The following is a 72089-nucleotide window of genomic DNA, read 5'->3' as shown; positions in this document are numbered from 1 at the left end:
ATGCAAAGGCTATGATAATGGCTGATACAGTATTACACTGATGAATACAGGAAACTTACCTGGAAGCTCCTCTGCTGTGGATGCTGTGGCACCCACCTCCATGATGAATGCTTGGGAGCTGGTGGTTGTTTCCAGGTTTGCCAGGAATTCCTCTACGGCCGAGAGTGGTTATTCCACTGCAGGCCTTGCACCAGTGGCAGCACGGTCCCTGGCCACAGCAGCAGTCCTTTGCCATGCAGCATTGACCATATCTGTGGACCATATTTGAACATGCTAGTAGGTTCTGTCCTGCAGCCCTACATTGTTGACTGCTGTGATGAGGTCAGCATACAGTGCTGCATGTTGGTCATGATTTTGGCCAAACCTGGACAGCAGAATGAAGTGATACAGTCTGAGGTCATCCAGGATGGCATCTGAAAATGGTGTGTGCCTCCTTCTCTACATCCTTTCTGAAAGACAAAAAGAGGAGTAACACATCACAGGACCAGATAAGTTGATATCCACTATGTACAGACACTGCACATCCATCCACTGCTACATGCCATGCAATACCCAGCAGTCTATCAACATACTATGCATGTTGCTATCACCAACATAATAGCAATATCGGTTATGTCCCTGTGTGCCGTGACAGACTGTGCTGTATGACTCCACACTGATCAATGCTGTCTACTGTGCTGTGTCCCCTGTGGGCAAAGTCCCACTACTATGTTTTATGGCCACTGTCAGACACATAGGTGTGTGTTATTACAAGTATATGGGGAAAGTCCAGCAACATCACTGTGCCATAATGACAGACAGCAATGAAAACCTGCTGTAGTCTATCCTCCTTGTAGGTGTCATACCTCTCCAGTACATAGATATTTGCCGAATGTGTACATGTACCTGATGTATGTGGTCCTTTTGGCAGACACCTGTGGACATCTTGACAGGAGGTTGGCCAATAATTGATGGCTGTTCCCGAAATATGGTGAATCTTGCTGTCAGATGCCAGAACTCTCAGAAAAATAGTTCTGCTACAGTAATATCTGTCACTGTATTCATACTCTTACTTTGTATGACCAATATCTACAGTCTGATGCTGTGGTTTGACCTGTGCCCCCCCCATAATACTGGCTATGATATGACTTACTGCTGTATGTGGTTGCTAGGTATGTCAGCATAGCTATCAAGCAATGACATACAAATGTCAAATAAACTGTGACCAAGCCACAGTACATCAGGGACAGTCATGGACATCTTTACAATGTCTGACCTATGCCTGTATGACATTCACAGACTGAAAGGTCTTGAATGACAGTGCATCATGTGATATGACAGCTGTGTCCACCATTAATTACTTCAATATGTCTACCACATAATCCAGCAGAATTTGTACAGGAGTAAAAGGCCAAAGTTGTGCTGTAATTCACAGCAGGCATAGTTGAGAGGCATGCCTGTAGCTGTTGGACAGCAGAGTAATAACTACATGTCATTCCAGAGATGTGCTAGAGACCTACTGTTGTAATCCCTATTCCCCATAACTGCACCCTCCCATCTGCATCCCATTATATGGGGACTTGTATTACATACCTGGCAGAGATACGTAACCCTTTTGTGATGAAATCATACAGAACAATGCTTGATAAATCTCAGTCTGTCATGGTATACCACGTTACAGACCTGTTTCCCATAGGCAGTTGCTTGCCTTTTGTAGGTAATGCTCATTAACAGCCAATTGCCTGTGCACTAATCCATGGCTCAGACTTGCTAATTGCATCCAGAGCAGCTGAGTTGTACTTTCATTAGCCAATGACATGGCACAACACTGCAATATTTAAGGCCTTCATGTAGACCTTAGCCCCTTTCTTAGTCAGTGAGATGGACATTAGTGAGGTGTGGAGTCTACAGCATCACACAGAGTAGGTATAATACTGTCCACTGTTGAGATTTATGAGGTATATCCACACTTTTCTATGCTATATTTGGCCATTGTCAAATTACTTTATGATTATCTGGCAATTCAGTGTTAAACATTGTGGGTTGAGGTCAGTAATGTGTGGGTGTCAGCCATCATATCCATCTGAATATGCATGCTGCTGCAGTAGCTGCTGGCCTATCAGCTGTGTATGTTTGTAGGGGCAGACTGTGACACATGTCCCAGTTGCTTGACCTTTGCCCCACACCCCTTTATACATGGCTGTTGTGTGGATCCCTTTTTCTAGGGAGTTGTGAGGTATCGTACGTCTGTAGCAGGTAATGTACCACACAGCTGTATATTTTGCAACCTGCAGTTGCTGCACTCAAAGTGGGGAGTGTGAACACACTGGAGGACAGCAAGCTGTATGTGTCACTGATGGAGCAGTGTCAGCTCTATCAACACAGCAGAGCCAGGGTGAGGATAACCATAACAGTCCCATCGAGGCATTTGCTTAAGATACATCTGTTATGCAACAGTGCCAATCAGAGGGTAGTAGGCAACATGTAGGTAGGTTATATGAGTCTGTGCAGTGTGTCCATACCTACAGTCCTTTGACTTGCTAACATGTGTAGCAGTTAATTTAGTAGCAGCAACCTGTTTTGGTTAAAATTGCATGACTCAGTCATAATTTTCTGTATTGAAATGAATGTAATTGAAGTGCAATACACTGGATTCGAACCCAGGACTATAGGTGGCAAAATATACTGCATACATGGAATGTAGCAGACTGAGCTACTAAGTCACATCTACAGCAGGTGTATTTGCAAGATATATGTCCATGCATGCAGTCTGTGACACAAAAATTGCATCCTCATATGTTTTCTGATGGGTATGAAGTGTGGCACTCAAATGTCTGCCATGATTTTCTAACCTCAGTCTTTAAAGACTTGCCAGTACTGTAGCAGACAGACGTGTTTTTGTGAAAGCATTCCAAAACTAGGGAGCAAAACTGTGGACATTCTGCAACAGTCTGTACAGCTGGCAGCTCTACCTGCTATTCCAGTTCTCACATAAATCCATTAATATTTACTTGGCTGTGTACTGGTGTAGTGTCTGCATCACAGTAGCGTAGTGGGCTACTGCACCATGCTGTAGTTGACAGGGCCTGGGCTCAAGACTTAATAAGATTGATTATCTTTCAGATGTGTCTAACAGGGTCAGAAACACAGAAGTTGATTAAGGCAACTTTAAGCGGGTTTGCGCGGCACACCATGCTTTCTAGATCTGCTTAAACCCACACTAATTTAAAAAAAAGAAAAAAAAACAGGCATGAATCATGTCCATGATATATCTGTGACAGAGGAGTGACACTTGAGAAAAATGTATCGTGCACAGTACAGTTTATGACCATCGTGCCATCCTTGGCAGGCATGGGGTTAGACCATCAGCAGACATTCACAGACACACCAGGCATACAGCCATACCAAGACTGCACATTTTATTCTTTGTATTAACCTTTATTAGTATTGCACTTGTTGCCATTATTTTCTGAAGTCGTTTCACAAGTGAGCAATGCTGTTAACACTCTGTTACATCTGAACACACAAATTACTAACACATTCTAAGGGCTACTGCATCCATTTCTTTACTTGTAATTTCCTGTGGGGAGAACATCTCTTAACAATACATAAGATTCAATAATATTTACTATTACTTTTCACTGGACTCAAACCCTGGTCTGTGTGTGACAAAATGTACACCAGACCTAGCATTTATCAAACTGAGCTACTGATCCACTGCCAGACATTGATTGACTGATATTTGCCTAGAGCTCACCTGCTAACAAAATATGATCTGGTAATAGAAGTAGATTATTATGCAAGACTGCACTAACAGTTGAACAAACATCCATGAGATTCATGTATGATAGGTATTTTAGATGAACAGTACATTAATACATAGAATGCAGGTACATACCATATACCCTTTGTGGGTGGAAATATATGCAGTGTGTAGAAACCATATCATAGTGCTGGGTTGGCTACCTGACCCATATACAGCTGCAGATGGTATACCTGCAGTATACAGCTATTACAGTTTCATACTTGCCTGCAGCAGCATACCTCAGAGTAGCAATGCATATAGCTGAAATGCAATGGTTAACACAATGCAATCCTGATATATATAACATACCTTGGGCATTCCTATTATTGATTCATATCTCAGTGCAGAACAAATATCATAATGCATTATATCTTTTAGTACAGCTCCAAATCTATGGTTTAGCAGGACACACTTTATTAGCTAACCTTCAGTCACTTTGTGGTATTCTTTGTGATTCTAGCTCACAACATATGTAATACTCAATTTCATAAACAACGGACCAAAATACACACATATTGCAAAACATTAGGAGTGACTTCATACAGTGAGTGGTATACTTTTCCATTGTTTAGTGCAGAACAGTTCATATAATCCAGGTGTTGCAATACGGCTGTAATTCCACAATTAATGCAGTAGAAACTTTATTTCCTTAATATTCTTAGGTTTCCTACTTTCATCTTTGTTGAACTATACCTGGCATTACTCGCTTATTGCAGACCACCTCAATGACCACATTTATTGCAGTACAATCAAAACTGCATATACCTAATGGCAGTTAATATATTACTCCTTCTTGCTTATATGACTATAGTTTGCAAGATGCATCTCTACTCACCACACTCATGGTGCAACCTGGCCAGGCATCTTGCATCCTAGGTTGTGAGCTCTCTCTTCTGCAGCTATAAGGAGAGAAGTACACCATTATGCATACTTGTCTATCTCACATTCAGAATAAGTATTGTCAAAACAATGCAAATAGTGCTTACAAACTTGGGGGACATTCCCATCTCTAACATACTGGACCCAGGTGTCCAGAAGTACCCTCTTCCATCACTTCAGATCATCAAAATGATGATGGACCTGCTCACCTGTGTGGGGGATACCTGTAGCACTGGTGAGATTGCATGCCGGCTGGTTGCAGGCTTCGGATTTGTATTCTGATCCCTGGTACTGGCACTGCAGCAACTGGACATTATGGTATTTTACAAGGAGCCCACCATGACCCTGGACTCCAGAATTCCCCACCATTGGGCCCGGAAGCATGCACCATCTCAAACACCTGCCATAGCTCCTGCGAGGTTCAAACTCCAACTGGTTCTGCTGTATTCTCATGCCTGCATATAAATAATCTTGTTTTCCTGCCCTTTACCACCATTGGGCAAGTTTTAAAAATTTGGCGGATTACTTAGCACTGCACAAACCTGCTGAGCTCAGCTGAGCAGTGCTTAAATTGGAAATTCTCATCAGTGCTTAGTGGTGTATAAACCAGCTTAGTACTGCTAAAACATTCCTTGCTTAAGCAGTGCTTGGCAAGGTTTAGCTGTGGTTAGTGGAGCTTAACTGAGCGCAGCAAAGCAGGATTTAAAAATACATCTCATATGCTTAATAACATCTGTGCATGCATACAATATGCAATCAAGGGTTTAAACATACTCCTCATAATGTGTATTTGCAACATAAATGATTAATAAATAACCTGTCTGTGTAATCATAATAACCTGTCTGTGTAATCATACAAAATGTAATCAGATTGAACATTATTCTGATAATGTGTATTTGCAAAATAACCCAACTCTGTACTCGAACCCTGCACTTATTGCACACAGGCTGTTACTCTACCCATTTGGCTATGTGGCGATGGAGTCTTTTGTGATACTTTTACATATATTTCTCCACTATGTTTAAACAACACTGAGCACCACAGCTCGCAAACCCTCTCAGCTATGCTTAAACTTGACCTGTGCTTTCATAATTATATGTATCCAGTTTCTATTTGTAGATTTGTGGCATGTGTCCTTTGCTGCATGCTGCACCTAACTGCACAAAACAAAAAAAAATAAAATAAACCTTTTATTACATATGCATACCTTGATATCCACCACTTTGACAGTGCAGGGGTGTGTTACCCATCTCTGGACAGAGTAACACACTCCCTACACTGATTCAATAACCGTGTTACACACCTCTCCCTCAGTAACATGCCTTCATTAATATGCATGGCACACTACTGAGAGGGGTACTACATACACGGCCACAATACCTTCCATGTAGGCTTTACACTATGCCTACATGGACTTTATTAAATCCCCAGGCATGTTTATGAATTAAACTTAATTTCTAAACAATTGATGACTGTTTATTTAGCAGTTTTTTAAGTTTCATCCAGGAGATGTATGAAGTGGTAGTTCTGGTTGTTCTTGCCTTGAGAGTAAGTAATTCTAGATGACAGACTTCGGTTGTGATGATTATAAATTCTTTCAAAGATGTAGTCATAGGATCATAGGGTCATAAGATCACTGGAAGTTACTAGACTATTGGCCCTGAGGCCATTACAAGCCTAGACTAAAATTTAGCCCATGTTCTGACAAGTCAGCACCCAGTGCCCCTGTCCAGCAGGGATACAGGTGGAATCCCAGGGGTGTATTTTCTGTTCTCCATCCAGTTATCCAGGTTATGCTTAAAAAGGGTTAATCAGGTACTTTGCTTGGTAATGGAGACAGAGTCTATTCCACAGAAGGAGCAGTCATTGGGACACAAATCTTTCCTGCCAACATGTCCTATTGATGTCACATACCAGGGTGAAGTCGCACGAGCAGGTCATTCAAGTGGAGTTTGACTTGCGGATATGCAACATCAAGGTGGGGTCTGACATTGCTTTGTATGCCAGACAGAGGTCACCTCTGAGGAGTCTGTATGAGACTGAGTAAAGGGACAGGGCTTTTAGCCCATCTGTGTAAGGTAGAAGTTTGAGGCCCTTGATTCTCCTGATGAGGAACCTCTGTGGTCTCTCCAGCTGCTGCATGTGCTTTGGGAGGTATGTGTCGAAAGAGGCACTGTACTCAATAATGGGTCTTATAAGGGAAGAATACAGGGATGTTATGCCTCCTAGTCCCTAGATGAGATACCCTCACTAATGAGGTGGGCCATAAAGAAAACTTTCCGTACAATGGTAGCAATATGGTAGTCAAAAGTCAGTTTGTTATCAACCTGGGTGCCCAAGTCCATCATGACTGATTGTGTGCTCAGGACTTTATTAATATGATAATTTGTGGGGATGTGACTCCCCTCAAAGGAGTTGATGATTCATTTTTGGGAATTCAGTTTGAGGCTATGTTTCTGGCACCAGTCATTTGTTTGGGTGAAAAACTCTTGGAGGATGTCCACATCACTAACAGAATTGATGACAGTGCCCAGCTTGCAGTCACCTGTAAACCTGGTCAGCCATAGCCCAATGGTTTTGGTCTGCACCTCAGAAAAGTATATCCCAAACAACAGAGGCCCCAAGACCGATTCCTGGGGTACACCTCTCATTATGGGTGTACTGCTTGAGGTAGCTTCCCCTATTTTGACTAGGCGGTTCTGTCAGTCAGCCAGTTTGCTACCCATCTGGTAACATATAAATTGATCCCTAGTTGAGAGAATTTATCAATTATACCTGAGTGGGGAATAGTATTGAAGGCTTTGGCCAGGTCAAGGTAAGTGGTGTGCATTGTCTTCTCCTCGTCTATGGCTTTGGTGACTGTCTCAAAGAAGTCAACCAAATTTAAAAGGCATGTCCTCCCCTTGATGAAACCAAACTGTGAGGGGTCGAGTGTTTGGAGGTTGCCAAACTCCTTGTTAATGACGTCCATAATAATCTGTTCCATGGCCTTGCAGATCAGGCTAGTTAGGCTGATGTGTCTATAATTTCCTGGATTGGTGGATGCTCCAACTTTGTGCATAGGGATGACAGCGGCTGTCCTCCACTTAGCTGAGACAAAGCTGGTACTCAGGCTTTGGCTGAATAGGGTGCCAAATGGTGCTGCAAGTTCCTGCCTGAGTTCATGTAGGATGCAGCCTGGGATGTTATTGGGTCCCATGGAGGCTGCATTTTTTGCCTTTGAGAGGGGAGTGATGACTTGCTCCCTAGTGATAAGGGGAAGGAGCAGGTGCTGGGGATGGCCTGATTTACTGATGGGGGGATAGAGGGGTGAAGTTTTCACTGAACCTGTATGCCAGCAGATTGGCTATATCTATGGTATATCTGTAGTGTTTGCGTATGCAATGTCCTTGACCACAAGTTGTGAGCAGATCTGAATGCTTCCTTTGAGACTGCAGACATATGTGAAGAAGGCTTTATGATTGTCTTTAATAGATGTGGCCAGTTTGCACTGGAGTTTGATTTGGAGAATTTCACTAGTGCTCTTATTATCTTGTTCAGGCTAAGGAGAGATTGCTTTTAATTAGGCACCTTCTTTTTCTTGGTCCTGGACAGCATTTTTTTTCTTTCATTATAGAGTTTATTTATTGCAGATATCCACCAGAGAGGTTTACTCTTCCTTGAGGAAGATGATTTTGTCCTGTCGGGTATTCCTGATTCCATGCAGCTATATAAATGCTGGTATAGTACTGTGGTGTAGACTTGGACATATGTGTAAGTTCCTACAGAGAGGAAGGGGGCTGTGAAGCTGCTTTTCCCTTCCCTCAGTAGGTTGTAATCAGCTTTGGAGAAGGTTTTTTGGTTGATCCTAGCTGGGGTGGAGGTAGGGGGCAGGGGAAATGATAACTTCAAAAGTGACCACTTTGTAGTTGGATCTTACCAAGATGGATGACACCACAGGGACCCTGCAGTGGTTACTCATGCTGGTTTATACCAAGTCCAAGATACTGTCACCTTCATAAGTCAGCATTTAATCACATAATTCAATAATTGTGGAGAGTTAGTATAAGTATCCAGATTAGGCCCCACCCCTTCTCTTCCTGCCACTCAACCAATTCTGTAATGCATTGTGGATGCTTTTATTCTTAAATTTAAACAGCTGATGTGCAAATTACATTAAGCGGGTAAGACTGCTGCGTGCTGATTAAAAATCACCTGTTCTCAGCTGCTAATATATCTGTCTAATCATTTTGTAGTAGTCAGGTATTTGATGCTTTCAGCATTCATCTCATAGTTAGCATTAGCTCATACTTTTAGGACTTTATTTTATCCGTCTCTTTCTGTATGTATATATATATATACACACACACACACACACACACACACACACACACACACACACACACACACACACACACACACACACACACACACAAACAATTTTTTCTTAGTCTAAAAATAATGAAGAAGAGTGCACCACACAGTACTGCAATTTGCAGCTCTGCACACAACACAAATACTGGCTTTTAGACTTCCTTTCCTGTTATTTCTTACTAAGTTTGTGTAAGACAGCAACAGCATTGTAATAACTGCCACATTAATAAATACACATTTTCATAAACAGAAGCATGCCCCCAGCCCGTAGGGTTTTTGTAATTTACTTGTTAATTAATTTCTCTCTCCCTCTTCCATGAATAACTATCTCAAAAAGAAATAATTTATATTGTGTGTTCATTTTAAATTATAGAGCTTTACAAGTAACGCTAAGCAAGCTGACATAAAAAAAAAATTCTGAGTGTACTTTGGTGATGGCATGGCAGTGGTAGTGTATATGTATATTGGTGGATTTCGTAAGTTACTGCCGATCAATTAATATGATTAAGTAAATTCTCTGTGACTGAACTTGCAAATGCACAATGTCAGACAAATGCTGCGAAATAGTAAGATGCAATCACACAAGCACATTAGCTGCAATAAAACAGTGGCTTCTCTGATTCTGTGGGAAAATAAAATGGAGGTACAAAAAGAAGACAGTAATAACTACATGTAGTACGTACGTTCCCAGAGTTTAAAGCATGTCTTTCCTTAACATTGCACTGCTGTGAAAGGACTTCTTGTACATTTTATAAAATATACAACTTCCCACAATATCTCAATGCAACTGATTCCTGTTCAGCCCCCCCCCCACCAGTCTAGTCTGAAGCTGATGTCATGCACGCCTAGCATTGTGGGATATGCTGGTGATTAGTAATGACAGCAGCCAAAACTTACAATTAAAAAAAAATCAGGACTTACAGGGGTGACTAGGAAATTTGTGGCACCCCATTATTTTGCCCTCAGACCCTGTAAATAACAATGAATTTGGTATAGTTGAGAGGCATGAGGTAATATGTGCTGAAAAACAAGTCTGCTACTTCGTGGAAGCATATTAAGCTACTATGGAGCTCAGACTGAAAGTAACCAACTGTTGCCAGTATTTTATGCTCACTAAGCATCTCCTTTGCTGTTTAGCAAGTGTAAAATAAAAAAAAGAAAATTATAAATGAAAAACAAAAACATTTAGCGAGCGTAAAAATAAACGAGAGACAAGTGTGTGCGCATGTGTATTTTTTTGTATTTGCATGTGTGAGTATATGTGTGCTTGTATGCATGACAATGGAAGTGTGTGTGTGTGTGTGTGTGTGTGTGTGTGTGTGTGTGTGTGTGTGTGTGTGTGTGTGTGTGTGTGTGTGTGTGTGTGTGTGTGTGTGTGTGTGTGTGTGTGTGTGTGTGTGTGTGTATGTGAAAGAGAGACTGTGTGAAGAATGAGACTGATTGACCACTGGCAATAGCAGCAGTTAAGAGGTTTGAATACCTCTCCCCCTCTTAGCTCAAGAAATCTGCATAAAACCTAACATAAAGGGGAACAAAGGCTCAAATTTGCAACATGTTTTAAATATTGCTGTTATGAAATCACAAAATTATTGAATAATCGGATTTGTGTTAGCATGCATGCTCTGAATTACATGCAAATGTGTGTGTGTGTGTGTGTGTGTGTGTGTGTGTGTGTGTGTGTGTGTGTGTGTGTGTGTGTGTGTATGGTTGTGCGTGTGTATTTGAGAGAGAAAGTGAGACTGATGGAGCACTGGCAGCAGCAGTAAAGAGGCTCAAGAAATCTGGGTACAGCCTAAAATAAAGGGGCAAACAAAGGCTCAAAACCCAAAGACACAGTGGGGGTATATATGTACATCTCCTAAATATGCAACAACGTCTAGAAGATTTAAGATCTTTGCTTGGAAGTGTTTATATAGGTATTTTTATACCCCAAGTAGACTCCAAAGAATTTTTCCTCAGGTGGAGAGCAAATGTTGGAGTTGTGATGGACAAGAAAGAGGTAGCTGGGAACATATTTTTTGGAAGAGTGATGAGCTGGCAGACTTTTGGGATTCCCTACATACCACTCTGTTGTAGATGCTGAGTGAGCAGATTTTACTGACTGGGGAGATGATTTTGCGGAGTTATACTACAGAATCAGAATTGCCTAGACATATTAAAGCCTTGCTAAGTCTAGTTATGGTGGCTGCCAAAAAAGCAATTACTAAAAAATGGAAATCAAAGTCTAGACCAACCTTACTTGAAGTAGTGAATATAGTAACAGAGATAAAAGAACTGGAATTGTGATCCTTAGAAAAGGACAGAAGTAAACTACATAGGAAAAATGGGAATTGTGGGAACAACATATGCAGAACAGGAATTAGGTTTAAGAGGCAGGATTTGAATGGGCTATGTAATGCTTAACTGATAATGACTGGATGGTTTATAAGTGATGTATAATGTTTACAACTACAGTTATTTCAGTGGTGTCTGTGATGTAAACTGTAACTAAAGTGATATCATCCTGTATGTTTTTCATTTATATGAATATAAGATTGCTTTTTCTCATATGTGCACATTTAATAAAGATGTTTGGGGGAAAAATAGAAACAGATATTAAATGTATCTCTTATAAAATTATAAATTTGCTAAATAACAGGATTTGTGTTAGCATAAATTTTCTGAATGAAATAAAGTCTGAAACTCAAATGTATGTCATTATTTAATTATTTCAACCCCCAATGACTAGCAATAAACCACACATTTTAGGAGACAGGGACCAAAAAATTCATAGTGTTACTAAAGACCCAGGAGCCTTTCTAAGTCTAGCCACATTTCCTCGAAAGAATAATGATGTCCTGCATCCAAATAGGATATTTAGGACCAGGCATTTATAAGTTAACTGTGCCCATAAGAGACGTGGGTGCCAGGCCTGGTGCAAATTTCCTGTTCCCAATTCACTGGTTTAGGTTGCACTTAACCTGGGTAACAGACAAACTCAGCTTCACATTGACAGGAAGCCTGTTCTATAGGAGAGTCAGTTTCTGGGACACATATCTGTCTCCAGCACATTCTGTTTAAGTCACAAAAGTTCCAATTATGGCCGAGGTGACTTGAGCTTATGTGGCTGATGAGGTTGACAAGAAGGGTGAGTGGACCCATCATGAGGAAGAGGGATATTGCTAAGTGTATGTCCATTGAAGGATATAGAGTTCCTTGAAAATATTCCAAGCTGGGATGGGCAGGAGACAACAGCAGGCAAGGCCACCTTATGGACCCAGGGCAGGGCACGCACTCAGGCTACTTACCATTGCCTGCCCAGCCTAACACTGATGTTAATATTTAAGAGAGGGGCTTGGGATGAAGGGGAAAAAATGGCACTACTCCCAGATTCTACCTCACTTCCCAGCTGAATGTAAAATCCAGGACCCCCCCCTAAGCTGAGACCCTGGATATGAAGGAATAAATAAATCAAAATATCAACTGGAGGGTGGCTTGACAGTTAGTGAGTACCAACTGAAAAAAAAAATAAAGAGAAAATAATTTATATGAAGCTGTAGATTGGTTGGGGGGAGGGGGCAGCAGTGTGAGAGCTGTGAGTACAGATTTGAAAATCCTAGCCACACCCCTGTGTTTGACTACATTATTTTACTGCAAATGAATGATTTGTCTATCTTTCAAATGTAGTGTTATTTCCAATGTTATAGCAAAGGAAACAAAAAAAAAAGGTTTCCTGGTACAAATGAGTTCAATAACCCCCAAAAGAGATTGCGAGACTGCATTTTTGGGTCAAAATATAATTTATGGCCATTTTGTATCACATTTTATTTCTACTTAGGCATGCTCTTCCATGAGAACTACATTGTGAAACTGTAAAGATCTGTCACAATTCTGTTCTCGGGATCATGTAGCAAACCCATGCTAAGAAAAGACACTCTCTAACTGAGCCGACATTCATCAGCTAATAATCAGCACTCTTAGCTGATATTTAAGAAAGAAGGAAGAGAAAATATGCATATCACTATCAAAAATAAAGAATTTTATGATATGCCTAACTGGAACAACAGTCTGACAAATTAGATTTGAAGTTGTCTCCAGTCAAAACTTCATGTTTATATAGTTATAATTATTTAAGAGTACTTCAAGGATAGAGGTATTGTCTAGCAGTATTTACTTATAGTTCTTTCTAGAAGTGCTATTACCAGTCTTTATTCTGATGCATTCATGATGATGTACTCACTAAAGTAACCTGCAAGCCTAGCATGACCCGTCTGCAGAGACCAAACATTTTTGTCATACAGGATTTTCTAATGAAAAATGCATGTTTTGCTACCTATGTCTATCAGTCAAGTTTCACTTAGTCACTCATCTCATATATGTTAATCATCCAGATACCCATTGTTTGTAACTATTTGTATCCTGTATATGCTCAGCAGGTGGGTGCACAGAGGTGTAGTGTGGTGTTTCACCTCTTTGGTGCAAGTGATAAAGCCCCTTAAACAACACTCCTTGTTTTGCAAACAGATGCTTTCCATCCATCTTTCAGATTCCACAGAGAATCCTTGATGGCTTCTCAGGATTCAAACATTCCTCCCCCTCCCCCAGGGTGAGTTAAGCAGGAAATGCTACATTCTTCTTCACCCACCCTAGCCAGCTTATCCAACATCCTCACTGCTATTTGAACCTAGGACATCTAGGTTAGAATCAGGGTTTCATCACTCATATTCAAGGAGCTAGATTAAAAAGAAAATGATACCTATACAAGCATCTGTGAAATAGTGATAACTCAATGACATGTTTTTCCTCTATGTTGCTTTTACACAATGATGCATTTTAACAGTATAGCTTAGTGGAGTTACAATCCTATGGATTTTTTTGTTTTGATTCTGGTCTTTGTTTACATTTTCAGTCTGGCTATCTGGGCATGTCCCAACTTTGGCTGCGGGGCGGGGGGGGTCCCTTTTGTTTTGTAGTCTACATTGCTCGTATAAACTCAGAAAGCTGCTAAAATAACGCCATTTGCATTATAATGCATTTTCTGAAGGATAAGTCTGAGCTATATGTCATTATTTAGTGACTTTTATCTTCATTGAGTTGGAGGAAAACCCCAAATTTTATGAGGAACAGACCAAAAATATCAGATGAAAATCTGGGCATTCTGCAAAAATCTGGACAGTTGAGAGGCATGCCAGACACACTCATCCATTCCTTTAATTTCATAGTTTATTTTGTGCTGTTTCCATGCAATCCCTACTATGCATATTACATGCTACATGTTGGTGACTTACTGTCTGCATTGTATGATATGCTTGTCAGCAGTTGTTTTTCTCATTTTACCTTACAACTGCATGCATTTGCACTTGACTCCACTGTTGTCTGTAGACAAGTAACTGGAATGATACAGTGGGGTTTTTTTGTCATCATTCTGTCTGTATTGCCTGATGAGTGGCTAATTCCCTGTCTGACAATCCTTAATCCTACATCATGACACTTTTCCAGCTGTTGTTGCCTTCCAAGTTACTCACATGAATGCAATGTCAGAGCAGTGACACAACTAGTATCCTACCCTCTTCACTACCTCATTCTCTAATACCTTGCCCTTCATGGCAAATCAACACAAAATAGATCATTTTTCTTGTATGTGTGCTGTGACCTGACTTCATATATTGCTTTTGCACAATTATATACAGTGCCACTGCAGGGCTGTCACATCTCCAGGTATGAAAATATGAGATTTTTGTGGGACAAACCACACATACAACCCAGTTTACTACCAAAATAAAAGCTCATTTTTTTTTTAGAATTTGATTTATTTATAGAAATAATCCAAATAACAATGAGTACCACAGGAAAATGTACGCTCCTGAGCAGAAAGCACAGAAATAAAATCATAAAAAATAAAGGAAACTGCTCAGGTGCAAAACCATGCAGAAAATAGCAAGCAGCATACAATGAGTCTCTTCAGACCAAAGTCATATAAATCACCTTATGGTTTGAAGAAGCCACTTTGGCCAAAGCGCTTACCAGATATCTGCTAATAAAATATTTGGTTTTAAAGAAGTTAACAGCATTTTGCTTCATTGGATTGGATTATTCTTACATTCCTGGTCTGAAGAGACTTGTCATATGCTGTTTGGTGTGATTTATATGACTTTGGTCTGAAGAGACTCATTGTATGCTGCTTGCTATTTTCTGCATGGCTTTGCACCTGAGCAGTTTCCTTTATTTTTTATGATTTGATTTAATTTATTTATAGTTTCATATACTGTAATATTTAAGTGTTTCAAAGACACAATAATGAATTTATGCATGTATTGAAGGTAGTGTAGGAAACATTTTTGTCCTAAAATTCTCAGCAATTTCCTGCAGGATCAGTAAAGTATTTCTGAATCTGATATTTGACATTTCTGATGTTTTTCACAGGACACAACTGCCAAGGCAGTGGCTGTCCTGCATAAAGTAGGACATGTGATAACCCTATGTTACTGAAGATATGCAACACACATTGGAAATATATTCTGTAACATATTGATGGTCAGTGCTGCAATATAACCATTCCTTAATACTGTACTACCTGTCATTATGTCTAGATAAAAAAAAAAAAATCTCTTTTCAGTACAAAGGTTACGTTCTCACTTTGTTATAGGGGATATTAAACACAAGGGTACCTCCATCTGTCTTTTGGCTATATTAGTAAGATTATACAACATTATATTCTTTAATAAAATGTCGATAAATACATAAATAAATAATAAATGTACTTGAGACAGTGCAGCTATGCTGTAATATGCATACTATACCTGATCATATACGTTGTGCTTTTCTTACCTTTGATTATCGCTCTCTGCTTCAAAAGAATTGCCATCTGCTTCATCAGCTTGTAAGCTATGTCTAGCACTGATTTGTTTTGTTTTGGCTGTACTTAATAGCTATCTAGACCACTATATATCTATTTCTAAGCCACTTGTTCTTGTATTGGCATGATTAAAAGAACACCCTACACTGTCACATGCCAAACAACAGTTTCCTGCTCAAACTATGCATTTCTAGAGTGTCTGCCACAGGGACACCTTTAAGTGATCTGTGAGCATTACTCCAATAAAGTGAATTACATATTGACATGGTATCCTGGGACTCTGCTCCAGTCAAATTAAGTCATTCATGTCAAACAGAAACGGCTGTACTTTGAGAGCTCTTAAATCTCAAAGTTCTGCATGTCTGCTGCTCTGAGTGTCTAGATATGCTATGTGAAGTAACATCATGTCAGCCACTTGTACCTATACCCTCATCCATTGGAGTCTTCCTTCTCTGGCTGGGAAACATCCTATACTTTGAAGACATCTCTTAAAGGTATCATCAGTTTTACTTTATAAACCCTCTGTATGCTCTCCATGCAACTCCACTATTTAATGGTAGCCTGTTCACTACCCAAAGTACTTGGGTTAATTTCCCATTAATGGTGCTGCAGTATTTCACAATAGAGCTATACACTCCTGAATCAGCCACCCTTCACCTGATATGTTAAACTGAGGTCCCATTTGTCAAAGAGGTGTTAGTTCAGATGGATGCAAAGATCTTGTGTGTTTGTTGAAAAGAGCAGTGGAAATTCAATGCTCAGCTGCACTAATTACATAATTTTGAATGTATATAGTTTCAACTATATTTTGACTTTCTGTATGAGTGGTGGTGAAACCTGTACATTAACATTTTCTGTTGGTGAGACCATGTATTTCTACAACATGTACTACACAAATTTGGATACAGCAGATTTTGCTCAGCTTAAAAGTTGCATTTTAAGTTACTTCTAGGCCCAATTTAATCAAAATCCATAGTATATATCTATGCATGTGAATATTACATAGTGTGGAAGTTCTTGCCACATGATATATTAAAAAGTCACTAAACTGAACAAACATAAATGTAAATAATATTAATGTAAATATAGAGCATTTCGTACATAGTCTAAATAATATTGCTTCTTTAAAACAGACCAATATATTTTTGTATTAGATGAAAAGTTTTAGTTAAGGAACATTAAAGGTAGTCCATGGGCCTGTTAGAGAAGCTGGCCTCTTAGTGATGTGGGAATTTGGGCATGGAATAGTGGTTTGTAGGATTGTGCTACAAAAAAGAAGACGACCTTCCAGAATACCCCAAGAAACTTGATGTTTTCTATTAGGAAGTCAAAAAAGAAGAAAAATTATGAAAAGCACTTTTAGATTGTGACAAAACTGGTTTGAGAGACTTTTTTTGTGTGGACTAACAGAAATAGTCCTTTGTGCAGTTTTTTGGTTCAATGTATACAAAGGGAGTTTTCACCAGTATGTTTTCTTCTGTTCAATAAAGATTAATTTCTTTATGAGATAGTGGTCTTTGCTGCAGTATTTTATACCAGTGTGAGTATGTGCATGCGAGCATGTGTGTGTAGTAACCACCCAACTTCTACTTCTGTGTAATTGTTCTGTTTATGCTAACTCTAATAGGAAAAATACAGGGATAACTCCCTTCCCCAACAGTGGTATACACAATCCTTCATAGTGGCCAAACAGTTGCAGCAGAATTTATAGGATATAATGAGCTTTTACTCATGAAAAGTGTAATCTCCAGTAAATGTTTCCTACTGAAAAACATCCATCATCACCAAATACATCAACCTAAAAATGAAAATTGCCACTGAAGTGGTACAGAGAGATAAATCTTTAACTGCAGTCCAGCCTAACTTACTGCATCCTACTGGACAAAATGGATCGTAGATTCATAGCCAGACTTTGGGTTTGCTGATGGGAAGATAACAAAATCACACGCTCCAATCATCAAGCAGCAATTTTTTACTGCTGTAATTTCCATTTCACTGAAATACCGTGCTTCACCAACATGGAGTTGTTCACCAGTTTAACCATTCAAATTAAAGCATTCATGAAGTGTGTGTGTGTGTGTGTGTGTGTGTGTGTGTGTGTGTGTGTGTGTGTGTGTGTGTGTGTGTGTGTGTGTGTATATATATATATATATATATATATGTAATTTATTTACATTTGTTAAATTTATTTATGGGAAGAGTGTACAGATGACTGTAGATCTCTTTCAAGTACAGCTCTAATTAATATAATTTCAAAACAATATGGTAATAAGCAACGACACGTGTGTGTAGCAAAGTTATTTGCCATTTACAATATTTGCACGCAAAGTATAAAAATGGTAAACAGTGAATCAAGCATTCACCCAGGATGAGAAAACAGAGAACGTCGACGAGCTTATTATGTATAAACAAGACTCTAACAATAAGATTACACTCACCTTAAGAGTGATTGCAGGGTAAGCGCACATTGAAGAGATATCTGAATAATGCATGAACTTTTGCAAGTTTTGCATGCTAATTTCTGACATCTAATAGATTAGGTCAACTAGAGTATTTGTTTGGGATAACTGATGTTCGCACTCTATTGGTCTTTTAAAGGGCCACTCACCCAAATGTCAGTACATGCACAGAGAAATGAGAACAGACATGTGACAGGTGCAGTGGTGGCTCAAGGTTTCCTTTCTTGCTGTGGCACAATAACTAACTGGTGGAATATTAAAGGACATCTGAAGACCAGTAAATAAAAAAATAAACTATAGAATGCATGGTAACAATTCTCCTACAATCCACTGTTAAATATGAAAGACTATGTCTGTACATGTCCACACGAAAAAAGGTTAAAAAATCCCACATTCTTATATTTACATATTTTACATACCTCGTAACATGCACAACACTGAGGATACTGACATTTCTCAACTTGTTTGACAAAAAGTCACCCCAGCTATGAAGTAGCAAACCCCACACAAATATCACCCACATCAGCCATGCATCGCTACCTACTGATGAGGGGCCTGTATACAACATATTAGATAATAAATGGGTATCCATTCAAAACCATATTATCACCATTCGAGACATGGATGCCAAGAAATTCACCCCGAGAGAGGTATGAATTTAAGAGTGAATATGTGTGTGTGTGTGTGTGTGTGTGTGTGTGTGTGTGTGTGTGTGTGTGTGTGTGTGTGTGTGTGTGTGTGTGTGTGTGTGTGTGTGTCTGTGTGTGTGTGTGTGTGTGTGTGTGTGTGTGTGTGTGTGTGTGTGTGTGTGTGTGTGTGTGTGTGTGTGTGTGTGTGTGTGTGTGTGTGTGTGTGTGTGTGTGTGTGTGTGTGTGTGTGTGTGTGTGTGTGTCCACGTGTATATTTTGGTTGAAAGGCCATGGCCATGATTAAGTTATGCTTATTGCGCAGTGTGGAAATAGGCTGTTCCACATTTTGACTGTTTGTCACACATTGCAATTGTATGTGTTCCACATTTGCCTCTGAGCAGGTTGGCCCAAAGCAATGGTCACTTTAATGTTAACTGCATCTGCCTGCCATTTCCTTTCCTTCACTGTTTGCATCCCATAGTTTTCAATTTTTTAGCTCCATAATATGGGACACCACATTACATCTAACAATATGGAACATACAAGCAAAATAGAAAACATTTATTAAGTTCATCTAGGAAGCTCATGGCACGGTAAATAAAATAACTATTTTCATATACTTACATGTTATTTTTAACTCATACAATTCATGATTTGCAATGGCTATTGGCTCATTGAAATATAGGACAGTTTTTCAATGTGTAACACTAGGAAATGGAAGTTTTAACACTCAAATTCACATGCTGAAGAGCATCAGTCTAATTAGGTAAAGCTGAAAGCCATTCTACCTCCTGATCCTCCAACAGGCAGCCATTTCTGGATACCAGCTGTAATTGCCAAACGTAGTACAAAAAAAAAAAAAAAAAAAAAGAAACACCCAACAATATATTTTATGTTGCTGCATCAGTATTGAAGGTGCATCAACAGACATCCTCCCACAGCACTCAAACTATAAGCTCAAAAATCAGGGCAAACCCAAAAAACAATGGCAGACAAAGGCCAAAAATCAGGAGTAGCTTTTAAATATTGGTCTTATATATTTACTTACTAATAGAACAGATAACAGGTTTTGCTTAGCAAGCATTTCCTAAAGGGTACAAAGTCTGGAACTCATAAGTTTGTCATTTAGTGACTGCAATGCACCAAAATTTAACATAAGCCACACATTTTACAAGGACAATTCCATAAGTATGAGAAAAAAATCTAGGTCAGTTGAGAACTACATCCTCTGCGCATACACACATAACCATCATTTACAACCATGTACATGACTGTATACATGACATATCATCTTAAGATCAAATGAATGAATAACCGAATCTCAGCTCACTGCTGTAAGAACCATACAGTGTCACCCACTTCAACACTATCTGCCCTCTCAATGTCTCAGCTCAGGAATCAGAAACTAAAATTCAAAATTATGAACAGATTTTAAGTATTTATCTTGTACAAGTAGAAAGCTTTCAGAATAACAAGCTTTGCGTTAGCAAACATTTTCTGAAGGATATGAAGACTGAACCTCACACACCTGTTATTATTTAGTGACTGCAATCCACAACAACTTGTTAGTAAGCCATAAATACGGCAAGGAACAGATGAAAATACCAATCGATTTCTTTGCCCAAGAATTCTGGACAAAGCCAAGCATAATGGGGTGACAAATTTTAAATATAATTTTATATGTTAACCAGTAAAACACACATTTGACTACAGGATACAGTTCATTAATAGTTCATAGCCTAAGTGCCTGACAACTCTAATACAAAGGTTATGAAAACAACAGGTGTTGCTTGGACATGCATTTTCTGCGCAATAAGAACTACAAAATGACTAGCATTATTGACTGACTGTAAATCTTTGTAATTTACCAGCTTGCTTGAATTTTATTATTTGTTAGTAATTGCAGGTGTGGGGGTAGCCACATTCTTTGATTTCCTGTCCTTGCCTATTTAAGTGGTACAGCTTGAAATATTTTCTGCTTAAAAACCTCAGCTTTGGCCAGCTACGATCTAGCTGTATTCAACTGGACGTATAAGAGAATTTAAGTACCTTCATCTGCACTTTTTTCAAATAATACAGTATTTACATTGATTTAACTGTGTTGCATGATTATTAACTGAACTGGAAGTTTTGACTCTGTTTTTCAGTTAGTTTTCCCACCCATTGTCCCTGTTTCTGTTTTGGTGTTAATCTTAGTGGCTTTGAAACTGCCCGCCCCTCTTGTAAATTTGTGTTTGGATACTCCTTCTGGGCCCATCTCATTTGCTCACTCAACTGAGTGCACTGAGATAATATTCTGATTTCAGGCACTCCTACTTTGTACAAAGAGAGCATCTGGGAAAGAGAACAAAAAAAATAAGCTTGTTTCCTGCCTTTTCTGTTAAGTGGTCTAGACTGTTTGTAGGCTTCTGAGCCCCGAAGCCCTTCTGTGTTGGAGGGAAGCCTTCTAGCTTAGTTTTGTTTCTTATGACTAGCCAGTTTTCTAGTTTCAGCACTCAAATCTGTTTCTTTGAACTCAGCACTTGTTCAGAACTCATTGTAAGCACTACATAAGCTGCAAATTACTACAGCACTCAACTTTCCTCACTTGTCTAGTGGAAAGCAGTTTTTAGTACTTAATAAATAAGCACTTATCCAGGCATGTCTAAGGGTCAGCTCCCAGTGATTTCTCCTGTCTTCCTGATGAATTTGGGCATCTTGGGGCAATGCAGCAATTGCCCCATGTACACAGACAACCCTCTCCTCCTACCACCCAACACTACAACCTGTGAGAGATGCACTTATATAGCCAAACTGGAAGCAAAGCTCTCTTCACCCAAGACTGGACTAGACAGTCAAGAGGAGAAGGTAAACACTTGCACCACACCACACTCATCACATAGTCCCTCAAAACCTACACCACCAAAGCACACACATAGAAACACAAAACACACACCTACATTCACGGAGGCTCTCAACAAAAACCTGCCCATGCATCAGAGACATCCAAAGCATAAACGCAAGCAAACTCCACCCCCAACACAACCCAAATGACACATAGCCCACAAACTCAGTGTGCCACTCAACCACAGCCCATAAGGCATAACACCGTACCCAACACTCTAGTCATAGGTGACTCTATAGTCAGGCACACTGATGTTCCACTCACTAGACTAAACAAGGAGAAAGTTACTGTCAGCTGCCTGTCAGGTGCCAGGATCCGCCACATAACGCATGCACTCAGGTCACTCCACAATAAGTACAAATATGACAGTGTCATTGTCCTTGCTGGTGTGAATGACCTGAGATGTACCTCCCTGGACTACATGAAAAGAGACATGGAGGAGCTCTCTGATCTTGTATCCCAGGCAGGTATGACCCTAACCCTGAGTAACATCCTGCCATCACCCAGAATGATACCACAGTACAAGGACAAAATGATTGACTTCAACAATTGGCTAAGCTTCTGGTGTCATTCTAAGGGGATCCAGTATTTGTCTGCCTGGGACGACATGATCGACAGTCCACGATGCTTTGCCAGAGATGGCCAGCACTTGTCACCCTTAGGATTATGGATACTGGCTAAGGCTCTTGCCACCCCTATAGTGGCTTTTTTAGGCAAGGTTCAAATGACAAATTCACCACCGTAACAGGTACAAGCAAGCAAAATCTGAGGGTAATGCTACTCAATGCTAGAAGTCTAAACCTCAAAATGCACTCACTCGAGGCACTCCTTAAAATGGAGAACATTGACATCTGTGCAGTGACAGATACCTGGTTCAAAGCTCCAGAGAGCACCCCTGCATTACAAGGCTTCAGTTCATACCACACCTTTTGGCCACCTAACTCAGAAACAAGCACTAAAGGTGGAGGCATGTCCATATTCATTAAGGATATCCACACCTCCAGGCTAGTTGCACAGCATAATGCATCCGAGATTATCCAAGTGCAACTAACTCTGGGAAAGACCACAATCCAAATTGTAGCTTGCTACAGACTCCCCACCATGACCCAGGATTCACACTCCTCATTTCTTGATACACTGGAAAGTATTAGGGTGCAACCCAACACGCTAATAATGGGTGATTTCAACTTCCCCACCATTAACTGGGAAAACTACGCATGTACCAACTCTTTTGCTCAACGTTTTCTAGAATTCATGAATTCCAATGCCTTGGATCAACTTATTCACACCCCCACCAGGGGCAGCAATATCCTAGACCTGGTCATTACCAACATGGGAAACCAGTGTTCCACACCAGAGGTCAATTCCTCGTTGGTCAGAGTGGGTTGTTTTTATTGTAACTTTTACTGTAATTTATTCAACAGTTTAAGATCCACACACATATGGATTTTTTTTTTTTTTTAACTGGTTTAACTGCATTGAATTACCTATAAGTACCATTATTTTGGTATAGATCTTATTTGTTATTTTTTTGATTATATACATCTCTAAATAGCTATTAGTATGAAACGTTGTGCAGTGAAGTTTTTGTATAAGAAAAAAAAGAGCACAAAAAAAAATTAAAAGTGGTATCAACCAATTAACTAATTATTTAATTAGTGATGAATTAAGCAATGAATCCGACCACAAGCTAATCAGCCTAGATATCCACATCCCACCCCCAGCCCCTATTAGGGAAACCATCGTAAAAAACTTCTCCAAAGCCAACTGCACACTTCTTAAGACAGAAGTGGCAAACTTCATGACACCCATGCAGATGGACAATGGAGGTATGACTGCCGATCCTACACAAATGCACTTTATAAGCACTTACACGAGTGCATGGATCATGCTATCCCTAATAGAACCAAGATGTTATCCTCCAAAAAAGGAAGCCAATCTGGTGGTCCTCTGCCATAAACAAAGTCTGCAACAGAAGAAAGAAACTGTTGCAAAAAAGAGTAAAATCCCATGACTGGAGGAACTCCCTGGTCAACCTCAGTAAAAAGCTGAGATCCCTCATAAAATCCTCCAAATCTAGTTATGAAAACAAAATTGCCACTGACTCTAAAGACAACCACAAAGCATTCTATAGCTATGTCAGGAATCTAAATGGGGACACTCAGATCTGCACTGAGTTACAGCACAATGGCACTAAATATACAGAACCAACTGATATTGCCAACATACTAGCAGGTAGGTTCAGTGCTAACTTTATCCCCCCTCTCACCCCCTAGAGGGCCCATCTCTATACCGGAAGAATGCAAAGTTCCTATAATCAAGGCTGTACAGGTAAAAAACACACTCTCCAAAGTCAAGAACACAGCATCCATGGGACATGACAGTATCCCAGGCTGCGTTCTACATGAACTACAGAAAGAACTGGCACCCTACCTAAGTACCATGTTCAATCATAGCCTCACCTCAGGCTTTCTACCCATTGAATGGCACACCGCGATGGTTATCCCACTCCACAAAGGGGGAGCCACGATGGACCCTGGGAACTACCGCCCCATTAGCCTGATGAGCCTGGTCTGCAAGGCCATGGAACGTATCATCGTGGAACTCATAAACAAAGACATTGGTAATCTCCAAACTCTGGACCCTACCCAGTTTGGATTTGTAAAAGGCATATTATGTCTCCTAAACCTGATTGACTTCTTTGAAGCAGTCACCGAAACCATAGATGAGGGTAACATGGTTCACACAGCTTATCTAGATCTCGCCAAGGCTTTCGAAACCATCCCCCACTCTGGAATTATAGATAAGCTCGCTAAACTAGGTATAAATCCCTATGTCACAAGATGGGTTGCCAACTGGCTCATGGACAGAATCCACACTGTGAAAGTAGCGGATTCCAAATCTGACATCAGACCAGTGACAAGTGGAGTACCACAGGGTTCAGTCCTGGGTCCTCTCCTGTTTGGTATCTACTTCTCTGAAGTGCAGGCCAACACAGAAGGTCTTTATTAACAAAGTTTGCAGATGACTGCAAACTAGGAGCCATAATCAAAACTCCTAACGATGTGGACAAACTACAAAAGGGTCTCACTGAGACAGATACCTGATGTCAAAGCCATGGCCTGAAGCTCAATGCCAAAAAGTGTATTGTCATCCCCTTTGGTAAAAACTCTGTACCCATGAACTACCACATACTTGGTAGTCTACTTAATGCCAAAAATGTGATAAGAGACCTTGGGACACAGGTGGACAGTAGTCTCTCCTTTGATAATCACATCTCCACAGTGGTCAGGAAATCCTTCTACATGGCTCATCTCATCACAAAAGGATTCTCATTCAGAAAAAAAGAGGTCATTGTTCCCCTCTACTCATCACTCATTAGACCCATTATAGAGTACAACGCCCCTTTTGGTATGTACCTCACAAGACATCTACAACAACTGGAAAGACCACAGCAATACCTCTCAAAGAGGATTACTGGCCTCAAACAGATGCCCTATGCAGACCGTCTCAAAAAACTACAGCTTTACTCCATCGCATATCACCTACTCAGGGGCGATCTCTGCATAACATACAAAGCTATGTCAAACCCAGAGCTGTTGGACATGCTCCACTTAAAGAAATCCCAATCCCTCCGAGCTAGGGACCTAAACCTTGTCGCTACAATAAACAGAACATGCTGGAGGGATAGATTCCTGTCCCAGAGACTTCCCATACTCTGGAACAGACTACCTATCTATGTCAAACAGAGGTCCTCATTAGCACTCTTCAAGAAAAATCTTGATGATTGGATGGGAAATGGGAAATTCACCCCGGGGATCACTTCTGTGGCTCTGCTCGACAGGGGCACAGGAAAATAATTTTATTGGGTGGCGAAAGCCAGGGTACATTTTTTGGCTAGGCTTGTATGGGCCCTAGGGCCAATAGCATAGTACCTACCTATGAACCTATGAAAAAAAAAAAGTTAATGAGGGCATGGGCATAAATGAGAGACAAAAAAGAGTTAAGAAACAGACTACTGTAGTTTGAATAATAATTAAACAGTTGTCAAGCACCACCTCTAACCTTCGACTCTATACCATCTAAGTAATGTATGCATTTCTGCAGATGTCAGCTTAGTATCATAAGGGAAAAAATGCACAGTTAGTATCAGAAAACCAAACAAAGGTAGGCTAAAAGCAGTTAATAACTGCAGTGTTGAGGAATCTGCTGGGGTACAGCACCCATATGTAATACCTCACTAAAATACAGATAATGTAACTATGCAACATATAAAAAAGGATATGTCAATAACAGGACACCATCTGATAATGCAAGGCATGTATCTTGGGTGGAGATTTGCAGTAAAACATTAATTAACAGAATATAGTAAAAAGCACAATTTTATGAAGTATGGAAAAAATCTGGACCTTCTGTAAAAATTTATCCAGTTGATAGGTATGACTTTCCTCATATGTTCTGTTGTTTAAAATGGTTCTTACTTTGCTGGTCTTTCATTTGTGTTATGACATTAGTACATCATTTCTTTTTCTTTTTTTTTTAAGTTCTTTGTTGCCTATGTAGCCTGGGCCATGCCTGAAAAAGTTCTTTGGACCAATGTCCCCACTCCATTATCAGATGGTAAATGGCATAAAAATATAAAGGAGCAATGTACTCTTTAACATAGTTCACATAATGGTTAAGGGCTTTGTCTGTCATGCACCACATACAGTGCTTAAGCCTGACCACTGGCTAATGCCTGTGCAGAGTTTTCATGTGGTCTCTGTACAGTACTTCCCACCTCCCAAAACATGCTGGGTGTTTTTACCTCAAATTCACCATAAAAAATTGCCTGGAGTCAGGGGTAGCACCACTAACTGTAAGTAGTGCCTGTTGAGGTGAGAATTATAAGACTAACTGCTTTGAGCATTAACTGTAATGTGCAGTACCCTCTATATAGGAAATCACTGATCACAGACTACACACCATGTCAGGGTTAGCCACTCAGTGTAAAAATTGGCTGTAGGTGAGCTGGTCATTTTGAATAATTTTGCCAGATGGGTTGCAGAACTGGCCTACTCCAATCTACACCAGGGACCATGATATTGGTCTAAGGGGCCTATGTGTCCTACACGTCAGAGTGCACCTTCCATAATAGCAGCCCTAGTTCAATAAGTTATTTATTTATTTTATATTTGTTTACTAGGAAAGTCTGACTTTGAATGAAGCCAGTTTTCAGCGGAGGCCCAGGGAGAAATGCTCCCAACCAATGTCTTTGAAACATGGGAGGAAACCAGAGCACCCATAGGAAACACACATGAATGCAGGGAGGACATGTCCACACTACACAGAAGGCACTCCAGCCAAGACTCAAATCGGAGAACCTCTTGCTGTGAGGCGATAATGCTACCGCTCCACCATCCAAAAGACAACTCTGCCAAGTTTAGAACTGAGGACTCTCTAAACTGCAGGCAGAGCAACACACCACTAGGCCAACTTAGCCCTAAATAATAAGCTACTGGATACGTGGTGTCTGGTTACCTAGGTTGGGTTGGCTAGCATATCACCAGGTCATCAATAAGATCTAAAGTTTTTATTGCTCAATGCAACAAGTCTAAATAAAAAAAAAAAACTCTCTACCCTATCTTTTCTTTATACTTGCATCATGCAGTCATCCCGATCAAACACACAGCGGTTTAACAGCACAGAGCAGGTGCAGGCGGTGCTTCCACACAATTAAGCAGCTACTACTACACTAGCTACTAAGGTGGAGGTATCATTTTACGTCAAAATACATCCAAAAAAAAAATACAAAAGTTGAGGTTCTCCATGTTCAAATCACCACAGACAATATCAGATACCTCTTCCTTGCAAGCTATATGTTCCTCTTTATGGCCCAGGAAACCTATAGTATGTGTTTAAACTTAATGGAAACCTTCACCATACAACCCAATACCATATTCATAGGGGACTTTAATCACCCCAATATTAACTGGGAATCATGTACGACAGTAAACGTTCAGGCAAAGAAATTCCTGGATCAGATTGTCAATACATCAAACAGGCATGCAGATATACTGGATATTGTCCTCACTAATATGGGAGAGTGCTGCACACCCCCTAGTGTAACATCTTCTCTGATAAGGTCACATCACAAAATGGTCTTTGAAGTAAAAATTAATCCTGGAACTGCAGCTAACTCTGGAATGTTCAATAACTACTTAAAAGCTAACTTTCTACTATTAAGTGATAATCTGGCAACACTTCACGTCCCCCAGAATCCAGAGAAAGCTGCTGTCTATGCAGACCATTTTTAAGCCTAGCCAATTATCCTCAGAGACTCAAAACCTGCACCACTTTGTAAGACTGTTCACTGAAACTCTATACAAGCATGTTAATAGCTGTGTAGAGGCAGCTGTATATACCAGGAAGAACGGAATTAACTCAAAAAACCAAGATCCATGGTGGAATCACAGCATCGATAGGCTGTATAGCAAAAAAAAAAAAAAAAAAGAAAGAAAAGAAAAACATGGTAAAAATTAGAAGGTGTAGCACCCATCAGGACAGAAGAACTTTTACACTATACAAACAACTCAGAGGACAAAGTCTAACAAAGCTAAATTTGTTGTAAATTTGGCCTTCCAGGCCAAGGACAACCACAAAGCATTCTTTAGCTATATCTGCAACCTCAAAGGCAATACAGAACTGTGAGTGCAGAGCTCATTGTCAATAGAGCCACCTATACTGACCCTATAGAGTCCAAATGAAGAGATGATATGTCAGCAAGCAAAGGAGAGTAGCATTACTGAAACTGAAGTCATCCTCAAGTCTTGGTGAGTACCTTCACAAGGTGGACCCTGTTTTTCACAAACTGTCAACAAGACAAAACTGATATATAGACTGTATTGTATGTACCGTATATCATGGACAGAAGTAAGGTAAAAACTGAAAAAAAAGATAGCTGGGTACACAAGACCCAAGATAAAAAAGTGCCCAATCCTGCTAGGTGCACTGGTGTCAGGACTGGAAATAATGACAGTGTAGAATCATCAAGACACTGAAACATTCTTACAAGGGGGCTAAGCCAGGTCCAGGGGAGGATGCCCTCCCCCCTTTACAAGAAGGAAGTAGCAGTCCACAAAAATTGCAAAAAAGTGCCATAAAGACAATAGAGTGGACTATTCAGGATAAGAAAGGTTCATAGATAGGTTCATAGATTAGCACTAGGCTAACAGCCCTTCTGGGCCATTTTAAGCTAGCCCATGTACCCCATGTGAGAATCAAACCCTGTGCCTTTAAGGTAAACACCTTAACCATTATGCCAACCTCCCACCCCCTTATGGAAAGGAATTATGTTTTATTACTATTATACAATAAGCACAGACCTTCCAGACACAAGACATACAAAAGGATTATGAGAGAAATTAGAGGAAAGATAATATTTTCACAAGAAAAACTATCAGAAGCTTCAAATAAAAAATGGTATTAATTAATACAACAGATCTATGCAAAACATTATATAGAGCACAAAACTTTGATCTCTTTGGATAAAGAAGCATCTGAGGAAGTGCAAAAATATAAAGAATAAAACCTAAAGATTTTTGAAAGGTATAAAAAAAGAGATATGGAAAAGAGAGATCTGATATGGTGCAATATTTACAGAAAGGAGAAAGCCAAATTAATCAATACAAAAAAGGCAGCCCTAAGGATATTCATTGAGAAATACAGGCAAAGACATCCAGATATGGAACATTTCACAATAAAAAAATAAGATCACAAAGAGGGAATGTAGAACAGAAGATTAGTAAAGTAGAAGTTAAAAATATATAAGCTGAAGGTTTGAAGAACACGTTTTCCTGGAATCCTGCTGCTCCAAAGAATTTGCCTTACTTCAACTCTGATAAATTGTAGTCTTTATGGAGGTAGGGATGCAATCCCTGTAATAGTGTCTAAATGAGCACTGATGAAATCCAGTTGCTGAGAAGGCTGACTTTTCGAAATGTATTGTTATGCCTAGAGATATACAAATATTTATGGTGTTGTCTCTTGCCTGTTCTAAAAGACGCCTGGTGGTAGTGTTGAGGAGCCAGTCATTGCAATATGGAAAGACTCAAAAAACATGCAGTCTGAGATGGGCTGTGATCACTGCCATGTATCTGGTGAACACCCTGGGGGCTGTGGTGAGACCAAAGGGCAATGCTCTGAACTGGTAATGACTGACTCCGAGTCAGAAGCGTGGAAACCTCCTGATGCTTTTTTCCATTATTATGTGGTAATAAGCATCTTGGAGGTTTATAGGCACATCCAGTTGCCTTTTTCCAAAAACAGAAGTATTGATTAAACGTAGACCATCCGGAATTTGGTTTACTGAACTGCCTTGTTAAACTGGCTGAGACCCAAAATGGGTCTCCAGTCCCCTGTTTTTTGGGCACTAAAAAAGAATCTTGAGTAAACTCCGGATCCTGTTTGGTCTGGAGGGATTTTTTTGATTACTCTTTTTTCTAGCAGTTTTTTAATTTCTTAGACTACTGCTTCCCTTTGATTGGGTGGAACATCTGGGAGTTTTTTCTGTGGTTTGGGACTTACAGATAGTGGAATTTTGTAACCTCTGGATATTATCCCCTGCAGCCATTTGTCTGAAGTTATCAATTGCCAGACAAGTAGATGCAGGGATAATCATCCCCCGACTGCCTCTACAGGAAGGCCATTGGGCCCCCCTTCAGGGATGTTGATAGGAAGTTTCTGAGAAAGATTATCTAGACACCTGAATCTGCAGTCCATTTCTTTCCCTATGGTAGCATTTTCCATTGCTTCCCCCTGTGCCCCAGGGGGAGTCTTTGCCTCTTGAGTCCTGGAAAGGCCCATTGGATTTTTTAAACCATAGTCTCCCACTTCTTTGGTTCCTAGAATAAGGCTGCTGAGGAGTGGAGAAATGTATGCCTATGGCAGATAGGGTCTTACCATCTTTCTCACATCTGGCTAAGGTGTCTTTTACCTTTAGCCAAAAGGGTGGATCTGTCAAAAGGAACATTTATGAATGATGCTTTAAAAGGCTCCACAAAGTCACACAAGCACATCCAGGAATGCATTCTAATGTCTGTGCCTGAACCCGCTGATCTTGTCGTCCCTTCATGCATGGACAATGAGCCTCATGGACTAGTTGGAGATAGCATCAAGGATTGAAAGCTGAGAGAAAACTTTGTCACAGACCCCTTCAGTCATTGCTCCTGAGAGAGTATTTGAAAGTTCTTTAATCAAATCTCTCTGTAATCTGGTGAAGTGTGGCATACAATTCAAGGCCCTTAGAGTGAAGGTCGTTGAGGCATAAACATGCTTCCAAAATCTATCCAGCATCCTAGACTCCTTGTTAGGAGGATGGCTAATCAGACTGTCTTCAGCAAGTTCCTTTTTGGTGGCAGCCGCTATCACTATGGTGTCAACATGAATCACCTTAGACCAATGTGGTTCATCTTTAGGGGACAATAGAATACAGTCAGGTCTCTTGGGGATTGGCGCTATGGAGTCAGGCATCTTCCACGCCCACTGAGTGATTGGTTTAATAAGATCGACAGTGGGCAGAGAGATCCAAGAAGTAGAGGGCTGACCAAAAAGCCTCCAGGTATACTGATTCCTCCAAGGAAGGTTGAATAGAGGACCAGCCATCCCTCTGTTTTGGGATTTTTAGGATGTCCAAAAAGAAAGAAATCATCAGGGGTGACCTGGGGGAACCTTCCCCCTCATCAAAATCAGTATCGTCTGTGAAGGACTCTCCCAGGTTCAGGTGCTTCCTCTTGTACTTCTTCTTCACAGGGACTTCCTTGAGGGGATGATCCAGGGAAGTCTCTGAAGAGGAGACCACTAAAGTGGGAGTCACCTGGGACATCTGTGCCCTCTGTCCCGGAGGTTAGACTGATGGTAGTAGCTCAGGTCTAGAGGAGGTAGAAATTTGTCCCAACAGGGATGGCAAAGACTGAGTTTCCCCAATGAACAATGCCTTCTCCATTATCCCAAAGGCTGGACCCCTCCATAGAGGGATGGAAGCCTGGAACCGAACAGGACTGCTTTGGAACCGGGGTTCACACCCTGCACCGAGGAGGCAGCCTCTGGAACAGAAGCCTGGGTCGATCCTACAAAGGCCGAGGTGCCAAGGGACATGGACATTTTCGAGTGAAAAGAAATCAATCCAAGCCTCTTGGACCCGACCAGAGAATCACAACCCTGGGAGACCTCTGGTGCAAAAAACTCAGACGAATTCAAGATGACTCTTGGAACTGGGGACGAGGGTGCTACCAGAACCGTAGAAGTTGACTTTGGAGGAGTCAGAACCATGAGCTCCAAGGTCTCGATAGGAGTTGGAGAAGATGGGTATGGAAGAGTTATAGCTGGGCTAGTTCCAAGACCAGTCTGGCTAGGAACTGAGGATAACCCCCAGGCCTTCAGGAGCTGACCCACCAGTCTTAATATATCAGCCTCAGAAACACTCTTAGTTGATCGGATAGAAGATGTGAAGGCAGATCTATGGGGCCTCGCTTCCATAAATGGGATGGGTGGCATGTCTTTGAATGGGTCAATGGAAGGAGAGTATTTAGTTCTTGATAGTTGTAATAGCTGCAGCACCGAGGAATCTGTCGGTGCAGAAGCAGAAGTTGTTTTCAGTTCATAGGGGAGCTTGGGTCTCAAAGAAGATAAATCCTCTGGTGCCAAGGAATTCTTTGACACTGAGGATGACTTAAGCAACTTCTTAGTCAGCTCCAAAGACCCTAGAACCGAAGAGGACCTTTTCCTCAAAACAGAGGAAGATGATGAGGAAGTGCTAGTTTCAGGTCTAGGCTCAGATAAGACCTTATCAAAATTAGTTTTAAGATGTTCTTTTAATATTAATTTGGTCTCTCTTTCAGTCAGGGTTCGTGTGGAGAACCCATGACAGACTGAGCAGTCCTCCTGTAAATGGATTTTCCCCAGACAACAGTCACATAATGAATGATTGTCAGAATTAGGCATCCTGCCTTCCTATTTTTGGCACCCTTTAAAACCTGAGGTGCCTTTACTAGACTTAGCAGGAGACGGTTGCTTTTGATTGGCCATTGTAAAGTAGGAATAACCATCACAACAGTCATGTGACAAAGGAGATAGAGAGATGAAAGAATCAAAGGTTTTTTTTTTTAAACTAAAGAAAAATTAGAGAAAAAAATTATAGAAAAATACCAGTAATGGTAAAATAGAATACTGAAAAGGTAATAGACAGGAAAAAGTATCAGCAATGGACTTAAGTTCTACCAATGGTAGGAAAGGAAAAGAAGCATAATAAAGTTAAGAGATAATGCTCAGAGGAATGGATAGATAGTGTGAGAGGAGCTAGACAGTAAATTCTTTATAAGAATAAAGAATAAATTCAAAGAGGAAGAAATATTGAAGAATTACTCACTGTTATAGCCAAGGAAGCTAATGTGTCTAGTCTGCGAAGTGGCAAATAAGATAGGGGTAACCTCTGTTAGGAGCAGTATGGGTAGTGTCTGGCTCGGGAGTTTGGAAAATGCAAGCTGGAAGATATGGCTGAGTCAGCTCTGAAGTTCGGAACTGAACCCGCTGTTAAGGATTGGGTGAAGGCTGACAACATCAGATCACAAAGTACATCACAGCAATATGGAACGTGTCCCCAAAGTAAGGAAAATAAGGAAGAACAGGAGACATTTGAAGAAGAAATATGGACATGAGAAAGAAAAACAGTTTAATATGGTGTAATATTTATGCAAAGGAAAAAGCAAATCTAATCAATGCAAAAAGAGCAGCACCAAAGATATTTGAAAAGAAATACAGACAAAGGAATCCGGACATGGAAAATTTTACAATGCAAAAAACAAGAAAACAAAGAGGAAAAGTAGAAAAGGAGATTAGTAATGAAGAAGTTAAAGAAATAGAATTTGAGGTTATGGAGTACCTGTGAAGTGAGGATTCAGTGTAGAAAACCTATCTCAGAAAACACCACAGCAGGATAGAGTAATGGATACCCAAATTAAGGAGAAACCAGTGGAGCGAGAAACATCTGATCACTTGCCATGTGAAGATACTTTGGATTCTTCTAAAGGAAACCAGTACAAATGATCAGTTGGGGTTGCACAGCAAGGGCAGGAACAGGAAACTGTGGCAACTCTGATGTAGTCAATGTTGTGGAGTGATGGCTAGTGAGTTCCTATATGACAAAGCAATGGATGACACAGGATGAATTAGAAGAGAATGTGGTACAGGAAGATGATCTGAATCTTTCTATAGAATGCCCACAGGAAATGGAGAACAAAGAACATGCTCTCAATTTAGAAGAAAATGATCTAAGAGAAGAGTTGCTTGATTTAATAGAGATGGATAGATATATTAAGATCAATGAAAGAAATAGACTGCAGAAAATAAATAAAACCCAAAAAGTTACAAGTTTGAAAAAACAAAGGAGAACAGTAATTAGGACTGTCCATAGAGATTCATGCAATATAACAGATGTAAACAGGATATATTACTGTGCAGCTAAATTAATAACAGATAAAGTCTTACCACAAGAACATAGGGTAGTGAAGGAAGGAAAGAAATGGAAGAAACTGAATGCCACCATGGAAGTATTGAACAGCAAAAACTATAAAGTAATTAAGACAAGGAGTATCACTGTTGGAAGACTATAGGAGAGGGACCGGATCAACAAAAATACTCAGAAAGATAGACGTGATAAAACTAATGAGCAGTATCAGAACAGATCAGGATCTATCACGCACTATCATGAATAACAACTTAAAAATATCAGCACATGCAGAAAAACTTGGAAGATATGCAGATAAATATAAAGGAAAAGTACAAAATAAGCAATTTATTGATGACTCAAAAAAGTTTTATAGATAATTGTGAAACAAGGTAAAAGGAATTGAAACACCTCCAAAAAGAAAGGAATATATATGTTTTGGAGAAATATCTATGAAGATCCTGTGGAACATGACAAATATGCTAAATGGATAGAAGAAGTAAAAGAAAGAATAAGAAGTTCAAATGTATAGGATATGAAATGGTTTGAAGAAACAGCCAGAGAGACTGAAACAAATTAAGAAAATATCCTAACTGGAAAACCCCAGGGCCAGATGCAGTACCTAACCTCTGGCTAAAAGTATTAAAATATTTACATGAAGAGTTAGCCATGAATAAAAATATTTATATGAGAGTAAATAACAGTCCGCACTTCAGCAAGACAAACGCTACTGTGAAGATAAAAATGTAACAACACTTAAAAGTAATGTTCATTCACAGTAGCAAACCACGGCAGCAAACAATGAACCCAAAGTCCATAAAAATAAGCTTCAAGACAAAAACGAGTTCACAATGTAAAAAGATCAAAACTTTTATTCAACTTAACATCGGTAAGCGCTTTCACCACATGGGCTTCCTCAGACCGTAAACTGACTCAGCCATACGTTCAAATTTATATAGCATCCTATTAAATTTGATCAATAATTATTCAATTAAAGAATTAAAAACATTTTTCTACGTAAAACATGCTGATAGCATTCTTAAAGTGACCAAGATGCAATATATAAACTACAATTGTTAAGAAACTGTTAAAAAACAATTATGGAAAAACAATTGTTGAAGGCGAATGTTGAAAAACAAAAAATTAATAAGTGATATGAGTGTCACATCTAAAACCTGTCATAGACGTTCATTTAAATATAAAAAATATATATAAAAAATGTATAAAATTCATATAAGTATAAAAAACCTTTTTTAAATCACTTATTACTAATTTTTAATCTCCTACTACTTAAGATAGTTTTCAGAGGAACTTTGCCATTGAGTCCCGGAAATTTATCCGCTCTAAAGTGGATAATCCACCTGGTTTCACAGCTTTCTGTGTAATTCCTAAAATTACCTCCTCTTAGCCCTGGCTTTATCAATTGTAAAACAGAAAACCTGAATTTGTGTGTATTATTTGTTTCACTAATGTGCCTTGCTAAAGCATTACTAGGTGTACCTATTCGTGCATGATATACATGTTCCCTGATTCTTTCTTTTAGCGTTCTATTACTTTTCCCTATATAGAACACTGTACAGGAAACGCACCTAGCTAAGTACACCACATTGGTGCTATTGCAATTAGCTGTTGCGTGAATGTAAAAAGTCTTATTAATAATAGGATGGACAAAAGTGTCAATATTATCAATGTATACACATTGATTGCAATTTCCACAGGATCTAGTCCCAACTATATGGCCTTGACTAATGATCTTCTGCAACATATTCGGATAACATAACAACTGTTGAATGTTCTTTTTATTTTTAAACAGGAATCTGAGTTCCACACCTACCACTTGTTGTATATTCATATCTACCTGTAAAACACCCCAGTGTTTACGTATAATATTACACATCAAAGGTGTATCCAGGGTATAGAACATAGGCACTTTTAATACTGAGGTATGACTAGGGGTTCTGCCTTCAATGTCATTAAATCTAGTGTCAGAGAAATAAGGAGCTCCACTGGAATTTCTAACAGTGTCAAAATCTCACAGGACCTTCTCAATTTCATTCGGCTTGTATCCCCTAACCAGCAAACGTGATTCTAAACCTTCTATTTCCTGTCTGTAGTTTTCATAGAGTGGATTCAATCTCGATGCCCTCATGGCTTGTCCTTTTATAACATTATGGAACACATACTGTGGATGCATGCTATCTCGATGTAACAAAGTGTTATGGTAACATGCTTTCCTTTGTTTTTGATATGGAAGGATGACGAGAACACTTTAATTAGTTTTGTTTCCCAAGTGAATAATCTTACTCCGTACCCTAAGTTTACTATGAGTTATTCACGTGAAACTTTACCTTTCCTGGATGTGAATATTGTGAGACTTGATAATGGTTTATTAAACATGGGGATACATAAGATAATATTGACACTTTTGTCCATCCTATTATTAATAAGACTTTAAGAATCAGGGAACATGTATATCATGCACAAATAGGTACACCTAGTAATGCTTTAGCAAGGCACATTAGTGAAACAAATAATACACACAAATTCAGGTTCTCTGTTTTACAATTGATAGAGCCAGGGCTAAGAGGAGGTAATTTTAGGAATTACACAGAAAGCTGTGAAACCAGGTGGATTATCCGCTTTAGAGCAGATAAATTTCCGGGACTCAATGACAAAGTTCCCCTGAAACCTATATTAAGTAGTAGGAGATTAAAAATTAGTAATAAGTGATTTAAAAAAGGTTTTTTATACTTATATGAATTTTATACATTTTTTATATATATTTTTTATATTTAAATGAACGTCTATGACAGGTTTTAGATGTGACGTTCATATCACTTATTAATTTTTTGTTTTTCAACATTCGCCTTCAACAATTGTTTTTCCATAATTGTTTTTTAACAGTTTCTTAATAATTGTAGTTTATATATTGCATCTTTGTCACTTTAAGAATGCTATCAGCATGTTTTACGTAGAAAAAAAATTTAATTCTTTAATTGAATAATTATTGATCAAATTTAATAGGATGCTATATAAATTTGAACGTATGGCTGAGTCAGTTTACGGTCTGAGGAAGCCCATGTGGTGAAAGCGCTTACCGATGATAAGTTGAATAAAAGTTTTGATCTTTTTACATTGTGAACTCGTTTTCATCTTGAAGCTTATTTTTATGGACTTTGGATTCATTGTTTGCTGCCGTGGTTTGCTACTGTGAATGAACATTACTTTTAAAAATATTTATATGCTCACCCAGAACAGACACCAGCCAGGTTAACAAGAGGAAAAAAATGCTCATAATTAGGAGTGAATGTGCAAGCTCTCCTAAAAGCTATAGACCAATAACTTGCCTTCTGACGATGTATAAACTTTACACTGTAATTAATGCAGACACGAGTTTATAGTAATTTAGAAGAAAACTCAATCAAGGCAATAGAGCAAAAAGGTAAACAAAAGAAAGTCATATGGAACAAATGACCATTTACTGTAAAATACATTCATAATAGACTAAGTATGGCATGGATAGACTACAAAAAAAGCAGTTGACAGTATCCCACATTCACAGATAAAATAGTGCTTAAAAATTCATAAGATAAACCCTACACTGATCGATTACATTATAGCAACCATGTTAACAGTCAGGCAAACCACTTTGCAGTTAAGGCATGATTAAGGACAAATTACTATTCCATGGATAAAAATTCAAAGAGGGATATTCCAGGGTGACTGTCACCACTGCTATTCTATCTTGCCCTTAATCCATTAAATTGTCTACTTAACAGATTAGTTCATGTCTATAACTTGTCTCCAAGAAAATAACAAGGTGTAAAGACTTATCATCTTCTTTTTGTAGATGATTTAAAACTGTATAGGTCATCAGATGAGGAAATGAAAGCACAACTGCAAGTAGTCAAATCTTTTTCAGATGATATAAGAATGTCATTTGGTCTTAATGAATGTACAAAAGTAACCTTTAAAGCAGGAAAGCTGCAACACCAAGAGAACATCAGTTTGGGACAATAATGTGATATAAAAGAACTTGAGCAAGAGGGAGTGTATAAATATTTGGGAATTGATGAAGGATCAACAATAAAACATGAGCAAATGTGAATAAAACTCATTAAAGAATATTTTAAAAGACTAAAATTAATACTGAAAACAGCATTGACATCTAGGAACAATATCCAAGCTATAAACCAATTTGCTTTTCCTGTCCTAACTTGTAGTTTTGGAGTGACTGATGGGCCCCAAAAGATGTTACATAGGTTAGACAGGAAAACAAAAAGGATGTGTCATGTTCATCAACTGATTTATAAAAAAATCAGCACATACCAAGATTATATATTTTCCATTCTGATGGAGGTATGGGCCTCATCGAAATGTATTACATGTACAGATCTGCAATTGTGGGACTGCATACATATCTGCTGACCTCATAAGACCCAAAGTAGTGAAAGTTTTAAAACATGTGGAGAATAAGTCTAAGATGATTTCCCTGCTTAGTTTAGCAGAAGCATATTGGCATCAAGTGCAAATGGAAATCAAACCAGATGTAGATAAAAATCAGGCAGCAAATGAATGTGTCAAAAAATGAAAGAATATAAGGTGAAGGATCAGACAAGAAGGCAAGAAATGTGGAAAATGCATAAGTATAGTTGCAAGTATAAGAAGCTCTTGGAACAATCTCATGTCGATTAGGATCAAATGTAGGAATGGTTAAGAAGAGGTGGATTTAAAGCAAAATAGGTTAATACTGGACTATGTACACATTGGTTGACAAAGTCCATTGAACATGTGGGAGAAATGGACAAATGTAAGTTTTGTAATAAAGAATTGGAAACAGACACATATCTTGTAGCTGGTTGTGATTTATGAATGGCAGAAGGACTTTATACTGAAAAGCATAATAATGTGGTAAGACTCTTACAATGGGGATTGTGCAAACATTATGGTACTGAAGTGTCTGAAGAACAATGGAAACATGAGCCAGGAAGCATCATAAAAAATGATGAAGTATATATCACATGGGCTCAACCCTTACCAACAGTTCAAAAATATATGCGAGAAAACCAGATATAGTAGTCCATGAGTAGCATCCTGCCATTGGCCAGAATGATAAGGCAGTACAAGGACAAAATGATTGACTTCAACAATTGGTTAAGCTTCTGGTGTCATTCTAAGGGGATCCAGTATCTGTCTGCCTGGGATGACATGGTCGACAGACCACGATGCTTTGCCAGAGATGGCCTGCACCTGTCCCCCCTGGGATTCTGGATACTGGCAAAGGCTGTTGCCGCTCCTATAGTGCTTTTTTTAAGCATAGTTCAAATGACAAATTCACCACTGTAACAGGAACAGGCAAGCAAAAACTGAGGGTAATGCTATTCAGTGCTAGAAGTCTAAATCTCAAAATGTGCTCACTCGAGGCACTCCTTAAAATGGAGAACATCGATACTGGTGCAGTGACAGAGACCTGGTTCACGGCTCCAGAGAGCACCCCTGCATTACCAGGCTATAACTCACACCACATGTTTCGGCCATCTAACCTGGACCGGAACACCAAAGGTGGAGGTGTGTCCATATTCATTAACGATATCCACACCTCCAGGCTAGTTGCTCATCATAATGCATCCAAGTGCAACTAACTCTGGGCAACACTGCAATCCAAATTGTAGCTTGCTACAGCTCCCCCACCATGCCCCAGAATTCCCACCCCTCTTTTCTTGATATACTGGAAAGTATTAGGGTTCAACCAAACACCCTAATATTGGGCGATTTCAACTACACCACCATTAAATTGGAAAACTACTCATGTACCAACTCCTTCATTCAGCACTTTCTGGAATTCATAAATTCCAGTGCCCTGGATCAACTTACCCACACCCCCACCAGGGGCAACAATATCCTAGACCTAGTCATTACCAACATGAGTGGCCAGTGTTCCACACCTGGAATAAACTCTTTGTTGGTCAGATCCGACCATAAGCTAATCACCCTAGATATCCACATCCCGCTCCCACCCACCATTAAGGAAACCACGGTAAACATTTTTTCCAAAGCCAACTTCATGCTTCTTAAGACAGAAGTGGCGAACTTCATGACACCCATGCAGATGGACAATACAGTTACAACTGCTAAATCCCACACAAATGCACTCTATAAGCACTTACACGAGTGCATGGATCGTGCTATCCCAAACAGAACCAAGACGTTATGCTCCAAAAAAAGGAAGCCAATCTGGTGGTCCTCTGTCATAAACAAACTCTACAACAGAAGGAAGAAACTGTTGCAAAAGAGAGTAAAATCCCATAAGTGGAGGAGCTCCCTGGTCAGCCTCAGTAAGAAGCTGAGATCCCTTATAAGATCCTCCAAAGCTAACTACTAAAACAAGATTGCCACTGATTCTAAGGACAACCATAAAGCATTCTATAGCTATGTCAAGAATCTCAATGGCAACACCCAGATCTGCTCTGAGTTGCAGCACAATGGCATGAAAGTTACAGAACCAACTAATATTGCCACCATCCTGGCAGATAGGTGCAGTGATAACTTTACCCCCACCCCCTAAAGGGCCCATATCTATACAGGAAGAATGCAGAGACCCTGTAATCACAACTACATAGGTAAAAGCTGCACTCTCTAAAGCCAAAAACACAGCATCCATGGGACCAGACAGCATCCCAGGCTGCGTTTCACATGAACTTCAGAACAAACTGACTCCCCACCTAAGCACCATGTTCAATCATAGCCTCATGTCAGGCTTTGTGCCCATTGAATGATACACAGCAACAGTTATCCTACTCCACAATGGGGGAGCCACCACTGATCCTGGGAACTATCGCCCTATTAGCCTGATGAACTTGGTCTGCAAGGCCATGGAAGGTATCATCATGGAATTCATAAACAAAGACAATGGTAACCTCCAAACTCTGGACCCCACCCAATACAGGTTTGTGAAAGGCAGATCATGCCTCCTGAACCTAGTCGAATTCTTTGAGGCAGTCACCAAAGCCGTAGACGAAGGTAAGGTGGTTCACACACCCTATCTTGACCTCGCCAAGGCTTTTGACACCATCTCCCATTCTGGAATTATAGCTAAACTCACTAAACTAGGTATAAATCCCTATGTCTGAGAAAACAAAAAGGTCCAGCACAAAGACGGTGATGACTCAAAAATATTTTATTATGGTAGCTCAAAAGACAAACAGCATACCGTTTTCGGCAACAGCCTTCCGCAGTGCTTCATAACAACCAAAAATTACCTAACCCTTAAAAAGGCAACATCATTAGCATTCAAGAATATTATTGGTTGGTTAACCAACTAAGACAACTCATTAAGGCCAGGTTTGAACAAAGCCCCCAGCCAAGAAATCCAACCTGATTCTTTATTGTTTAATATAGTGTGACAACCAACTTTAGAGAAATTCTGACCCTGGACCTTATCAATAACTGTAAATGTAAACTTGGCTGTTTTATGAATTAAGGTGTGCTTATACAAAGCATTTGTAGCTTTCCTGTTCCTAATCTCACTGAAGTGTTCGGAAATGAGAAGCCTCAACGTTCTGGATGTTTGTCCTACATAAAACGCCGAACAAGAACAGGTAGCCAAATAAACAATCCATTCAGTACTACAATTCCCAAAACATAAAATATCATAGACCTTGGGGGTGTTAGAACTGGTGAACATCTTAGTATTAAATATGGGGGACATGCAGAACAGTATCCACAGGGTACACAACCCCTAACCTTATTCCCAAATGTAGTGGATTGTTGTAGTGAAGGCAGGACCTTGCGTTTATAATGACTGAAATGAGACCCCAAAGTGGGTCCCCTATGAAAAGAGAAAGAGCATGTAGAAGGAATAATTTCATTGAGTTTAGCATTGCCTTTTAAAATGTCCCAGTGATGGTTAATGATGCGTTTGAAGGTTTGAATATTTCATCCAAAAGTTGTGACCAATCGAATGGGCTGTTGTCTATCTTTGTCAGCATCAGACTGTTTGTATTGTAACAAATCAGATCTGGATTTTTGCCTAACAAAATCCCTAGCCTGACAGATATTGCCATCACCATATCCCCTCTGGATGAAGCGGGTATCTAGATCTTGTTCATAATGGGCATAAGTGTCCTGTGAGGAACAAATGCAACGCATTCTAAGAAATTGTGACTTGGGTATATTGCAGATGATGTGTCAGGGGTGGTGACTGTGAGCATGCAGGAGAGTGTTATACTGAGGGTATTTGAGAAAAACCTCAGTTTTTAATGTGTGGTCTATTTCCCTAGTGATGGTAACATCTAGGAAAGTGATGGAATCCTTATGAGCACTCAAAGTGAATTGAATGCCCCATTTGTTTTGATTTAGATATTCCACAAATTCCTGTAAGAATACAGTATCACCCCTCCACACCATCCAGCAATCATCCAAGTAGCTTCGCCAAATGTAAATTTCCCCAAGATATAAATTGTGAGGCATCATAAATTAGCTGATGTTCAATATAGCCCATGAAAAGATCTGCATAAATGGGGGCAAAGGATGTCCCCATAGCCGTACCCTTCACTTGCCAGAAACATTTGCCAAAGAAATAAAAAACATTCTTGGTCAACACGTGTTCAGTTAAGCAAACTAAAAAAGTGTTAAATTCATGGGGATAGATATTGGCTTGATCCAACCAAAACTGCAAAGCCTCAAGCCCAGCTCAGTGTGGGATATTGGTATATAGTGAGGGCACATAAAGGATAAATCCCCATGTCACAAGATGGGTTGCCAACTGGCTCACTGATGGAACCCACACTGTAAAAGTTGCAGACTCCAAATCTAAATTCAAACCAGTGACAAGTGGAGTACAACAGGGTTCAGTCCTGGGACCTCTCCTGTTTGGTGTCTACTTCTCTGAAGTATAGGCTAAGACAGAAGGCCTCTGGCTAATGAAGTTTGCAGATGACTACAAGATAGGAGCTATAGTCAAGTCCCCAAATGATGTGGACATCCTACAGAAGGGCCTCGCTGAGACAGATGCCTGGTGTCAGAGCCATGGCCTCAAGCTCAATGACAAAAAGTGCATTGTTATCCCCTTTGGTAAAAACTCTGTACCCATGAACTACCACGTAGGTAGCAGTCTAGAGACCTTGGGACCTGGGTGGACAGTGGTCTCTCTTTTGATAATCACATTTCCACAGTATTCAAGAAATCCTTCTACATGGCACACCTCATCACGAAAGGGTTCTCATCCAGGAAAAAAAAGAGGTCACTGTTCCCCTCTACTCGACACTCATTAGACCCATTATAGAGTACAATGCTCTTTTAGGAATGTACCTCACAAGACATCTGCAGCAGCTGAAAAGGCCACAGAAGTACCTCACAAAGAGGATTACTGGCCTCAAACAGATGCCCTATACTGACCGTCTCAAACAACTCCAGCTTTACTCTGTAACATATCGCCTACTCCGAGGTGATCTCTGCCTAACATATAAAGCTATGTCAAACCGAGAGCTGTTAGACATGCTACACCTAAAGAAATCCCAATCCCTCCGAGCTATATGCTCTAGGGACCTAAACCTTGTCACCACAATAAACAGGACATGCTGGAGAGATAGATTCCTGTCCCAGAGACTTTCCATACTCTGTAACAAGCTACCCATCTATGTCAAGCAAAGTTCCTCATTACCACTCTTCAAGAAAAATCTTAATGAGTGGATGGGAAATAGGAAATGCACCCTGAGGATCACTTCTGTGGCTCTGCTTGACAGGGGCACAGGAAATTAACTTTCTTGGGTTGGCGTAAGCCAGGGAACTTTGTTGGCTAGGCTTACTTAGGCCCTTGGGCTGATAGCCTAGTACCTACCTATGAACCTATGAAAAGAAGACAAAATTAGTATTGATCACTGAAATTGCTACACCCAGTGAATACAATGTCTTACATACAGAGAGACACAAAGTCATAAAATACCAGGATTTGCAGTCAGAAATGAGGGAAATGTGGAAGAAGGATACTCAGACAGTCCTTGTAGTAGTAGGGGCAACAGGTCTTATAAAAAAGAATTTACAATCGTACTTAGATATGTTACCAATATATATAACTCCATACAAATTGCAGAAGGAGTCATTGTTGGGCACATTGTGGGTGCTGCGAAGAGCACTTCTGGCTAACATCAAAGATTGAAACAATACTAATTTCATGAACTTTAACTGTACTTTGACATAGGAATGTGGTGTATTCCCATCATGGTATTAGAAACACAAAAGACTTGGAGAAATGTAAAATAGGGATAGACCAGAAGATACAGCAAACCTAATTACTGAGAAATTCAGCTCCAGCATTATTCCTCTCTCTCCCCCTGAACCTCCTCTCAGGAAATACCATCAAATATAACTTCCCCTACATTGTCTTTTCCCAGTTAGGGGCCAACACAGCTGATCACAGGTCTGCAGATTGATTGACAGTGGTGTTTTTACAGTGCCAAGTTGCCAGCCTGGTGCCCAACCTTCAGAGAAGGCACATGCACACACATACCTACATGTCTTTAAAACTCACTTGACTGCAGGGAGGACATGCATACTCCACAAAGAATGTGCTCCAGCTGAGATTCAAACCAGGAAAGCTCTTGCTGTGAGGCAGCAATGCTAACTGCTGCACCACCATGGCCTATCACTCGAGAAAAGATACTTAATGCTCTCTCTAAGGCCAGAACACTGAATCAATGGGCCCAAATCATATCGCAACATGCATTCTAAATATCATGAAACATGACCTATCAGACCCTTTGCAATTGCTATTCAACTGTAGCCTTCAAACACGTTCTGTGCCACACAGATGAAGAACCACAACCGTCATCCCTTTGCACAAATGTGGGCTATCTACAGACCCTGGAAACCGGAAACCTATATGTCTCACCAGTGTTGTATGCAAAGCCAAGGAAAAAATTATGAGCAATAATGACATAGGAAATCTCCAGAATGGGCCCAACCCAGTTTGGTTTCATCAGGGACAGGTCATGCCTACTTAATGTGGTGGACTTCATTGGGAAGGTCACCAAAGTAGTGGATGAGTGCAAAATTATTCACTCTGCCTAAATTGACTTGGCCAAGGCATTTTATAGAATACCCCACTCAGGCATTGTTAACAAACTCAAGAGATTAGGTATAAACTCTTATGTCACCCAGTGGATAGCTTGCTGGCTTACAGGCAGGACACAAGAAGTTAGAATTGGGGAGTCCACCTCTACAAAGATGCCAGTCACAAGTCGAGTACTTCAGGGATCAGTCATGGGACCACTCATTTTTGGCATTTGCTTTTATTAAGTCATTAAAGTGAGTACATTTGCAGACAATTGCCAGTCTGGAGCAGTCATCAAATCCTGCACCAACACAAATGTTCTCCAAAAAGGGCTAAATCAGACAAATAACTGGTGTCAGAGTCATGGACTAAAACTAAAAACCAAGGAATGCATAGGTGTATGCTTCGGGAAGTTATCCACCCCTGATGAACATCATAATGACAGCACAACCCTAAGAGTTTACCCACTAGTCACAACCTTAGAGACACACAGAAACAGTAATCTAGCCTTTCACCATCATGTGTCTACAAGTCGTGATGAAATCATTCTATGTTGTGCAACTTAAAAATAAAGGTATGTCATTTAGGTCCAAGGAGGTCACTGTTTATTTGGCATTCATCAGACCTATCATTGAGTACAAAGCCCCCTTTGGTATATACCTAACCAGGTACATCCAACAACTGGAACATCCACACAGGTTCCTTCCTAAAAGAATACAGGGTGTAAGTAGCATGTCCTATGCAGACCACCTCAAGGGCCTATCTCTATATTCTGTATCCTACAGGCTGTTGAGGGGAGATCTATGCCTGGCATACAAGACATTGTCAGAATCCACCCTGATAGACCTCCTGCATATCTGCAAAACAAACAGCACCAAAATTACCTGTTCTAAAGACTTAAACCTTACCTGTTATATAAATAGGACATGCTGTACAAAGAGGTATACATTCCCAGAGACTACCACTTCTCTGGAACAGGCTCAACATCCATGTGAAGCAGACTTCCTCCCTAACCCAATTCAAGTGTAACCTGGACAATTGGATGAGGAACAAGAAATTCATCCTTGGATTATCACCTATGCCTCTAACTGACACAGGTTGCCTGCAAATGGTTCATCTCCCAGATCCCTGCTTGAAAATGCTTAATTTCCCAAGCCACTGCTTACACTTATCTAGTGTACCAGAACTTGTCAGAGATTTGGGATGCATGGCTAGGATGAAAAAGGCTCTTGTGGTTGTTCTCCTAATACACCCTTATGAACCTATAAGTAAAACATTCATTTGCAGGCAAGGAAGCCTCACTATACCCTCCATGTGTGATGTCATATATCACATACATCCTGTTAATTATATAAAACATCTGAGACTGCACTAATCCTTCACTGATCAGGGAACACACAGCAAATCTACTGGATCAATTAATCTCAAACTTCACCCCCCCCCCATTCCTCCCTGGCTACCCCTTGTTAAATCTGTACTAGCATACTCCCACCAACTATTATCACGGATCAGGTTCTGGTGGAACTCATTAAGCCCAAAAACACTGCCTCAATACGCTTCAACGATATCCTCTGGTTGCCTCTTGAATAGTTTAAAACATGACCTGTAAGGACCACTTGAGGAACTCTTCATCTACAGCCTCCAAGAGTATATCTTCAACCAACCCCAGGAACTGCAGACCCATGAGCCTGGCAAGTCTAATATGCAAAGTCATGGAACAAAATATTATGGAAATGATTAACAAGGACATTGGCAATCTACAGACATTGGACCCATCCCAGCTTGGCTTTTTTAAATGAAGGTCATGCCTACTAAACATAGTTAATTTCTTCCAGAAGGTCATCAAGGCAATGGCAATGAGGGTAAAACAGTGCATATCGCAACTTGGCTAGGACATTTGACACAATACCTCACTTGGGCATTGTTGATAAATGAGATTGTTGATAAGTGAGGTTTGCCAGAGATTGTCTTCACCTGTCACCACTGGGTTTCCGGATCCTGGCCAAGACTCTCGCCTCCCCCATTGTGCCTTTTTTTTAGGCAATGTCCCAAAGACAAACCTTTCAACATAAAAGATCTGTCTAAAAGTAAATTGAAGTTTATGCTGCTTAATGCTAGGAGCCTTAACCTGAAAATGGACTCACTGGAGGCCCTCCTTGCACTGGAAGATGCTGATGTCTGTGTAGTCAGGGAAACTTGGTTCAAAGCTGTAGACAGCACCTCTGCCTTGCCAGGTTATACCTCATTCCACACATTCTGATCCCAAAATGATGTCAGGAAGACTAAGGGTGGTGGAGTCTCTGTCTTAAGGATAGACACACCTCCAGACTGGTACAACTGACAGTTGATAAGACACCCATCCAAGTTACAGCTAGCTACAGACTCCCTTCAAGACTCAAGACACCCACTCCTCTTACCTGGATCTACTTGACTCCATCAAGGTAACCCCCCCCCAACACCCTGATCCTTGGTCACTTCATCTTCCCCACTATAGACTGGGTAAACTATTCTTGCACTAATGCACTTGACTTGATTTCTTGACTTCATCAATTCTAACACTAAGTCAGCTCGTCTCATCTCCCACAAGGGGAGATAACATTCTAGACATGGTTCTCATCAACGTGGGTAACCACTGCACCACTCCCATAGTATGTTCTTCCCTGGTGAGATCAGATTATCGGACGGTCTCATTCAAAGTTTTTATCCCAATCAACCCCTCCCCAGCCATAATCAAGCTAAAAAACTTCTCAAAAGCTGACTACATCCTACTAAGCGAGGGTATCTGTAATTTCACGGCACCACCTCCCTCAGAAAATGCAGACAGCTATGCTGAACAGTATGCCAATGCAGTATACAAGCACCTGCACAACTGCATGGACTGAGTCATATCCAACAGAACTAAAACCTGCTCCTCAATGAAACATATACCTGTTTGGTGGACATCCTCTGTCAGCAGGCTTTACTACAAAGGAAAGAAGCTGTTGTCCAAGGGGAAAAAGGAACAAACTCCAAATTGGAAAACTCCCTCCTTAGCATCAACAAGCAAATTAGATCACTAGTGAAAACCTTGAAGGCCAATTATGAATCGAAACTAGCCTCCATAACAAAGGGAAAGTCTTCTTCGGCTACATCAGGAACCTCTGTGGCAAAGTCCAGGTTTGCTCCAAATTAGTACTTAACAGTATTACTTACACTGATCCTGTTAAGTTAGCCAACCGGCTAGCAGATAGGTTCAGTGCAAACTTCACCCCCCCTGTCCCCCCAAAGGCACTTTCGACATCCCCAATGCTTGTCCCACACCTCACATCTCCATAGATCAAGTGTTACAGGCCCTATCCAAGGCAAAGAACACAGCTTTCATGGAACCTGGTAGTATCCCAGGATGGGTTCTGCACCAGCTCCAGCAAGAACTGGCTTTTCCATTGAGCACCCTATTCAACCACAGCCTAAGTACAGACTTCATTCCAGCAGAGTGGAGAACTGCCATTGTCATCCCCTTCCACAAAGGTGATGCCACTACTGACCCTGGAAACTATTGCCCCATTAGCTTGACAAGTCTGCTCTGTAAAGCCAAGGAGCATATTATTATGGATCTCATAAACAAGGACATAAGCAATCTCCAAGCACCTGACCCCACCCAGTTTGCATTTGTCAAGGGCAGACATTGCCTGTTGAACCTGGATGAGGGAAAGTCAGTACACATTGTGACGACCGTGCCCTGGCCCAGCAATCAAGGAGCCTCAATCTTCACCACTAACACCAGGGAGATTGTCTCCTAAAAGAGGAAAGGTTAACTAATACACAGAGTAAAATACAATTTCCCTTAAGTGCACACAGAGATCACAGTCAGTCTGGGGCTGGTTGCTCCCTTGCTCTCCAGGTCCTCATTAAGACTCCCCACTGGCACAGCTATAGGGTCCAGATCTCAGCCTAGCTGGCAAGCTAACCTGCAGTACCCTCTCTGTCCAACCATTGCTTCGTGCCCTTGCCCAGGTAGCTGACACACCACACACACTTTGAGATAAGTATTTATACAACTTCCCAGACACTCCTGGGAAAGGCTGACACAGATTCTCCAGCTGTGCCCCTTTACCCAGACTATATGGTAGTAATTACTGCCACCACCAGCTTAATAATTTATCAGCTACACAAAGGCCCTTGAAAGGGTGTCCAATTATTACTGTGCAATATTATTATCCAATTGGTAATGTGACTATTCAGTCTTAAGGTTTATTAGAGTGGTTTATTACAATGACCTCTATAAATATGCAATGTACTCTAGAACCTACTCTACACAAACCAACCACAGGTAAAGGTTTTTAAAATATTTAATAATAAATAATTAAAACACAAGACAATACTACTACACCACAGAGATATCTATGAGTTCAGATATCACACATAAACTTAAAATACTACAGTAGGACAGGTCTGATGTCAAAGAAAAATACTTAATCTAACTTTCTAATCTTTAGCTATTCTTAAGAGAAAACACAATCGTACGTACATAAAGAACAAGCAGGGATGGGTTATATGTCCAAGATCAAAATGCTTACAGTCTCTCAATGAACAATAGTTTTTAAACACTAACCAACAGCTCTGCTGAGGCCATCCTGAATTACATCATTTTGACACTTAGGTTTTCTTAGGCCACAAACTGCATTATTTAGCAAGCTAACACCTGCTCAGGAAACTACAACAATACAAGTAATTTCACATATACACTCTAGCAGAAACCAGAGCAATAAAGCAAATTCCACATGTAAATTCTGGCCCTTAACTTTAACCTTAAAACAATGGGCATGAAACCTTCATCCAGACCCCCTGGAGTCGACTTGTAAAACATCAAAGAGACTCATAATATCTTTACAACTTCAAAAGATACATTTGAAATGCTTGGCTTGGTTTTCCTTACAGCAGATGGCAATGTTGCAACAATCTTGAAGTTCACATTTTACAGTGTTTTCTTTCATTTAAAAACACAAGCCTGTATTTTACATTTATTTATACAGTTGATAGAATTATGTATCAAATTCTATTTTACTAGGCTGGCAGCCTTCACCCATCTTCCTCCAATCTTCACCCCCCCCCGGGAACTCAAGCAAGTTTTCCAAGTGCCCCTTGAGAAACATCGTTTGAGAGTGTCACGTCTATCTAGGTGTACCTCACCCAATTCCCTGTCTTGAGAGCCAATCTGCATTGGCATTGCTACTCCCACTGTGGTGCTGCACCAACATATCATATGCTTGCAACCCCAGGCTCCATCTTAGCAACTTGGCATTTTGCTGACTGGCTCTGTTTAACCATGTTAGTGGGTTGTGATCCGTCATCGCAGTAAATTTTCTTCCATACAGATAAGGCTGAAGTTTTTGTAGTGCCCACACTATGGCTAGACATTTCTTTTCTACCACTGCATAGCATTCCTCCCTGGATTGGAGCCGACAACTGAAATAAACCGCTGGGTGCTCTTCTCCCTCTGAAGAAATCTGGATAAGTGCAGCCCCCACCCCATAGTTTGAAGTATCCACCTGCACAACAAATTATTTTCTATAGCCTGGACTGGCTAACACAGGGGCTCCTCCCAAAGCTTCCTTAAGCTTCTGAAATGCCTGCTCACATGCTGGGGTCCACACTACCTTATCTGGCCTCTTCTTCAAGTCTGTGAGGGGAGCAGCTATGGTACTATAATTGGAAACAAACTTTCTGTAGTACCCTGTGTCCCTAAGAATGCCCTCACCTGCTTTTTGGTAACAGGTGCAGACCATGCCTGAATAGCTTCCACTTTGGCAGTTTCTGGCCTTATCTTACCACTCTCCACTCTATGTCTTAGGTAAGAGACCTCTGCCATACCCACCTGACATTTGCTTGGCTTAATGGTCAACCCTGCCCTCTGTAGTCTGCCCAGCACCTCCCTGACATGCTGGAGGTGCTCTTGCCATGAATGACTGTAGATAGGAATATCATCCATGTAAGCAAGGGCAAACCCTCCTGCTCCTGCTAAGATATGATCTACCAGCCTCTGGAAAGTCACTGGGACATTCTTCATCCCAAAGGGCATCTTTGTGAACTCATATAAGCCAAAAGAAGTCACAAAGGCTGACTTCTCTCTAGCACTGGGATTCAAAGTCACCTGCCAGTAACCCTTGGTAAGATCAATGGTTGTAAGATACTTAGCCCCACCCAGCTGTTCTAGGGCCTCATCTGTCCTAGGCATAGGGTAAGCATCTGATACTGTGTGACTATTTAATTTCCTGTAATCCACACAGAACCTGGTGCTGCCATCCTTCTTTGGCACCAACACCACTGGTGAGGCCCAGGGGCTGTTGGATTCTTGAATCACCCCTAGTTCCAACATCTCCTGTACCTCTTCCCTCAGAGTCTATTTGACTCTCTCAGGCACTCTATAAGGGGCCTGCCTAATAGGCTTTTGGGGTCCTGTATCCATCTGGTGCTACACCAGGTGGGTGCTCCCTGGTATCACAGTGAACATGTCCCCAAACTCCTGCAACACTGCTCACATTTCTTGAACCTGGGTAGGAGATAGCTGCTGGGACATTGCTACCCCTTCCACCAAGGTGTCAGCCTGAGCCTCATTGAGGAGATCAGTCACAAGATCTCTCTCAGACTCCTCCTGCAATCCACTGCAAATGCTCAGCACAAGGGCCTCCATATCATGGTAAGGTTTCATCATGTTAACATGGTACACTTTGTGCTCCTGCCATCTGCCTAACACTTCCACCATGTAGTTAACATGACTTACCTTTCTTACCACCTTGTATGGTCCCTCCCAAGCTGCTTGCAACTCTTTGTGTCTGACAGGAATGAGAACCATCACCTGCTGCCCTACAGCATACTCTCTAGCTCGAGCATTCCTGTCATACCACACCTTTTTCTGTTGTTGGGTTTTTGCCAGGTTCTCCTGGGCCAGGCCCATGAGTTCCCTGAGCCTTGTTCTCAGGTTCAGGACATATGCCACAGCAGGCTCCTTGTGAGACTCACACTCACCTTCTCACTCATCTCTAATTAAATCTAGAGGTCCCCTCACCCTATGCCCATAGAGCAACTCAGAGGGTGAAAAACCTGTGGATTCCTGGGGACCCTCTCTGTAAGAAAACAACAGATGGGGCAAATATGTTCCACTCCCTATTAAACTGATCTGCAAATGCCCATAGCATGGATTTGATTGTAGAGTTTAACCTCTCAACAAGACCATTAGTCTGGGGATGGTAGTGGGTGGTCTTCATGTGCTTCACCCCACATGACTTCAACAGAGAAGCCTGCAAGCCTGACATGAAATCAACACCTCTGTGAATCAGGGGAAACCTACCCAGCTGAAAATCTCTAACAAAGCATTTTCCACCTTCTCTGCCTCAATGGAGGACAAAGCCACTGCCTCAGGGTATCGTGTAGCATATTCCACTACCACTAGGATATACTTTTTCCCTGTGGAACTTGGGGTACTCAGAGGACCTGCAATATCCATGGCTCCATAATAACAGGCAAAGGCATCAAAGGAGCTCTGGCCTTGTTTCCTGCCTTGCCTACCTTTTGGCACTGCTCACAGGTCCTGCAGTACCCTGTTACATCTCTGGAAATTCCAGGCCAATAAAAGTTCTGTATAATACACCTCTTTGTAGGTTTTATGCCCATATGACATGCAAAGGGAATATCACGGGCTATGGCTAGAAGCACCAGATGGTAGGCTCTAGGCACTACCAACTGCTGTACTCTCTCACCTTCTAGCCCTCCCTCAGGGGTCCATTCTCTGTATAGTAACCTTCGTCCCAGTATACAGACTCCCCCTTCCATTGAGAATTAGGTGCATCCCTAGCTACCTGCTCAGGCCTTACAATCTAGGGTCTGAGAGCTGAGCCTGTCTCAACTCTCTCCTTGTAACCCTTCCCAGCTCCCCTTCCACAGGAAGTCTGGCATCCTCTGACAGTGATGCCTCACTGTCAGCCTGTGTATTACTACTCACCTCTACCTTTGCAGTTACCTTGTCCAAGGGAACATCAGTATCCACAAGCAGCTGTGGCTCACCTTCAGTCTCACGGCTACAGCATAGCTCACTCCCTGAAGCAACCACCTAATCAGTCCTGGCTGCAAGTATGCAGTCTGTCTAGGTCTCTCCCTGGCTACCAGACCCACATGCTTGTCTCCTAGCCTTACCGCGTGTAACTGCATAAGCACATAGTACTGCCTCATCCAAATCCTTCTCTCTCAGGACATCTGCAGGATGGTAGTTTAGTACCCCTGTTGTCTCAAGACAACCTACTATTGACATTTTGTCTTTCCCACTTTCTGGCTCCCTCACCTTTGGTTCCCCACCTTGCCTCTCTGGACAACTGTATGCCACATGGTCCCACTGGTTGCATTCAAAACATTTCACCCTAGCTCCTAGACATGTACCTGGACTAGTGGTTTCCTCTGCTACTGGCAGATTCTGTTGGGGCAGTCTGTGCTTCCCACCATGGGTTCCTTTAGACCCATGAGCAGTACTGGGGGTCCCCTTCCTGTGCAGGGCTGCCCTGCTGGCCAGGTATAGGTCTCCCCTTCTTCCACAACTCATCTGAAGTAGCACATTGTCTATCAGCTAACCAGATCCTCATGTCCTCAGGCAAAGTGCTAAGGGCTTGTTCCCTCTCCGAAAGGTCTGCCAGCCCTTCAAAAGTGGTGATCTGACATCCACTCACCCAGTTATGAAAATAAATGCTCAGTTCAGCAACATATTCCCACACACTTTCATCTGCCTTGCATCTATGCTCACAAAACTTTTTCTTATACATTTCAGGTGTTAGCTTAAAACATTCTCAAATACATTTTTTACAGCAGTATAATAAAAAGAGACAGAATCAGGCATTTTAACAGAAAAGTTACAGCTTTCCCATGGAGTAAGGGGGTCAGGAACCATAACCAGAGCCTTTGGCCAACACTGTACTGTTTGCATACCCTCTCAAACATATGAATGAAACTATCAAAATTATCCCCCTCTTTAAATTGCAGAAGAAATTTACTGACCTGTTGTGCTTCTGGGGTCCAGTTTCTCCCTTCCCTATTACCTCCATGACTCTGGTGAAGAGTCAGCATTTCCCTTTCATGCCTCCTCTGAGGTCTTTATCCTCGGCCTCTATCTCTAAACACCTTGCCTCCAACGCAAGTCTCTTTAGCTCCAGCTGGATTTCTAAGTCCACTGCAGAAAGGTTGAGCTGTCCATTCTTTGAGGATAGTGTATCTCCACTGCCAGTCTGATTGTCCTCCTGATGCAGCTGTAACCAAGGCTGCAATCAGGTCTGCCTTAGTCTGGTTTCCATGCACAAGTCCCCTAGCCTGGCACATCTCCACCAGCTGGCTCTTTGTCAGCTTTCCATACTCCTCTGCTGACATGCTGCCTGCTCACCCTGACTAACAAAATAACAAATGAAATAAAACAATTGTGATCTGAACTCTGAGTATTCACTGTGTGCCTGATTTAGAGTACAAAACATCTTCAGAGATCATTGTACATAACCTACAGGATTCATTCTACCCACACCACTACAAGCCAATTAGTATTTCCTGACTAATTAATATGTGATATGGATATTCCACTGCTGCCAAAAACATGTGTGAGGTGGATATCCAAACCAATGCCACCAATTAATATGTGATGCCCGTGCCCTGGCCCAGCAATCAAGGAGCCCAAATCCTCACCACAAACACCAGAGAGGGTGTCTCATATATGAGGAATGGATAACAAATACACACAGTAAAGTACAATTTCCCTTAAGTGCACACAGAGATCACAGTCAGTCTGGGGCTGGTTGTTCCCATGCTTTCCAGATCCCCAATAAGACTCCCCATTGGCGCAGCTATAGGGTCCAGATCTCAGCCTAGCTGGCAAGCTAACCTCCAGTACCCTCTCTGTCCAATCAGTGCTTTGTGTCCCTGCCCAAGTAGCTGACACACACACACTTACAAACACAAACAAGACAGCTTGTAGTGAAAATTTCCTCTACACTTTTATTATTCCTGTAAGTGCTTTCATGCAAGTCCATTGCCTGCACTTCTTCAGACAAATTACATTCCCAAAGCCCATCCCTTTATACATAATCATGCTGTCATTAATCAAGCAATTAATTAATATGACTTAAATGTTAGAGGGAATTTTCACTACAAGCTGTCTTGTTTGTGATTTAAAAAGTTTTGGTTTGGTTTATTCGTTATAAGTTTTTGTTGGACTGCGTTGTTGGTGATATGTCCCAAGAGGAAGCTGCTTCCTCTACAGGACAAATTTCTACAGGACCTGTTAATACAAGTAATGGCAACTCTATCATTAACAAGTCTGACAAGGACTTGACAATTTTAGTTCAATGTTTATTGGAGTGAGTCGATGGGTTAACTAAGAGGCTGGAAGAGGGGAATCAATGTCCGGTGAATGAAATGCTGAATGCAGCTGGTACCACCGCAATGTCTACAAGGGTAAGCAGTAACTGTCCTACCTATGCTTCGGTTTCTGTTTACCCAATAGCAATGCTGTAAATATACTAAATAATATTTCAACTGTAGTTTTATTGGCCATTTTGGGTCAATTCCAAAACTCCTTCATCTTCCTCTCTTAAAACCTGGTTGCCTCGTGGTTTTGGCATCTTTTCAGGCTTGTTGGCTGTTGGTGAAGCACCTACCAAGAGGAGAAAACGCTGAGAGAAGAAAGGAGCGACTTTTGAGATTTTAAGTATTTTTCCTCTGTTTATTTGCTAAGTTTTTCTGCATAGCCGTCTATTTTGAGCATTTTCTGGGTTGTTAAACTTGATTTCTGCATTAGTAACTGTATTTAGAGCACAACCTAGAGCTGTTGACTGAATTTCCTGTTTGCACTTATTTTTAAAATAGTTTTTTTTCTCAAAACTTGCATTTTATCTGTCTTTGGCCTAGCACTCTTGTGTGGGGTCATTTACTGCACTGTTATAACTTGTTGATACTTGTGAACCTCTGCTATCTCTGAAAAAAAACAAAAAACAAAAAAATCTTGCTTTTTTCCACTTGTCTGAGATTTAAAAAAGTTCAGTTACAGGCTTGCTGTTCTTGAGCTGCTTGTAAGTTTCTGTGAGGCCATTTTTTGCTTGGGCTAAAGGGAAGTCTCTCTGTTGATCAGTGGCAGTGAAAACCATTGAGCAGCCTGCCTGCCCCTGTGGGAGTGGTTACTGACTTGAAACTGTAGTTGTATTGGCCATTTTGGGTCAATTCCAAAACTCCTTCATCTTCCTCTCTTAAAACCTGGTTGCCTCGTGGTTTGGGCATCTTTTCAGGCTTGTTGGCTGTTGGTGAAGCACCCACCAAGAGGAGAAAATGCTGAGAGAAGAAAGGAGCCACTTTTGAGATTTTAAGTATTTTTCCTCTGTTTATTTGCTAAGTTTTTCTGCATAGCTGCCTATTTTGAGCATTTTCTGGGTTGTTAAACTTGATTTCTGCATTAGTAACTGTATTTAGAGCACAACCTAGAGTTGTTGACTGAATTTCCTGTTTGCACTTATTTCTAAAATCGTTTTTTTCTCAAAACTTGCATTTTATCTGTCTTTGGCCTAGCACTCTTGTGTGGGGTCATTTTCTGCACTGTTATAGCTTGTTGATACTTGTGAACCTCTGCTATCTCTGAAAAAAAACAAAAAAACAAAAAAATATTGCTTTTTTCCCACTTTTCTGAGATTAAAAAAAGTTCAGTTACAGGCTTGCTGTTCTTGAACTGCTTGTAATTTTCTGTGAGGCCATTTTCTGCTTGGGCTAAAGGGAAGTCTCTCTGTTGATCAGTGGCAGTGAAAAACATTGAGCAGCCTGCCTGCCCCTGTGGGAGTGGTTATTGACTTGAAACTGTAGTTTTATTGGCCATTTTGGGTCAATTCCAAAACTCCTTCATCTTCCTCTCTTAAAACCTGGTTGCCTTGTGGTTTTGGCGTCTTTTCAGGCTTGTTGGCTGTTAGTGAAGCACCCACCAAGAGGAGAAAACGCTGAGAGAAGAAAGGAGCCACTTTTGAGATTTTAAGTATTTTTCCTCTGTTTATTTGCTACGTTTGTCTGCATAGCCGCCTATTTTGAGCATTTTCTGGGTTGTTAAACTTGATTTCTGCATTAGTAACTGTATTTAGAGCACAACCTAGAGCTGTTGACTGAATTTCCTGTTTGCATTTATTTTTAAAATCGTTTTTTTCTCAAAATTTGCATTTTATCTGTCTTTGGCCTAGCACTCTTGTGTGGGGTCATTTACTGCACTGTTATAACTTGTTGATACTTGTGAACCTCTGCTATCTCTGAAAAAAACAAAAAAAATCTTGCTTTTTTCCCACTTTTCTGAGATTTAAAAAAGTTCAGTTACAGGCTTGCTGCTCTTGAACTGCTTGTAAGTTTCTGTGAGGCCATTTTTTGCTTGGGCTAAAGGGAAGTCTCTCTGTTGATCAGTGGCAGTGAAAACCATTGAGCAGCCTGCCTGCCCCTGTGGGAGTGGTTACTGACTTGAAACTGTAGTTTTATTGGCCATTTTGGGTCAATTCCAAAACTCCTTCATCTTCCTCTCTTAAAACCCTCTTTTGCACCGTTTTGCACATTTTTGGACATAGCGCAACAGTGGGCAGCGCCGCCTAATTGTGTTTAAAGTATTCCTGGCTCCACAAAGTCTGCTCTTCACTTTTTCCCTTAGAACTGCTCTATCTCTCAATTTAAACACCATATTCTCATTCTAAGGCCCTTCACTGGTCCAATTAAGTAATCCTACAAGTTAGCACTATTAAACCATAGGCACTACTTACTCTTATACTCTCTACGATTACCCTGTCCTCTATTGGTCCATCTTAAATTCAGTTTCCCTATATTACTCTAGCATGTCCAAAGGTCAGTCAATGGTTTCCTCTCCAGTCCAGCTGGTGAATCTGGGAATTTTGAGGCAATGTTACAACTGTCTCATGTACACGAACAACCCTCTCCTCCTCCAAACAGGTTCAAATATATGTGAGAGATGCAACTATTTAGCCAAACTGGAGGCTGAGCTCTCTCATTTCAAAACTGGTGTAATCAGTCAGGAGGAGAAGGTAACCTCACACAACACAATTCCAGTATCACATAGTCCCACCACATCAGCGAACCAAACACTTAAATACACAAAAACATACTCAGAGGCTCTAAATAAGAATCTACCTAAGCAACAGAGACCTCCAAAGCAGACATCCAAGCAAACGCTACCTCAAAACAAAACACGCACAACACATAACCCACAAAGTCAGTGTGCCAAGCAGCCACAGCCCTTAAGGCTGAATAACACACCTGATACTCTTGTAATAGGTGACTCTATTGTCAGACACACTGACGTCCCGCTCACCAGGCTGAATAAAGAGAAGGTCACGGTGAGCTGCCTGTTGGGTGCTAGGATCCGCCACATAACGCAAGCACTCAGGTCACTCCAAAGCAAATACAAATATGACTCACTCATTGTACATGCTGGTGTGAATGACCTGAGACGTACCTCCCTGGACTACATGAAAAGAGACATAGAGGAGCTCTCTGATCATGTAGCCCAGGCTGGTATGACCCTGACCTTGAGTAGCATCTTACCCTCACCTAGAATGATGCCACAGTACAAAGACAAAATGATCGATTTTAACAATTGGCTAAAATTTTGGTGTCATTCAAAGGGGATCCAGTGTCTGTCAGCCTGGGATGACATGCTCGACAAGCCACGTTGCTTCGCAAGGGACGGCTTGCACCTGTCACCACTGGGCTTTCGGATATTGGCAAAGGCTCTTGCCACCCCATAGTGCCTTTTTTAGGCAAGGCTCAAAAGTCAAATCCACCCCCATAGACAGCACAAGGAACAAGAAACTAAGGGTAATGCTGCTAAACGCCAGAAGTCTTAACCTCAAGATGCACGCACTCGAAGCTCTCCTCAGTATGGAGAACATCGATATCTGTGCAGTGACAGAAAACTGGATCAAGGCTCCAGAGAGCACCCCAGCACTACCAGGCTATACCTCATATCATGCTTTTCGGCCCCAAAACCAGGACCGAACCACAAAAGGAGGGGGAGTTTCCATATTTATCAAGGATATCCACACTTCCAGGTTAGTGGCATTGCATGAAATATCAGAGACCATCCATATGCAACTAACAGTGGGCAAGACTGCTTTTCAGTTTATAGCATCCTACAGACCACCCTCTCAAAGTCAGGAATCACACTCAGCTTTCCTGAAAACATTGGAGAACATGAAGATCTCTCAGAACACCATTATATTGGGTGACTTCAACTACCCAAACATTGACTGGGAGCACTACTCAAGCCCCAACACCTTAGCCCAAAGGTTCCTGGAAATTATAAACTCAAATGCTGTGGAACAACTAGTCACCACTCCCACAAGAGGGGACAACATACTAGACCTGATCATTACCAACATGGGGACTCTATGCTCCACACCAGAAGTATATCCCTCATTGGTAAGATCAGACCATAAATTAATTTCACTGGATGTCCACATCCCGACCCCACCCCCAGCCCAGAAAACCACAGTGAAAAACTTCTCAAAAGTGAACTTCTCACTTCTCAAAACCAAAGTGGAATCCTTCAAGGCCCCAGGGCCAGTGGAAACTACGGCCCAAACTGCAGAATCCTATATAAATGCATTCTACGGACATCTCCAGGAATGCATGGATCATCCTATCCCAAACAAAACCAAGACCCAATCATCCAAAGGCAGGCGTCCAGTCTGGTGGACCCCTGCCATAAATAAACTGTACAACACAAGGAGGAAGCTACTACATGATAGAACAAAATCCCTAATAGGGAAGGCATTTCTGATCAGTACTAGCAAAAAATTACGATCCCTCATAAAACCCTCCAAGGCCAGCTTCGAGAGAAAAATTGCACAGGACACCAAAGACAATCATAAGGCTTTTTTCAGTTATGTTAGAAACCTGGGATGCAACTCCAAGACTTGTTCTGAGTTGATTCTAAATGACAAAAAATACACTGAACCCACAGACATCGCCAATATCCTGGCAGACAGGTTCAGTGCAAACTCTCCACCCCCCAAAAGAGCAAGTATCTATCCCGGCAGTGGGTTGCCTCCCAAACATCTCTGATGCTCAGGTGAAGGCTGCCCTCTCCAAAGCAAAAACACTGCTTCCATGGGACCAGATGGCGTCCCAGGTTGCATCCTACATGAACTCCTAGAGGAACTAATCCCTCAAATAAAACAGCTATACAATCTCAGCCTCACTACAGGATATGTGCCCACAGAATGGTGTACAGCAACAGTGGTCCCACTCCACAAAGGTGGAGCCTCTACAGACCCTGGAAACTATCGCCCCATAAGCCTGACTAGCTTAGTCTGCAAGGCTATGGAGAAGATCATCATGGAGCTCATAAACAAAGACATTGGGGACCTACAGACACTAGATCCTACCCAGTTTGGCTTTAATAAGGGCAGATCCTGCCTTTTGAACCTGGTTGACTTCTTCGAAACAGTCACCAAAGCCATAGATGAAGGGAAGGTAGTCCACACAGCCTATCTGGACCTTGCAAAGGCATTTGACACAATACCCCACTCGAGCATCATAGATAAGCTATCCAGCTTAAATATAAACCCCTATGTAACAAGATGGGTCGCAAACTGGCTCAAAGACAGAACCCACAGAGTGAGAGTTGCTGGAGCCATGTCCGACTCAAAACTGGTCACACTTGGCGTCCCACAGGATTCTGTCCTGGGACCACTCTTGTTCGGTATATACTTTTCCGAGGTACAGGCAAACGTGGGAGGACTATGGCTCACCAAGTTCGCAGACGACTGCAAACTGGGCGTCATAATCAACTCTCCAGCTGACACAAACATCCTTCAAAAAGGTCTCACAGAGACAGATAACTGGTGTCAGCGCCATGGTTTAAAGCTAAATGCCAAAAAATGTACAGTCATACCCTTTGGCAAAAACAATGTGCCCACAAATTACCATATAGGCGGAAACCCATTAAGTACAGAGAAAGGTATTAGGGACCTGGGGACCCAAGTTGATAGCAATCTCTCCTTTGAAAACCACATTGCCAAAGTGGTTAGAAAGACCTTCTACATAGCCCACCTCATCACGAAGTGTCTCACATCTAGATCAAGAGAGGTAATCGTGCCCCTTTATTCATCCCTCATCAGGCCCATCATAGAATACAATGCCCCTTTTGGGATGTACCTTACCCGACACCTGCAGCAATTAGAAAGACCCCAAAAGTATCTCACCAAGAGGATCAAGGGTCTCAAACAGATGCCATATGCTGCTCGGTTAAAAAAACTCCAGCTCTACTCAGTTGCATACCGCCTACTTCGAGGCGATCTATGCCTGACATACAAAGCTATCTCAAATACAGAATTAATGGACATGCTCCACCTCAGTAAATCTAAATCCCTTAGAGCCACATGCTCGAGGGACTTGAACCTCAGCACAGAAATAAATAGAACTTGCTGGAGGGACAGATTCATAACCCAGAGGCTCCCTTCGCTCTGGAATAGAATTCCAGTTCATGTGAGGCAGAGCACCTCACTGAATCTCTTCAAGAAGAATCTCGATAGGTGGATGGGGGATCGTAGGTTTGTCCCAGGGATTACTCCTGTGTCACTATTGGACAGAGGCACAGTAAACTAAACCTTAAAAAGGGCACAGTATACTCAAATCAAGGGGTGGCGTAAGCCATACAGAATCGGGCTAGGCTTATAATTGCCCCAGGGCAAATAGCCTAGTATGAACCTATGAACCTATGAACCTAAGTCCAATGGCTATTTTGAATCAAAATGAAAGTAATAGAGATGTATATGGTAATAATTATGGCTCACAACAACCTTCATTGATCGACTATTTAAAAGTACCACAATTTTTTGTGGCAAGCAGTAATGACTTGCATGGTAATGAGTTACAAGAAAACATTAATGATGGAATTATTAACAATATTGTCAATAAATGGAAACTATTCGATCAAAAATTGCTACAATGTCGTAAGCTACTATTGGAGATAGCTTATTTCCAAGAATGTCTTACAAAAAAAAATAGTTCCTAAGGGTTTAAGACAATGGCGCTACCCCGTAGGGCTAATAAACAAATCTGCATTCCACAGGGAACTGCAAGCTCTTTTTGACCAGCAGGGCTTTGGTTTTTTTGGATCTACTTATAAAAAAACTACAATGTACAAGCATGACTGTTGCAAAGTGATTTAGAGACACTAGAACATGACATAACTGGTATGGACTTTGAACGTTGAAAATATGACTATATTCAAATTTATTCGACTATAGATCAAGTAATGAAGAGGTCGGTAGAAGTAAAAAAGAAAAAGATTACAAGGGATATGAATGACTATGCAAAAGGGGTAGCTTATCCAACCCCAAACAGTTATGCAACGAGAGGGGATCCTCAAGCTAATGTAGCCATGGCAACTGAAGGAAGTGAACACCCCCAAGATGACAACATACAACAGAGCGATGAAGAAGGTGAAAGTCAAACGCCTATTCCAAGGTGAAGTGAGAGAATATGTTTTAACCAACAACAAAATGATCACAATGACCAAAACAGATATGGACAGGCGAATTTGAATCAGGATTTTCATGGGAGCAGGAATTATGGCAACCAGAATCAAGGACAGAGGAACAGGAACCAGAAACGCCAGTACAAGAATCAGAACCACAGGAAGAGGTAAATACTAATACTTATCAAATAATAACAAACTCAACAGGAGATTTTAAAGTATATAATTTCTCTTCAGTAGTCATAAACTCTGAAATGGTCGATACTCTATCAAGGGGCTTTCCTTTGTTCCAGATCGGAGGGCCGAGTTGGCCAAAACTCTTATAGAACTGAAATTATACATCAGTAAAATGAATTTAGCAGTGTTGTTTGCTAACAATGTCCCACTAAATAATAATTTAAGAGTTTCTAGTACCTTCAATCCACCTATACATGAAACTCTTTTAACATTTGAACATATATGTGAAATGGACATTAGAAATGCTTGAAGTAAAAAACATTTATACAAGTTTAGCATGTCAAAAGATGAATTTGATTTTTTTAAAATGTTAAAAGTTTGTAGAGTAAGGATCATGAAGCTGGATAAAGGCGGTGGTCTGATCTTTATAGATGAGGATGATTATACTATTAGAATGTTCAATGTTCTTCAGTGTGACAGATATGAAAAAGTTAGTATCAATTAAATAAATATTGCATATAAACAGATGTGTTAAATGACCTCTTGTTAGAGAATAGCATAGATTTGAGTATGCATTATTACTTAACTATGCCAGCACCATTAACACCAGTATTGTTTGGTTCACCGAAAATCCATCAACATTTGGCAAATCCACCTTTTAGGCCAAAAGTAGATGGTAAGAAATCTATAACATATGCTTGTGCAAAATTTATAGATAGCAAACCCATTATTAGTAATGAACCATGAATATGTAAAGATTTGTGGGATTTTTTGAAGAACATGAATGGCCTGGATTTTAATAGAGATTTTAACTTTCTTACTGTGGATATAATAGATTTATACACAGTTATTCCACAAAAAATAGGTCTTGAATGGGTTAGGGAATTGCTTATTGCACATAAGGTGGAACATGATGATATTAATTTGATTGGAACTTTATTGGATGTTGTTCTGAGTAATAATTTTATGTTGTTTGATAAGCAACTCTACCTGCAAAAAAGGGGTGGCTACGGGGTCCCCCTGTGGGGGAGCCTTTGCCAACTGTGTATTGGTGTTTTGGGAAAGAAAGTTTTTGTTCAATAATGGTATGTTTAAAGAGAATGAGGCCTGGTAAACTAGGTACCAGGATGATATGTTCTTTATATGGAAAGTTACAAAGGATTCTGCTATTGAATTTATTTCTAGTATTTCTGAATATACACAGTTCTTAAAGTTTACATATCAATTTGATTGTGATACTATTAATTTTTTTAGATGTGAGACTTACCAAGGATAGGGATTTTAATAGAAATAAAGCTACAATTTTTAGAAAGCCTACGTATTCCAATGTATTTTTACATTTTAGCAGTAGCCACCCATATTTTCGAGCAAGGAGATACACTGAGGACAAACCAAGTAGCTAGGTCTACTCAACAGGAAGACAAGATCAGCTATATAACTACTTTCTCCATAGATTCAGATACAATTAGACAGATTTTGTATAAGAATTGGTCCTTGTTACAGGAAGATTCAAAGATATCCGGAAAAAAGTGGGTACTAGTCCATGGGTAGTGTATAGGAAAGGCCTGAATTTGAAATCTATGCTTGAATATAAAAATACGACCAGGGCTATATATAATGGTGGGGCTATAAAAAATGTGGAAGATGTCAGCAGTGTCAATACATACATGTAGGGAGTAGATTGACCATAAAAGATAAAGATTATAATATTCATGGTAAATGTAATTATGATACAGCATGTGTTGTATATATGGCTATATGTCAGCTATGTCCTAGTTATTATGTTGGAAAGACAGAGCGAGCTTCAAAGCAAAGAGTGTATTAACATCAATATCACATTAGTAAAGGTACCACTACAAATGCCCTAGCTAGACATATTCTGGAACATCCAGCACATAAATTTAAATATGTTATAGCTGAACACATAGACAAGAACATTAGGGGACGCCCTTGGCAGCTGACTCTTGAAGAAAGAGAGCTTATATGGCAAATTAATACTAATGCCTATATGTATCCAGGGTTAAACAAATATAGCTCTATTAAATGTATTTTAAAATTTAAAGCCTTAGATAGGTGATACTACATTTGATAAAGTAGCATTGATACATAAGTATAAATATAAACCTAAATGCTATGAATAATTTATAAATAGTTGATCTTTAGTTGTGAAGCTAAACAATGTAAATAAATTAATGAATGTGTTCCAGTAGACCAGCATTCCAAAGACATGCATCTGGAGTATTTCTCCCCGGGCCTCCGCTGAAAACAGGCTCTGTGGAACCTAGTCGGACATTCCTGGTCAACAAATGTTAAATAAATAAATAAATAAATTTATTTTATGAATTTCATTTAAGGAAAATTGTGCAATACAAAATGTATGTATACACATACACACACACACACACACACACACACACACATATATATATATATATATATAGATATATATATATATACACACATACACTATGTAAATGTGTGTGTGTATATATATATATATATATATATATATATATATATATATAATTTTTAATAATTTTAAATATGAAGGTTATTTTATAGTATTATAGTTGAGTGTGTATATATAAATATGATGTATATTTAAATGTAGTATCTAGATGTATTTTAATTATAGTGTTGATAGAGTGTGCCTTTAAGTACTTGTTTTTGAATTTAACTTTAAAGTTTTAAGTCATATTAATTAATTGGTTGATTAATGACAGCCTGATTGTGTAGAAAGGGATGGGCTTTGGGAATGTAATTTGTCTGAAGAAGTTCAGGCATTGGACTTGCACGAAAGCGCTTACAGGAATAATAAAAGTGTAGAGGGAATTTTCACTGCAAGCTGTCTTGTTTGTGTTTTAAAAAGTTTTGGTTTGGTTTATTCGTTACACACACACTTACAGATAAGTGTGTATAAAACTTCACAGACACTCCTGGGAAAGGCTGACACATTCTCCAGCTGTGCCCCTATACCCAGACTATACGGTAGTAATTACTGCCACCACCAGCTAATAATCATCAGCTACCCAAAGGCCCTTTAAAGGGTGGGTGTCCAATTATTACTGTGCAATATTATTATCCAATAGTAGTGTAACTTAAGCAATCAAGGCTTATTGGAAGGACTTAGTACACGATCACTTATCAGCATGCAATGTATTCTAGAGCTTAAATTATCTCTACTTAAACCAGCCACAGTTGAAAAGGGTTTAAAAATATGTAATAATAAATACTAAAAACACAAGACAATACTAATACACCACAGTGCTATCCAAGAGTTCAGAGATCACACAGAAACTTAAAATAATTCAGTAGTACAGTTCTGACATAACAGAAAAACACTTAGTCTAATCTTTATAGTCCTAGCTATTTCTACAAGAAAACAGACTTCTAAAACAACTTACTTAAGACAACAGACAGTGCTATATGTTGGATATCAAGACAAAAATGCTTAATAATCTCTGGTTCTCACTGTTTAAATTGAAACTGCAGTTCTGCTAAATATTACATTGGGCAGGATTCACGAAGGCTTGCATGGAGTCTAAGAGTAGTGTAAGACTCCATGCAGCCTTCGCGATCCAGGAACAGCCCTAAATCCCGTGTAAGAGACCAGCTAAAATGTCTCTTACACGGAGTGGGCGTGGATATGCTAATCACCTCACTTGCAGCCGAAAGGCATGCAAATGAGGTAGATTAGCGATCCAGGAAGCCCAAAGCAGCCCGTGTAAGAGTCGTTTTAGCTGCAGAAATGTACTCAGTTGACAACTGAGTACGTTTCTGCAAAAAACATAATGGAGCCATGTCAGCTCCAAATAAAGGGTGCATATGTGTCAGGCAGCATGACAATGGCCAAATATGTGGCCATTGGCAAGGTACCCCGATGCAAATATAAGAAATAAATATTTTTTTTTTTTTGGCGATCGCCGATGTTTACACGCAGCGCAGCCCCGCGAAAACGGGCTGCGCTGTATAAAACATAAAAATGAAGGTTATAAACCCACAAATGTGGGTTTTATGCAATACATGGATTTACAATGCAGGGACCAGCAGACCAAAAGCAACATGGCCACCGTTTAGTGGTTGCTAAGGGGGGAAGCTGAGTCTAAGACATGTAACTAAGCATTAGTAGGCAATCTGATGTAAATGAGTGTTAGGATACTGAATTCCACTGTCACATAGCAAATGAGCACATTCTGAGTAGTGTAAGAGATACATAAAGGGGAGGAATAGAGTAGGATATAGGTGACATCACAGGGGGGGAATGGTAGAAAGAAATTCAGTTCATTGGAGGTCAGTGTTACATGACAGATGTCAGACACATATCATGGAAAGAGGAGTGCCACAAGATAAGCATGGGAAAGTCAAGAAATGGAAGGTGTACACTGTTGCTTACACCAAAGTTTCTTGCTGGGCATCGCAGCGCGCCATGAAGCGCGAGTAGGGCAGTGTGCGCGTGTGTAAGGCAGACTGAGCATGTGGGAGCCTGTTGGCAGACTTGTAAGACTGTTTGCACTAGTGCGCGCGCGTTTTAACCTGAATAAGCAGATTCTGAATGGTGTAAGCCTGTGTGCACATGTGTAAGCCACTGTGAGCGTATTTCTGCTGGTATGCGCGTTGCTCCCCCCTGAGGAAACAGAAAGGAAAAAGGAAGCAACAGAATTAGTACAAAGCTAGCAGGGAATACTGCTGTAGCTAGCAGGTGAAAACAATTAGAAGCTGGCAATTACACAGGCAGAATAGTAGCTCAGCCAAGCACTTAAAACTCTGCAAACAGCAGTGCAGGATGTTTCTCTCAAGAGGCACTGCAAGACAGGAGTAAGCTATTAGAAGTGAAAACTGAAAAAGCTGAACTCAAAGCAGAAATGCTAGGAGCTGCCATAGCTGTCATAAGGAGACATAGGTTACTTGCTGAGGGTGGTGACAATGCAAATGGTGCCAGACAACCCACAGTGAGGAGATGGAGAAGAGTGTACAGGCCCAGTGTCACCTACCACGGGTTACATGAGCTGGAGATAGTAGAGCACTATAGAGTGGACAGAGACCTCCTGCAGCAAATTGTCAAGCTGTTTAGGCCACGGCTCACACACAGAACCAACAGAGGGGAACCCATCCCAGTGGAAACCAAGGTATGTGTTGGCCTAAGAATACTAGCAACAGGTACCTTCCAAAGACCAACTGGTGATATGATGGGGATATCACAGGCATCAGCCTCCAGGGTACTGCACCAGTTCCTGGATTCCATGCCAGCACATGTCGGTGATCATGTATATTTCCCCAATGCCTGTGAGGTACTGGCCAGCAATATGCATCGCTTCCAGCAAATAACGGAATACCCTGAGGTAGTGGGTGCAATAGACTGCACGCACATACGCATCAAAGCACCAGCCGGTGAGCGGGGTAGGGCCTACATTAACCGCAAGGGCTTCCCCTCCATCAACTGCCAGGTCGTGTGTGATGCCCAGGGCATAATAATGAATGTGAGTGTGCTGGCTGCCCTGGGAGCTACCATGATTCCCATATCTGGCATTTGACGCAGCTGTACCAGACATTTTCCAATGGGGACATCCCACATGGACACCTAGTGGGGGATGCAGGTTATGTACTGGAACCGTGGCTGATGACACCCATCAGAAACGCACACACACCTGAACAGGAATGCCATAATGAGGCACACGCACAAACACGTAATGTAATAGAGTGTGTGTTTGGGCTGCTCAAGTCACGGTTCTGGTGTCTGGACACATCTGGTGGAGCCTTGCAGTACTCACCAACTACATGTACCCAAATTGTCATGGTATGTGCTATGCTACATAATATGATCTTGCGAAAACAGCTGCAGCAGGACCAGCATAGGGCCGGGCCAAACAGCCCCCACCATTGCCAAGGCTATCACAGGCAGAGCGTGACTCAGCGGAGGAACAACCTGAGCCTGCCCCAGTAGGCAGAAGGAGGTGTGCCCAGTATGCCCTGGCCTTGGCAAAGAGGCAATGCATAGCACATACACTGGCTCAGTAGGAACCCTGGGAATTATACCCCTCTCTGACTCACTCATATAATAACAGGGATGCCTAAAATGACATAACCTGCTCTCAAACATGTACAGGGAGTGTAGTATGTGCATCCGACAGAGGCACCACCTGAGGCATGAATGCCATGTGTTAAGCAATGTAACAACATGTAGTATATGCACACTTGATGACCCTGACTAACATCCTACCTTCACCAAGCATGATGCCACAATATGACGATGAGATGATCAATTGCAATAAATGGCTGAAGTATTGCAGATAGTCAAAGGGGATCCAATGTGTGCCAGCCTGGGATGACATGCTGAGCATGACATGATGCTCCATCTGCTAGGGGTGGCATGCACCTATCAGTCCAGGCCTTATGGATACTGGCAAAGGCTGTTGTTACCCACAGTGTGCCCTGAATAGGTAAGGCTCAAAACACAAACCCACCTCCATATGTATCACAAGGGATAAGAACCTTGATGTAATGCTACTCAATGCCAGAAGTCTAAACAGCAAGATGCATGCAGTCTAAACTCCCCCAGTATGGAGAATGTTGATATCTGTCCTGTAACAGAAAACTGGGTCAAGGCTCACAACAGCACCCTAACACTACCAGGTTACACCTCATACTGTGCTGTGCAGCCTCAAAACATGGAGCAAGCTACAAAAGGAGGGTGACTAGCAATAATTGTCAAGGATAACCACACCCCCATGTTGGTACCACAACAAGAAGCAGCATGGACTAGCCATGGTCAAGTAACAGTGGCTAAAACTGCCTCCCAGTTTATAGCCTGCTGCAGACTACCATCCAAACACCAGGAACTGCACCTGGCCTGTGTTGGAATACATGAATATATCAAGCCCTCCAAACCACATTATATTGTGTGACTGAAAATACCCAGACATAGACTGGGAGCATTATACTAGCTCCAACACTGTAGGACAAAAGTTCCTAGAATCCATAAACCAAAATACCCAGGAACAATGTACCACTCCCACAAGAGGGGTAAGCATACTGGATGTGATAATCAGCAACATGGGTACTGGATGGCAAGATGAGAAGTGTATCCCTCACTGATAAGACCAGACCATAGAGTAATCACACTGGATATACACATCCTGACCACAGTCCCTGGCCAGAAAACCACAGTGAAAAACATGTGTAAAGCAAAAGTTGCACTCCTCCAAACTGATGTGGAATCCATTAAAGGCCCTGTGCAGGTGCAAAATATGGGCCACACCTCAGAACCTGTTATACAGACATTCCATGAACACTGCCAGGAATGCTTGGATTATGCAATCCCAAATAAAACCAAGACACAATGCCATACACGCAAGCATCTGGCATGGTGGACTCCAGCCATTACCAAACCATGCAAGAGAATGAGGAAGCTACTACATGATAGAGCATACATAAAAAGGGAAGTAATCATTGATCAGTAGTATGGCAATAAAATATGTCCACACATACAATCAACTAAGGCCAGCTACAACAAGCTGAATCTGTGAATCTTGAGGCAATGTTACACCTGCCCCAAGTACACAGACAACCCTGAACTCCCCCAAGAAATACAAATATATGTGAGATATGCAACCAATTATCCAAACCAGAGGCTGAGCTCCCTCAACTCAGTGCTGTCAAAACTAGTCAGGAGGAGAAGGTAACCACACACACCACAAACCCAGTCCCACACAGACCTATCACAACTGCAAACCAAAGACATAAACACAGAAAAACATTCTCGGAGGCCCCAATTACAAACACACCACACCAACAGAGGCCTCCAAAGCAGACACCCAAGCAACCACAACCTCCAAACAAAGCACATGCAACACATAGTACACAAAGCTGGTGTGCCAAACAGTCACAGGCCAGAAGGAGAAACAACATGCCTGATACAGATGTAATAGGTGACTCCATAGTCAGACACACTGCTGTCCCGCTCACCAGACTGAACAAGGGAAAGGGTACAGTAAGCTGCCTGTAGGCTGCTACAATATGCCACATAACACAAATACGCAGGTCACCCCAAAGCAAGTAGAAATATGATGGAGTCATTGTCCATGCTGGTGTGAATGACCTGAAATGGACCTCCCCGGAGTACATGAAAAGAGACATAGATGAGCTCTCCGATTATGTAGTCCAGGCCGGTATGACACTGACCGTTTGCAGCATCCTACCCTCACCAAGAATGATGCCACAGTACAAACACAGAATGATCAGCTTTAACAAGTGGCACAATTACTGGTGTCATTCCAAGGGGATCCAATGTCTGTCTGCTTGGGATGTCATGCTTGACAAGCCACGCTGCTGTTCCAGGGATCACTTGCACCTGTTACCCCTGGGCGTCTGGATATTGGATAAGGCCTTTGCCACCTCCATAGAGCCTTTCATAGGCAAGGCTGAAAAGACTAACCCACCACCCTAGAAAACATAAGTGGAAAGAAACATAAGGGTAATGCTGACCAATGCCAGACGTGTAAACCTCAATATGCATGCTCCTGAGGCCCTCCACAGTATGGAGAACATTGATGTCCGTGCAGTGACAGAAACCTGCAGCAAGCGTCCTGACAGCACACCAGCACTACCAGGTTATACCTCATATCATGCGTTATGGCCCCAAAACCTGGACCAAAATATAAAAGGAGGGGGAGTATCCATATTCAGCACAGACACCCATACGTCCAGGTAACTGACAATGCATGAAGCATCTGAGACGACCCATGTGCAACTGACCATAGGCAAAACTGCTGTACAGTCTGTAGCATGCTACAGACCACACTCTCACACACAGGAACCCCACCCAGCCGTCCTGAAGACACTGGACAGTATGAACGTCTCACCAAATACCAAACAAGGTACTCACAAATTACCACATAGGTGGTAAACCATTATGTATGGAAGGAGTAATCAGGGACCTAGGGACACAAGTGAACAGTAACCTGTTATGTGATACTCACATTGCCAACGTGGCTAGGAAGACTGTCTATATTGGACACCGTATCATGAAAAGATTCACTTCTACGT

This window comes from Protopterus annectens, chromosome 1.part1, assembly GCF_019279795.1.
Source record: "Protopterus annectens isolate FY-2018-M chromosome 1.part1, PAN1.0, whole genome shotgun sequence".
NCBI lineage: Eukaryota > Metazoa > Chordata > Ceratodontiformes > Protopteridae > Protopterus > Protopterus annectens.
The sequence above is the reverse complement of the archived record's forward strand: the minus strand, read 5'-3'. Positions refer to the sequence as shown.